The sequence below is a fragment of the Astatotilapia calliptera genome, chromosome 4 (genome assembly GCF_964374335.1).
Source record: "Astatotilapia calliptera chromosome 4, fAstCal68.1, whole genome shotgun sequence".
In the NCBI taxonomy this organism is placed as follows: domain Eukaryota; kingdom Metazoa; phylum Chordata; class Actinopteri; order Cichliformes; family Cichlidae; genus Astatotilapia; species Astatotilapia calliptera.
In genome coordinates this window covers 19,972,519-20,038,409 of record NC_137425.1, presented here as the reverse complement: position 1 = coordinate 20,038,409, position 65,891 = coordinate 19,972,519, and the positions used below count along the sequence as shown (strand labels likewise).

The following is a 65,891-nucleotide window of genomic DNA, read 5'->3' as shown; positions in this document are numbered from 1 at the left end:
AATATGACAGTAAATACTAAATGTTAAACATTATTGTGCAGCACATAAGATCAACAGAACACAGTGTGCTTTGAGGTAGGAGCCAAAAAGGGTGTAGTTTGTGGGTGTGATCACCCGTGTGTACACCTGTGAGCATGGACACGCTTGTTTTTTTAAAAGGTTCCTTCATGTAATGATCTGCTAGAGGGTGTGGGGGGGCCACAGCCCCGTCCTCCAGGGCGTGAAGCAGGTGTGGAGGAGATCAAAACTCCAGACATCCAGAGGCCCCCAGAACACAAGAGACCAAGGAAGACCAACAGAGGGGCAGCTGCGCCACTGTCCCGGAAAGAGCTGAGGAGAGTCCCAGATGAGGGCTCACTCAGCAGCCGCGGAGCAGAAGCCAGGGGGAGTTGCAGTGACGCGCCCGTGAGCTCCGCCGGCAGCCAGCTGCGCCTGAGTGACCGAGCCCCAGGCCGAGAGGCCGGGGGCACCCCACCTCCGAAGTGGCCCGAGCGAGCCCCAGGCTCCAGGCCCCGATAAGCGGCCGCCAAGGAGTGAGCCGGTGTGTACCTGGACGCCCACCGATGTCTGAGGGGGTCCGCCACTGGCAGGGGAAGTGGTGGTAGGGGGAGATAGGCCTCCAAACCTTGGAGGGCCTGAGATGTCCCCAGAGAGGTGACGCCTGACACCCAACCTGACATATAGACACAGACATACAGGCACACACAGATACAAACATCCATTCCCACCCTCATGCTCTCATATACACTTACTCCACACTCAACCAACGTGGAGACAGACATAAAGAGACGTTGTACACACGATCACACTCCCCAAGCGTACTCTACAAACCGGGTCTAGGTGCCCCCGCCCCTGGAGGGGGGAACTGCACCCAGACCCAGGTGGTGTTTCCCTTTTCCCTGCGGTGGGGGGAGGCAGACCGCCCCGACTCCGCAGCAGCAGGAAGGCTCCACACTCCAGACCGCAGTCGGACGGCCAACTCCTCCTCCTAGTCCTAGCCCCCCTGCTCCAGCAGGTCGCAGAGAATGGGGGTGAGAGAAGACTCCGAACCTCCCTCCACCCGCTCATTGTAATGTTGATGCATGTGTGTTCTAAGGTGCATTTAAAACCCAGGAGGGCTTGGAGCTACCTGCCAGAGAGCAGCAGGTAAGCGCATGGTCCCTCCTGCTAGCCCTCAATGTCTACGTGTATTTAAAATTGAGAGGTGGGCAACGATGCCAGGGGTGGGGTGTACACCCTGATGGTACTTTGGACTCCGTGTATCGTGCCCACCCCCAAGATCCTATATGTATGTGTAATGAGAGTGTAATGTGAATGTCTAAGTTGTGGGATAAAATTGAGGCAGAGGCAGCCAGAAGGGGACAGAGGGGGGGGGGGGGGGGTAGCCTCCTCTGCACCCTGGTGACATACCCCTACTCCAAGGCCCTGCATGTGTGGGTGGTTGTGGTGGAGCGGGAAGAGGGAGGCAGCTGGAGATGGGGAGGGAAAATTGTATCATTCTCAAACGAGTGTTAATGGTTTGAGTGTGTGTTTTTGAACATATTTTACCCCATTCAGTATATGAAATATCTTCTTGTAAGTCACTAATCCACTCCCGTCTTTTACTATTAGAGTTATCCTTATGGTTTTCAACTAACGTGCTACAAAACTGGGACACCAGTCTTTTACCAAAACAGTTTTTTGTAACATGAGTTTCTAGGATGGAGAGTGAGGGTTGGTGCACTGAATTGTTTAAGTGTGCCAGAATAAAACTTCTAAGTTGCAGATACTTAAAAAAGTGTTTCTGCAGTAAATCAAACTTTGCCCTTAATTCACTGAATGACATTAGAGAATATTCCTCATATACGTCCTGTAGTTTCGCAATGCCCTTGTTCAGCCAAGCTTTAAAGCCCATGTCATTCTTAGCCGGGGCAAAGAGTTCATTACCCCAAATTGGGGAGAAACAGGACAACCCAGGAGAGTCATTCAACATTTTTTGTACTTCATGCCAAACAACAACAGTGTTTTTTACAAAGGGATTAGTAGTAATTTTCTTTAAAGTTTTAAAGGGTGCTGAGTATAAATAGCTATTTAACGACAGACCCTTTGAGGACATTCTTTCAGTTGCTAACCAGGGAAGGGAAATATCGTTTGAAAACCAAAACATAGTGGTCCTCAGCTGAGCAGCAAATATTGAAAATAATGGACATAGATTTAAAAAAAAAGATTGCCACCTATCAGACATTTATTAAAAGTTTTAAATAAAAATATTTTTAATAACAACAGAAGTTCCCATGCTATCACCTTGAGTGCCAACCTGTTGTCTGTAGCTCTGCTGCTGCTGGATCCTGTGACTCTCACTGAAGTCGAGACACTAACAGCAAGATCACAGCACATTAAGTGTTACTGTTATTACAGTGATATTCAATGTTTTTTCAAAAACATTTAAATGTGAAAAGTTGCCACAGCTTGCCTCTTGAAATATGCAACTCACTGAATACTGAAAACAACATTTACTGAAAAAAAAGAACTTTTGTGGCATGGGTCTAACTGTATATCTTTGTGAATAAAGAATAAGATTTGAAATGTCAGTTTTATCTTTTATTTTCTGTTTATGAACGCCCACATAAATGTGGGTTGTAAAACATATATTTGAATAAAAGAAATCAATTATAGAAGTTCTGAACTGCTATGAAAAAACAATTTTTTTTTACAATTCTTTATACTATAATTAAATTATTTTATGTATATGATATAAAATGAAAGCTTAGGCAGATGGATTCATCTTTTTTTTAGCTTTCAGTGTGTATCAAAAGTGTTTAGAAAACAAAATCTGCAAATTCAACACTTAATTAAATAAGACAATAAATAAGACATAAGCTGATTTTTTTTTTTCCTTTTTAGTTCATATAAACCTCCACTGTTTTAAATAGTTTAGGTGTGTAAATGTATGTGCGAATGGGTGGATGACTGGTTGCGTAAAGCGCTTTGGGGTTCTTAGGGACTAAGTAAAGCGCTATACAAATACAGGCCATTTACCATTTAAGCACTAATTAAGCACAATAATGTAACACCTTTTTTGCACAACCCATTTTCCATAGTTCCATTTCATTGGAAAACACCTAGCTATGACCCACATTTTTCTGCAGTCAGAAACATATTTAACTTAAGGGTTGCCTGATATATGAGAGTTATTTTTACAGGTGGAAACTTCAGTAACCTTTCTGCTATAACATGTTTGTATCCATGTATGCAAATTGCACTTCCTCACAGTCTCCTATAAGAGTTGAGATCATGCCATCAGTGACACAAAGGAGGCAACATGTTCTCTGTAGCTGTGCTCCTGCTGCTGCTGGTTTTTGGAACCTGTGAGTCTCAATACGGAAAAGACAGAATATGATTATAAGATTCTGCCGAAGCACAGATTCAGTATTCAACATGTTTTCTCCACAGGTGTAAAATGTGAGCAGTTGATACAGACAGCATCTGTGACTGTGCAGCCAGGTCAGCGTCTGACCATCACCTGTCAGGTGTCTTATTCTCTAAGCAGCTATTGGACAGCTTGGATCAGACAGCCTGCAGGGAAAGGACTGGAGTGGATTGGAGATGCACATTATGGACACAACACATACTACAAAGATTCACTAAAGAACAAGTTCACCAGCAACTTAGACACTTCAAGCAAGACAGTGACTTTAAATGGACAGAATATGCAGCCTGAAGACACTGCTGTGTATTACTGTGCGAGAATGCCACAGTAATACAAAGCATCAGTGGAGCTGAACAAAAACCCATCAGAGCTTCAACATGTGTAAAATCCTCCACCAGTAGAGGAGCTCCCAGACTACAGAACACTGTTATCTGCTGCATGTCGCTGTTTAGCACTGGAGATTGCCATGATAATATATATTCTTTTAAAGTTATAGTTATAGAGAAAGTTTAAAATTTTATATTTCCAATTCAACCTTAATAACCTGCTAAATTTTTGACATTTTGTTTCTGGAATTAAGTGACAATAATATATTTTGATACTCATTTATATGATAAGTTTTAAAAAGTTCTTAAAGTTCATTAAAAGTTCTTCCAGCTTTGTGTTAAACCACCTGTAATGAAGGTTAGAATTGGTTGTTTTTCATTATTTGCAAAAAAAAAAAAAAAAAAAAGGCAGGACTCATGCTGAAGTTCAGTGAATTTATTTAAAGCGAATTCAAATACAAACAAAAGCTTGGCACTTTTCCACAAATCCACGCTGATACACAGATTCTCTCCTAAAAACACCAAATAGCTCTCCTCTCTTTAGCAGAAATTTTGAGATGGACAAAGGTCTAGGAGCCAAGTTTTGCTGACCGATGCAATGCAATGATCCAGCAAAGACTGACGGTCTGACATTACATCAAGTAGTGGCTGCAAAGAAGTGCATAAGGAACAGGTGTGTGCACGGATAACCTGAGATGTGTCCCAAGTCCACACAAAAATAGCATAAAGGATAGAAAGAGAGAACATAGAGAACTGAGGACAAAGCAATCTTCCTGAAATATGCACATTATATAAGTCAAAAAAAGTCATCATGAGGGTAGATGAGAGAAGGCTAATGTTTATTGTTTAGTCAAAGTTTTACAGATAAAACATGTTTTAGATTTAATTAAACAAAAATAAATAAATAAACGGTAAACTTATATTTGTCACTTCCTCCCAATGATATCCTGATATTAATCTTCAGGCTTTGCAGTTTGCATGTTTTCTCTGTTTCAATCATCAGAAAAGATGCCAAAGTTAATGACCCTGTGTTTCTGGCTGCCTGGATATCAGGTTGTGCCCTCTGGCCTCTTAAAAGAAATCTTAAGGGCACTTCAGATACAATGTGACGACAGTACTGCTGTGCCCAGAAACCCATTATGTCCAGTGGCTTGCTCCTCATCATTCTACTTATCCTAGTAGGAAAAAGGAATGACAGGGACCGGCTGAAGATCATAGCAGAAAAACCCCCAAAATAAATTATGTGCTACATGCTGAACAGGGCAGCCAGTGCAACAAACATTTCAGGTCATTTACTCAAACTAGCAGTCTGGGCAGCACGCTCTACTTTTTATATAAAGCTATTATAACGTATCATTCTATTCATCTGTTAGTTGCTAAAAATATTTACTAAGTTCTTTATATACTGCTGAGTTTACTTTGTAGGAGGAGTCTATGTAAAACTGATACCTTCAGTAGATTTATATATCTTGGTACTCAATCTACCAGAGACACTGCAGACTAGACAAAGACATCTGACCTTTACAATGATCAGAAAAGTTTATTTTGCTATTTTACTGATTTTATTTTATTTTTTCTTGACTGGTAAGGACGTTTTTACATTTTTTGTTCAAATTAATTGTTATGAAGTAAACTTTTTGGAATAATAAGCCATTAACATTTCTGTAGGTTCTGAGGGTCAAACTCTGACTGAGTCTGAATCAGTGGTTAAAAGGCCTGGAGACTCCCACAGACTGATCTGTACATACTCAGGGTTCAGTGGTGATTATAGTGATGCTTGGATCAGACAGGCTGCTGGAAAAGGACTGGAGTGGATTGCTTGGATCAGCAGTGGCAGCAGCAGCTGGTACTCTCAGTCAGTCAGAGGCCGCTTTACCATCTCCAGAGACAACAGCAGAAAGCAGGTGTATCTGCAGATGAATAGCTTGACGATTGAAGATTCAGCTGTTTATTATTGTACTCGAGAGTCACAGTGACACAAAATGAAGAAATGCTCTACAAAAAGTCAGCCCATCAAAAGATGGAACAATTTGTTGCCAGCTGTTTTTCCCCTTAAAGTTACAGAAATTACAGTTAAGTTATCGAAAGATGTAATAACACTGCCTCAATGGGAAATGCTTTTATGATGTCTTGTCTTAATTTAATTTTTTATCAATTAAAAAAAAACAAAGACAAAGACATATTAAAATCTAAATTTCTGTTTTAAACAATTTTCTTTTAATTATGCCCAAACCAATACTACAGTAGAACCACAAGGCCATTCATTCTCCCTTATAATCGGTCATTGTCCTTCTGTACAGAAAGCAAAGCTCCTCACACACTGATATAAAGATTAATATCAGCCTGGTGCAGGAGAAAATGAGAAGTTTTGGGTTATCACCCTCAGTACAAGTTCTCTGTAGCTCTGATGGCACTGTTGGATCCAAAGAGTCTCACTGAGGCAATGACAGTATGATAAAAATACATGGTTTTATTGTATTGTTTTATTATATCAGGGATCCTGCAGGGACAGAACTGGATTGATAATACAAATTATACTGCACAAGGACAAGTTGACTATCATCTTAGACACTTCAACCAGGACGTGTATTACTGTGCCAGAGAGTCACAGTAATACAAACCATCAGTATAGCTGAATGAAAAATCCCTCAGAGCCTCAACACTGGTAAGTGTTAATAACTCAATAGGTCAGTCATGACAAAACAAGAAAATGTCCATAACTAGGTCACAATAATGAAAATGACAAAAAAATTCAATGTCACATCCCTGATCAAATTCCCACTCCCTCACTGTGACATCCTGATACAAATCTTCATGCAGTTTATAGCAGCACAAAACATCCAAACTCCACTTGTTGCTTGCAGGTTAATCCATATTTCTATTTCATCCTGTCCCTTGTAATCTGTATTAAAAATAAGCTTCCTCACAGACACATATAAGAACTTGACATGGTGAATTTTGTTGAACCAGAACAAGAGAAGCTTCCAGAAGATCACTTTCAGCACCAACATGTTCTCTGTAGCTCTGCTGCTGGATCCTGTGAGTCTCACTGAAAAGAAACACTGACATCATGGATGCTACGCACTGTTACTTTATGTACAATTAAATACAGTGTGAACAGTTGACACAGCCAGCCTCTGTGACTCTGCAGCCAGGTCAGCATCTGACCATCACCTGTCAGGTCTCTTATACGCCTTTGATGCTTGTTTCCTGCGGGGGAACACAGCGGGTCTGTGTGCTGCGCTGTAATGGTAGCACTGTGCAGGGCAGCTGCTGTGTTCGCTTCGGATTACTCCTCACCCCCCACCCAATCCTGTGGCTTGTCATGTCTTTCACAATGTTGTGCTGTGGACATTTATGTGCATTTTGTGCAGAGGAGTTTTTTTGTTTCCTGTTCTCATGCTGTCCTACCATGGAAGCACGGCATGAGTAGAGGTCTCTTTTTTTTCCTCTTGTACTTTCCCATTGTAGTGTACATTTCAGTGTTTTTCTGTAACGCTAACGATCTCCGACTTGTATCCCCATGTAATGTCTGTGTTGTGTGTGTAAGGTCGGGGGGGGTGTCCCCATTTCACTTCAGGGCAACCTGCATGTGGCGAATAAAGCTTTGATTGATTATTTGCTGAACTACCACAAGGCTTGGATAAAAAAAAAAAAACCCTGCAGGGAAAGGACAGGATATTCTGCAGACTGCAGATTCATACTACAAAGATCCACTAAAGAATAATTTCAAACAAGAAAGTGACTTGAAAATTAACCAGATTTGCAGACTGAAGTCACTGGTGTGTATTACAGTTTTTTTCTGATTGCTTAAGCACATGTTATGTAACTATTGGCTAATTTAGCAAAACTCTACACACAAATAAAACAACCTGTCACCCAATTATCCAAACATTTTAATTCTCTTGCAAAAGCAAACACAGCTAGATTAACTCTTCACACCTTTGTAAAAATGGTGTTTCCGTATCAAACAGTACACACAAGCCATCATCTACTAAGCACACAATGCGCCAACTGCACACCGATGGTATGAATACAAAACACATCTGGCGTTTGCCTTCCCTGTGCACAAGGTAGGCTATGTCAGTTTGAGCTCATACTTCTGTCATAGATCCATAAGCATGGAGGGATCCAAACTTCAAGTACTGGTGTTTAGTCAAACACATCAAAACAAACACAAGTGTTTATTTCCAAGTATAGGATTATTTGCAATCGCCATAATGACTATATGGGTTACGTGGTCTGCAGTGAACATGCTTCCTCTGCCCCCTCCTCGTCTTCCTCTTGCTCCTCCTTGTCCTTGTCGTCCTCTTCATCCTACTTCTTCACCTCCACGTCCTTTTCCTCGGCCTCCTCTACTTCTCACTCTTTTTGCTCCCTCCATTGTACTCCGCACACACAGCTTACCTGTATTATAGTGCTTAGGCTGATTGCAAAGTGAACGAATTATCTAAGAAAGTTTTCACATGTGAAAGTGTGCCAGACAGTTGGCAAATTAGTGTTAATGATAGCCATACATGTGTATACTTTTGCTAGGAGTGTGTTGGAAATTTGGAAATTGAGTGTTGTGCAGTGAATTGTGCCTACAGTCTTGCAAAGTGTGTGTTACAAAATTGCAAACTGAGTGCAAAGCAGTTTTTGTGCTTTTAGTTTTGCACACTCAGTGAGTGGTTTTGCTATACGTCTGACTAGTTTTAGAAATTGTGCTACAGGAATCACAGTTAGTGTTTAGGCATTCGGTAAAAACTGTAACATTGAGCCAGAGAGACACAGCCCATCAGCTTAACAAACCCCCTCAGTTGTAGCATCAAACTACCAGACGAGGAGCCCTCAGATCATGAATGAATTCAAGATTATTTTTCTCTGGAAGTCAGTTTGTTGATAAATTCTCCAAGGTGAGTCTGTAAGCACATCTTATAATAATAATGATAATGATGATAAAATGTCACAGAATTAAAATAATTTCAATGAGAAATTTAAATATAGTGAGATTAAATGATGCTTGTTGATTTGAGGTTTTGTTTGAAATCTCACCAGCTTCACTTTTTCAAAGAATTTGTCTCTTTTGAAAGACAGATAACTTGTTTTTAGGTTGAGATAGAAATTATTTAATGAATTGATATAATATATCTGTAAAGAGAAATCATCATCATCCACAGACTTCCAAAAACCTGTGCAGATACTCAAAATGCAGTTTTGTTTCTCTTGAAATACTTCATCATCCTTTTTTTGCTTCCAAAAAAATAATTTTAACATCTATAATATTAATTATAAAACTGGAGTACTGCAATTAATGTTCCCATAACTCTTCATTTATGTGTTATCCAGTATTTTTATTACTCATATGATCATGTTTGTGTTTTATAAGTATTAATCAAAAAACGTCATTAAGAAAATTGACAATAGTATCTTCACCTTAACCTGTTTTATTGATATAATCAGTGGCTGACTTTAAAACAGATTTATATTTTACATATCCTAACTACATGGCTAATTGTGACTGGTCTTAAAAAATGTGGGATGAATGCAAAACCACAATACTTTTGCATGCTGCTCCTCCTCTATAAATCTGACTTCAGAGAAGATGACAGGAAGCTAAGGACACACAGTTTGACAGTATGGACTACAGGACAGGACTGCTGCTGTTAACTATCTGCTGGGCAGGTGAAAACACTCATAGACCTGATATTACACAACATTTATTTCTCTCAACAAACTATTTAACTTAGTGTGATTTGGTGCTCTTGACAGGTGTTGATGGTCAGACTCTGATTGAGTCTGAACCAGTCATTAAAAGGCCTGGAGTATCCCACAGACTGACCTGTACAGGCTCTGGATTCACATTCAGCAGCTACCCTATGAACTGGGTCAGACAGGCTCCTGGAAAAGGACTGGAGTGGATCGCTTTTGTACACACAGGCAGTTCTCATTTCTTTTACTCCCAGTCAGTCCAGGGTCGATTTACTATTTCCAGAGATGACTCCAGCAGTAAAGTCTATCTACAGATGAACAATCTGAAGACTGAGGACACAGCAGTTTATTACTGTGCCCGACAGACACAGTGAGACACAGCAACTGGAGAGTCATACAAAAACTACTTCCTCTATTTGCCAACAACACAAGGAATACTGAATTATATCAAAAAAGGTGGCATTTTATTTAGAAATGCAAGATGAAATTTTCCTCAATTACTCTAATGCTAAGTGGTAATACACATGTCACATACTCATACTCTCAAATTTTTCTGTTTGTAAACAAAAAATGTGAAGAAAAAGACTCTGGAAGATGAATTAAATAAGTGATAGTGATTGTGATAGTGTTTTTGGACAGTAAGAAAAAGTGCTATACAGTGCTATATAATATATTCTAATATATTGCAAGTTTATAGAAACCTGTGCTGTTTTAACTGATTATACACTGAGACAATGAAACATACTTGATATATAAGTAGATATATTTTCTAAAGTTGCTTTGTGCCACTGTGCTGAGATCACAGGCACTACGGAGCTGACTATTTTATTTACATTTTTTAAATAATTTTATACAAAACAAGCTATTAAAATAGAGTCATTTATTAGAAAACATCTCATTTGATTTATTAAACACCGAGCAATACAATTTTAACAACGATTCATTGGAGGCTGTGCATGTGGCTTTCTGATAATAGGTCCCTCTGGCTTTCCTAACAAATGAGAAATTAAGGTCCCTTCCTGACAATGTGACACAGTTTGTTGCTGAGAAAAGCAAAGTTATAGCCAAGCCATCTGAGGCACACTTACACCTGTGGTGTTGTCAAATACTGCACATTTGTGTGTTCAATAGAAATAAAGACTATTAAAGGAAATCTGTGCCAAAAAGAGTACATAAAGAGCCCAGTGGCCCGCACTACTAGCAGTATAAGACATAATGTTCTGAAAATAGTGTGGGAATGATTGTCTTGAAAAAAATGGTCAGTTTTAATATTTGAACATTCTAATTTCCTTTAAAATTAATTTAATTTAATACATTAAAAAAAGAATCAAAAATTGGCAAAATGTTTATTATCATTTTTTAGTTTTTTTACTTTGTCAAAGAGCAAAATTTTTGCTGAGGAGGAGGAGTCAATGCAAAACTCCTGTATTAACTAACTTTATATGCGTTCAAGCCTAAGTCAGGGATTCAACCTCATATAGACACAGCAGACTGGGCAAAGACAACTGACTTTAACAATGACCAAACCTGTTCATTTAGTTATTTTCCTGATTCTGTTTTGTTTCTTGGCTGGTAAGGACATACATTTTGCTGAACAAATGAAATGATATGAAGAAATGTGATAACTAATGAGTTGTTAACACTTCTGTAGGTACTGAGGGTCAAACACTGACAGAGTCTGAACCAGTGGTTAAAAGGCCTGGAGACTCCCACAGACTGACCTGTACATACTCAGGGTTCAGCAGTGATATTTATGCTAATTGGATCAGACAGGCTGCTGGAAAAAGACCGGAATGGATTGCTTATATCAACCCTAGCAGTGTCATCTACTACTCTCAGTCAGTCAGAGGCCGGTTTACCATCTCCAGAGACAACAGCAGAAAGCAGGTGTATCTGCAGATGAACAGCTTGACAACTGAGGATTCAGCTGTTTATTATTGTGCGAGACCCACAGTGACACAAGAGGAAGAAACTCTGTACAAAAACTCAGCACATTAAGCCAAGTCATAATTTGCTTTCTGCCATTAACAATTTCATCATCCATCCATCCATCCATCTTCATCCGCTTTGTCCGGGGCCGGGTCGCGGGGGCAGCAGCCTAAGCAAAGAGGCCCAGACCTCCCTCTCCCCAGCCACCTCCTCCAGCTTATCCGGGGGAATACCAAGGCGTTCCCAGGCCAGCCGAGAGATATAATCTCTCCAGCGTGTCCTGGGTCTGCCCCGGGGCCTCCTCCCGGTGGGACATGCCTGGAACACCTCACCCAGGAGGCGCCCAGGGGGCATCCTTGTCAGATGCCCGAACCACCTCAGCTGGCTCCTTTCGATGTGGATCAGCAGCTGCTCTACTCTGAGCCCCTCCTGGATGGCCGAACTTCTCACCCTATCTCTAAGGGAGAGGCCAGCCACCCTTCGGAGGAAGCTCATTTCTGCCGCTTGTATCCGCGATCTCGTTCTTTCGGTCACTACCCACAGCTCGTGGCCATAGGTGAGGGTAGGGACGTAGATCGACCGGTAAATTGAGAGCTTCGCTTTTACACTCAGCTCTAGGGCTGGGTATCGTCACTGATTTCTAGAATCGATTCAATTCCGATTCACAAGGTCCCGAATCGATTCGATCCACGATTCGATTTAATTCGATTTAATTCGATTTGATTCGATTCTGGGAAATTTTGACAGTCAGAAATATTATAATTCAGATCAGTACATTTACATATTTTTGTATCTATTAAAAGGAAGCTGACACACGCAAGACTTTATCAAAGGTGTGAGCGTCACAGCAGAGGCCTTTGTGTCAAAGTAGCTGAAGATAAAACACAGAAAAACATGAAGGTGATTTTCCTGTTCTGGGATTTTATAAAAATATTCTGCAGTACATCAAAAACGAAAGAAAACCATTAATCAACATATGAACATTACCTCTGAAGTTACAGCGGTTTTATTAGAGACACGGCTAAGCGTTTTGCATTTTGCTTAATTTTAAAAAGTTTAAATTTGTTCAATATTGAACGGCAGAAATTAGGTTTACTTTTCGGAAGTAAGTAAAAGGGAAAAAAAAAACGTCGGCCGACAGCCTGTAAACAACAGTAGACTGGTGCGTAACAAGCAAGCGAATAATACAGAAAAGAGAGAGAGAGAGAGAGAGAGAGAGAGAGAGAGAGCTGTGCATGAAGTGTGATTTTTATCCTGAAAAGTCAGCAAAAGTCAGAGGGAATTCATGACGATGTTTATGTGAAGCGTGGTTTGGATCTTCTTTTGCTGCTGGTTCGGTCAATATTGTTTGGAGAGAGATAAAACTAACAGCCATATGATCAGCGCAAAAAGGCAAGGCAAGGCAAGGCAAATTTATTTGTATAGCACAATTCAACAACAAGGTGATTCAAAGTGCTTTACAGAGACATTAGAAATAAAAAAAAAATAAAAAGCATGATTTAAAATTGATTAAAACAAGCAAACAAACAAACTAAACACACACATTTCACACCTGTTCGCGCGATCTGAACCCTTATCGTAAGGGGAGCTACCAGTCCTTCTGTGGACGAGCTACTTTCTATTTTAAATTCCCTGAATTTAAAATACTCTCTAGACCCAGTCTAGACCCAGTTGGGGAGCTACCCAGAGCTCTAATCCCACACCTGTTCGCGCAATCTGAACCCTTATCGAAAGGGGAGCTACCAGTCCTTCTGTGGACGAGCTACTTTCTATTTTAAATTCCCTGAATTTAAAATACTCTCTAGACCCAGTTGGGGAGCTAAAAAAAGGGCGTAAACACACAGCGCGGACCCGCGGATCAGAATCAGCGAGCTGGCGGCTTTCAGCCCCGACTGTCAGCTGAGAAAGGCGACATCTCACTGATTCTGATCCATCGGCGCTGTGTGTTTACGTCTTTGTGCAGAAGCCGTGTACCTGCTCTCATTTACTGTCTTAGCTGTTTGGTGGTTGTTGAACTTTTGTGATCTTTCACCTGAGATTCTGGCATTTCGGGCAAAATAAATTTATATTAAAAAATCGATTCAGGATTTTAATGAATCGATTTTACGTTATCCAAGCCAGAATCGATTTTAATCGATAAATCGATTATAAAAACCCACCCCTACTCAGCTCCCTCTTCACCACGATGGACCGGTGCAGCGTCCGCAACATTGCAGAGGCGTGTCATTACTGCAGCTGCAGCCCCAATCCGTCTGTCGATCTCCGGCTCCCTTCTCCCATCACTCGCGAACAAGACCCCGAGATACTTGAACTCCTCCACTTGGGGCAGGAACTCATCCCCGACCCGGAGTGGGCACTCCACCCTTTTCCGGCTGAGAACCATGGCCTCAGATTTGGAGGTGCTGATCCTCGTTCCCGCTGCTTCACACTCGGCTGCGAACCGTTCCAGTGCGAGCTGGAGGCCCTCACCCGATGAAGCCAACAGAACCACATCATCTGCAAAAATCAGAGATGAGATTCTGAGGCCACCAAAGCGAAAGCCCTCCGCCACTTGGCTGCGCCTAGAAATCCTGTCCATAAAAATTATGAACAGAACCGGAGACAAGATCAGTTATTTTACAGATTCTGTTTTGTTTCTTGGCTGGTAAGGACAAACATTTTTGTTAACAAATTAAATGATACGAAGAAATGTGATAACTAATGAGCTATTAACATTTCTGTAGGTACTCAGGGTCAAACACTGACTGAGTCTGAATCAGTGGTTAAAAGGCCTGGAGACTCCCACAGACTGACCTGTACATACTCAGGGTTCAGTTATGATATTGCTGCAGCTTGGATCAGACAGGCTGCTGGGAAAGGACTGGAATGGATTTCTTTGATCGAGAGTGGCAGTGGCAGTAGCAAGTACTACTCTCAGTCAGTCCAATATTTGAAGAAGGATTTGAGTCAAAAATATTTTGTCTAAAATTGTCTAACTGCAGGCTAATTGCCCTTGGTAAAGGTATTTTATTCTATACATTATTTACCCCTTTTTATATACAGAAAGTGAATTTAAATTTACCTCCAGACAAAAATCAATGTTTAAACACACACACACACACACACACACACACACACACACACACACACACACACACACACATATGTATGTTTGTCTGGCAGCACCCCTGCTCCTCAGTGCCTGAACAATTACGGGAAGTCACCAGAGGAGGAGCCCTCAGACCACAGATGATTACAGTACCAGGCCACTAACACAAACACTCTGTGTTCTATGCCACTCTGTAGCACTAGTTTTAATTTTAGAGGTAATAAAACAGTACTAACTGAATTATAATTTAAGGTACAGTATACAATTCAACTTTAATAGCTCAAATCTACGGTGGCCCTGAGAGGCCAAACGGACTGCAACTTCAGAAAACACTTGCAAAAAGAAAAATGCTGCAAAAAGAAAAACGCTGCAAAAAGAAAAATGCTGCAAAAAGAAAATCGCTGCAAAAGCACACACAACACAACGGAAATAGGAAAAAAGACAACGGAAATGTTTCTGGGGAGACAATAACCGGACGGACCAGTTGCACGAACCAAAACATGTATGTATGGCTGTATCCCAATTCAGGGACTGCAGCCTTAAAGTACGCAGCCTTAACGGTCCTCAAGGGCTGCACTCAAAGACCACTGAGGCCGGAAGTGTGAGGCTTGTAGGCTTGTGAAATGGGACAGTCTAGCCTCTGTCACGCTGCCCAGGTTGCCTAGCAACCATGATACTAACAGCTGGAAACGTTTCATACAGCTTTGTTTGACAGAAATGAAGGAGAACATATTTTGTCCATTTGTTTCTACATGAGCTCTGTGTGATTTGATAAGTATCTGAGGCTGAGACCACAGGACTGTAAAACATGATTTTTGGGCTTCATTTCTGTACTGAACAGTCATTTAAGATTAGCTAATATTGTTGATGAGACTAAAGTCATCTCACTTTGGTAATTGTTAAGATTCAATATTGAGGAAGGGTACAAGAGGTGATCGAAGAATAACCACACCGATCCGGCCGGGTGAAGTCAAACGATGATTTTAATGAATACACGCGTGGGAAGACACTCTGTACGCAGACAGCCAGTAGTCTTCAACTTAATCAAAGCATGAACAGATATTTTATAGCATCAGGGTTTGTTTACTGACGCCCCTTCATACGTCACAGACACATTTTATACATAGATCAGATCAACATCATCATGACTTTTCACCCAGAAAATCATCTCCTATTTTCATGGCTTGGTACTTTCCGTTCTTATCTTAAAATGAATTGTTCCTCTTTCTTGTCGAGACAACAAGAAACGGTTCCTCTTTTACCGAGACAATTTTGTAGTTACAGCCAAACATAACTAACCTCTTCCTCTAAATAAATCTAATTTAAAGTGTGTGTGTGTGTGTGTGTTGACCTCACATGCTCTTTCTCAATTCACCTGTTGCACTTCTGACCTTTTACCAGACCAGAAGCTCACTGAGACTATGTGTATGTCTTCTACTAAATAAATGTTTTAATCAAGAACCTCTACTAAAACCTTAATATAAAATGATAAAGCTATCTGTTACATTGTTAAAGCCTCGTCTTAGCCTGCGGCTCAAACTAACTTCCTGGTTTCACTTCTGCATACAACTTCCTGTCAGCCTGCAACTCAGTCTTTCTGAAAGAGACACTGTCTAAACCTTGGAATGCAATATCCATGCTGCAAATTATATTATTAATGCAATGACAATTATTTAACAATAGCAGTAAAATAATTTCCCTCCTCGACACTCCCCCTTTTGACCTCTGAAAACCAGAGGTCACAATACATTGTGTCCTCACGCAGACCCTTCTCTGGTGGTCTCGAACCTCGAGATCTCCAGGATCCTCGCCCCTCCTGTGGTCGCCGAGATCAGTCTTCTACAAAGGAAACAAAACACCTTTCCTGCATCTCCCTAACTTATCCTATCTGGGACTCTTTAATCAAAAGCCTGATCCTAATTATCTTCTTAACTTATTGACTTGTATTTATGTATACTCTTCAACGTTACTCATCACTTTAAAATCCTTTTAAGCGCTGGTTTCACGTCCGGTTGCTCGCTCTATTTTCCCTTATCTGATCATCAACATCCTGTGCACAAGTTGTCGCTGCTGCAAGTTAATCTACTCCAAAAGAAAACAACCACTTCAATCAATTAAGTTTAAGCATATAAGCAATTACTCCTGTATACATTTCATCATAGCTAAATGCTGCCTTGAAACTACTCCTATGTGTTAACACTAACTTCATTTTAAAACCTCACATTTCCTATGTTATCACCTGTTTTGGTATAGCCTTTTTATTTCATTTTGCTCCCTTTAATGTAACAATACCTCCTAATTCTAGTTTATCAGACTTAACCAAAATATATGCTTTCCTTCCTCTTTGGTCCTTCTTTAAGTTCAGTTAAAAGCTAAATGAATTTAAGGCCTTTTGCCTGGAATCAATACTGTCATGTGTGTTTCTTAACTCTGTGTCTGTAAGCGTGTGCAATCCTTCATGAACTCATATTATCCTCACAGTAGATTGGCTAATCATAGCGCTAGCCAAAGGCTCGTGACCCTCCAGAGACAAATTTGAGCCACAACTCCTTTAAAAGCACAAAATGCAATATGTATAAAAATCATTTCTATTTATAAGCTCCCCCTTTTATCCTAAAAATACCTCCTATGTAATATCTGTATGTGTAAGCCTACATTATAACCACTTCTTCTAAAGATCAAAAAATCAAACCTGTTCTACCCCTTCAACCCTCACTAATTTTCCCTCTAAGATTTATTCACAGCTTTGAAAAACTGGCATTGTATCTTCTAAACAGGATTCATGGTCCTGGGCCATGTTGGCCCAGCATTCTTGGTTCCTTGTATTTTCGCTCCTTATTTAGGCCAGGTTTTCTGAGGTGTCCTGTTGTGGTGTTCCCTAAGTGTTTTTTCCCTTTGTGACTCTTACCCCCTTGTGCCCCTCTGTCTATTTATGAGCTCTCGTCTCTCTTTGTGTTTATTCCATGTTTTCCCCCAGCCTGTTATGTCTGTGTTCTCCCCGTGCTCTGGGTGTATTTAAGTTGTGTCTTCTGATATTCTAGTTGCTGGTTTGTCTGTGTTGTTTCCCCTCGGTCTCCCTGCGTCTCTTGTGTATTTCCCCGGACCTCCCTGCATCCTCGTTTCTGGTTTGTGTTATTAGCTTACCCAGTTTTCCGGTTTCTTGTTTTTCCACCAGTGCTGTTTTGTGCCCACCGTTGTAAATAAATATTCACCTGCACCAGAGCTGCCGCCTTTTGGGTCCTTTTCTACAACTCCACACGGCTTGCCTCGCAAACCGTGACAAGTTCACTTTTAATCCTTTAACCTTAACTTAAAAATACCAGTTTCAGTTTTACCATATCCAAATGATCAAAAACCCAAAAGGTCCTAAAATGATCCTAAATTATTAAACAATTAAATTATTAAACCCTAAACCCCCCTTTATCTTGATACATTTCATGTGTCAAGATACTATACAAAACTTAAAACTGCTCAGTTTTCCCCACTCATGATCCAATCTATGTCATAAAAATAAACTTAAAACAGAACAGTTATCAGTCATGTGTTTCTACAATTAATGGTAACTGAGTTACATCAAAAAATATTTCCCCTTTAGCATTTGGCATTCTCCCAACAATATACTATAATCTCATAATCTAACCCCACCTAATAAAACAAAACAGAAATTTTCTCTGGTAAAAACAAATTGTTTGTCCACATTTATTCACCCTCACATTCACTCACATGCAGTCACACCATATATTTGCTGATAGTGGAGCTTCCCGCACGATCAGATACTCCACCCTCAGCAAAATGAGCTCAGTCATTTTTATTTTCCATAGGGAAATATTTCTTTATGCTTTTGGACTGGATTGACTCGCATAAAATCCTTTTTACAGGGACTTACGACCTTGATCAGTCCCCACAGGTAGCTCTCCTCAGCCAATTGTAATCTGGAAAGCCCCCTTATATTTGCTCCTCCCGAGAACTTTCAGCGCCGTTATTCACTGTTGCAGGCCTGCTTAAAACAGAAATGAAAAAAAATAGAGCTGATTGTTAGCTCATAAAAACAAAACAAAATCACCTGACAGGTTTTCTTTAAGTGCACTGTTACAAAATAATGGGCCCAATTTTAGACATGTCCATGTTTCCTAAAACTCCCTCTATTAAAAACACAACAACAACCTACCTGACAGAATCAACCCATCACCACAACAACCTTAAACACACAAATCTTGCCACCACATAATTTCACCTCCTCAATACACCAAAAGTCTCATTAAAACCACACAATTTGCAAACAAAAATCACCCCCTTATACTCTTAAATTCAGCATAAGACCCCTTACGACATCATATAATCACTAAACTATAAATTCCCTACCCCAATCTGCACTTCTCGTCTCTGCTATGCTTCCTCTTCCTGAAAGTCACAGTCACACACACACTCCAGCTAATTTGCATACTGAGTCATCTCTCAAGAAGCTGTAACAACAGAAACATATGTTTAAACATTCCCAACTCATTAAATCATTTTATTTCTTCCAACAGTGATCACTAGTGTTGATCACTCAGTACGAGAGCACTCCTAAGTCACTCTTTTTTAAAACTACTTTAATCCCTTTTTCGTTTTCATAACTCCCTTTGTCATATGGCTTCTTCTATTCCTCAATTACAAACTCAAATGTATTTTATTAAACATTCACACCCTTGTATCATTCATACAAAATAGCAAGCTGTTCTTCATTGCCTATGTTTGTGTTCTTAGCTAGGTTTAATCAGTGTCTATGCATTAAACTCCATGAGCTTGTCTTGTCTTTATAAGTTTAATGCATTTTCTGTTTGTGTGTGTGAATTTGCATATGGTGCTTTTACAGTGTGTCAGACTCCTTCATAATTTTGCCTTTAAACAGTCAATTTTCTCCTCCCCAAATTTACTAACCCAAATTCTGATTTCCTACCTTAAATAGCAGCATTCCTTGTCCTCAGCCAGAAGGTAGGGCTCCACTTGCCACTTTCCACCTCCACCCTAGCCCAGCGGTCTTACCCGTCAGGTCCGAGAGTATTCGTGACTGTGCCTGCCTTAGGTTGTCCCAGGGTTTCGAGGTGGGATCTTACCCGTCATGGGCTATCCAGCCTTCCATACTCGCCTGATACGGGGCCCAAGTGGGCAGGGGAGGGAACACACTGGCTCTGGGAATTAAAGGAATGTAAGCTGCTTCCTTCATTGCATCTTATGTTAAACTATCTCTATAATAAGCTATCTCAATTCTGACTCCTTCCTAGAATAATTTCACATATGGCACTTTGTGTATGTGTGTTTTCTATTCATTAATGTAATTGTCAGTTATTTTCTCTCTTCATTTTACTTTATTTATCTGTTTGTTTGTAACGTTCTACTTTAGTTCTACTAAACCTTGATGTAAAAAACAATACTCCCTTATTTCACGCACACACTCTGCATTTTGCCTACGCACACACTTCTCTCTCAGACTTCCTCTGTTCACACATCACCTTGCACTCACTCTACTATCAACTTTCATAGTGTTATTATTATTTAGTATTTTGTACACCTCACACAGAATCATTCAAATCGAGTACTCACAGCATTCACATCACAACCTTCAACTTTCACTTTCGATCCTGCAAGACGCAGAGATGGACATCTCCTTCACCTAACATAAAACTAAATTACCATATCAACATACAATTACTGAAATTCAAACTCAAATACACCATCTGTTTTAATAAAGTCAAAGAGTAAACAGGTGTACCAAGTGTATGTACTTATGTGTTTTAAACTGAAAGAAAAAGAAACTCAAAACTCTCATAACATCACTCATGCATCTCTTAAATTAAAAACACTTTCAAACTTTAAAACCTCCTACTTTACATCACCAAAGAAATACCTCTCACACCTTCATTCATCATTCAAAACCTTCTAGTCACCGCATTCACACTTAAACTGTGACTAGAGTTGAAGAATATAACTCAAAACACAATTTCCTAAGAGTATTTTAGACATGCTTGTCATAATCAAAAAAGCAAGTAAAAAACAAACAAACAAAAAATTGAAACCTCCATTAATTCTCACCGCACACACAAGAAATTGAAAAAATAAAACCCACCAGCAGCTAATGCTGGAGAACAGTTACTACTGAAAGTCATGTGTTAGTCTTAAGTATATACAGTGCACTCAATATATTTATATATCTACATCCAAACTCAATCAATTACTATACATCCACTACGGCAACTCAAAACTTTATTTATAGTCCTTTGCTAAACATAAATGGCATTTTAAACACACACTCTACAATGTTTGCAGCAGTATTTGTAAAACCAACTGTGGCTTAAACAGTTCACTGCTTACTCATTTGCATTTTCACTCACACACACACCTCCAAAAATAGCAGCAGGCAGTCAGTGCATTACTGACTCGACACACAGAGATCTCTTATTACAAAGACGTCTTATATTTACAACTACTGTCAGATCTGTCAGCTTTAGCGCCTAACCAATTTAGACAAATTTAAAATAACCGCCCACCAATTAACCAGTATCAAGACTTTAACTGTTTCTGGCCTCATTTCTAAAATCCCTAACTCAATTTAAAAGCGTCAACCAACCCAAACTTTGCCTGAAGCTCTATTTTTGGCATTTCACAGCCAAGGCTTACCTCGAAGTGTTAAGTTAAAGTTACACGCCCGAAGACCAACTTCTCCTGTCCAAAAAAGCGCAGATACCGTTGCAAACGGTAAGGAGACTCTAACTCCTAGCTTAATTCCGGGATGCCCTGTACCCCACAGCTAAACCACACTGAACTAACCCTCTTCGCCGAGAGGTCAATGTCGCGCGTCCACGACAAGGAGGGAGCGTAACCTCCGGGCTCTGCGCTTCCTAGCAGACTCGAACTGCCGTTCTAGAATAATTTAGAATATTTTGAAACAACAATCAACACCCGAAACAAGTGTATAACTGAGGCAGGTGCAACCTAGTGGCCAATTTGACCGCTCAGGTCCACTCTTATGACCAAATTTGGACTCTAACCAACACAATAACCAATTCCCTACCAACTACTTGAGACTCTAACTCAATTTCTTTGGGACTTCAACCCATTATTTAAACTTTTCTTATCAGACTCTTAACTACTTTCATTTCTTCTTAGCAGAACTCTAACTGCTTCAACTCATGAGATTTTCATCAAAATCAAAACAGACATCCACCAGTAACTTCAGTGAGTAGACTTAAATTTTATCATGTCCAATTTGGCACACTTTGGAAATAATTCAACAGGTAGTGCCTTACCTTTTGGATAAGCCGGCTTATGCCCACTCACTTAGACCACTGGAATTCACGTCTGCCCGTCAGACCACCCAAGACCCCGGATTTCTCCGTCCAAACCTCCAACTCTCCTTCCCCAATAACCGGACGAAGCCCCCAAATGTTAAGATTCAATATTGAGGAAGGGTACAAGAGGTGATCGAAGAATAACCACACCGATCCGGCCGGGTGAAGTCAAACGATGATTTTAATGAATACACGCGTGGGAAGACACTCTGTACGCAGACAGCCAGTAGTCTTCAACTTAATCAAAGCATGAACAGATATTTTATAGCATCAGGGTTTGTTTACTGACGCCCCTTCATACGTCACAGACACATTTTATACATAGATCAGATCAACATCATCATGACTTTTCACCCAGAAAATCATCTCCTATTTTCATGGCTTGGTACTTTCCGTTCTTATCTTAAAATGAATTGTTCCTCTTTCTTGTCGAGACAACAAGAAACGGTTCCTCTTTTACCGAGACAATTTTGTAGTTACAGCCAAACATAACTAACCTCTTCCTCTAAATAAATCTAATTTAAAGTGTGTGTGTGTGTGTGTGTTGACCTCACATGCTCTTTCTCAATTCACCTGTTGCACTTCTGACCTTTTACCAGACCAGAAGCTCACTGAGACTATGTGTATGTCTTCTACTAAATAAATGTTTTAATCAAGAACCTCTACTAAAACCTTAATATAAAATGATAAAGCTATCTGTTACATTGTTAAAGCCTCGTCTTAGCCTGCGGCTCAAACTAACTTCCTGGTTTCACTTCTGCATACAACTTCCTGTCAGCCTGCAACTCAGTCTTTCTGAAAGAGACACTGTCTAAACCTTGGAATGCAATATCCATGCTGCAAATTATATTATTAATGCAATGACAATTATTTAACAATAGCAGTAAAATAATTTCCCTCCTCGACATAATGTAAATATAATATGGCCAATATTATATTAATCATTATTAGTTATTACAGCAGTGAACATGAACTCTGTGCCAAACACTGAGCTTCAGTGAAGATTCAAGTTGCATTTATTTATATTTCCTTTCACCTTAAATCTTCACTTAAAGACAAGTATCTGTGACAGTGTATATATATAGATGTATTATATATATAAGAGACAAATATTGTTCTTTTAATATGTTGGCATTACTAAATTTGGCTCAAAATGTGTGGAAAAAGTAAATGTACGAGCTGTGATAACTGTTTCTGATAGAATGAAGAGTAGACTGATATATGAAATATTCCTTTATTGGGTGAGAAAATCAGACCATGTCATAACTGCTTCAAGTCATACAGAATAGATATCAGAGTCTTAAACAGGCTGACTTCTGCTAAATGGGTCAAACTGGGCAGAAGGTATACAAACACATAACATCCTTATAGAATATGATGTAGCACTATAGATCAACTTACCTCAGAATATATAAAGCATATAAACAATTACAGTAATGTGATGCAAGAAACACAGCAGTACTACTAATCCAAAATACTCAGCTTCATAGAACTGAAACCAACATTTATTTTTAGCTCTGCTGCTGATACATACTTTAGGTTTCTGAATATTACACTTGTTGCTGCCTTTCATAGTGTGTAACTTGAAGGCCCTGAGTACTTTCTCCCACACTGAAAACACTGGGAGGATAAAATTATTTGAACATTACCTAATAAGACTGATTCAGGACAGACAATTAGTTATTTTAAACTTTTCTAGCAGTCCTTCACAAACAGGGAACAGTCTGTCTATTCTCTCCATCTGTCAGCTGCTGCTGGCTCTTCCTCCTCTGCTTCCTCACACACTGCTGAGTTTGTCCTGATGGATCATCAGGGGTACAAAGCCTCACAGATGATGTGCAGCAGTGGGTCCCTCAGTCTGTCCTCACTCTGGACACTTGCAGTTGTCACACATGGAAATCAAATGTGTGATAAGCTGCAGGATTGAAGCACAAGTGTAATTTATAAATACATGTTCATACTTTTATTCCACAATCAGAGAGAAAGAAACAGAGAGAGAGAGTGCAGGACAGATAGACAGGTGACAGTCTCAGGTGTATACACTGCTACAAACAGGAGGATTTAGTGTTTGTGTTATTACGAGTGCTAAACAAGAAGAGTTCCCAGATGGTACAGTGGACACATGTGTGACTCCTGTGATTAAAGCATCTTTCTTTCAGCTTAACGAATGAACCTCAGCTCGTTCAAACACACGTTAAAGTCCGTTTGGCTGACACCACCGAACAGAGGCAGCAATATAACATAGCTAACATTAACAGTGCAGTGAATCCTGCTTGTGCCGTGATATTCAGGACTGCAAACCGAGCAGCATCACTGACTTTCTTTCAGCTTGTTGTGTTTGTGGATATATGACTGACTTTAATTATCCATAAAATCACCAGATTCTCTGTAAGATTAAGGTCGACTATCTAACGGCATATAAAGTAAAGGCTTTAAAACAAAGTAAATGCTCAAAGTACAAACATGGCTAATGTCACATAACTTTGCCGGCATGTGGCCAACAGTAATGTTTTAATGTTCCTCATTATTAAACATTTGCACATAAATAAGTGACATAATATTCAGAACTTACTTTTGAAAGTTTACTCTTTGGCCGCTCCACTTCTTTGAAGTGTTTTCAGGTTTCAGTGATCATTCTGCTACTGCTTGGATCAGACAAGCTGCTGGAGAAGGACTGGAGTGGATTGCCTTCATCTGGGGTGAGAGTAGTGCCATCTTCTACTCTCAGTCGTTCAGAGGCCGGTTTGCCATCTCCAGAGACAACAGCAGACAGCAGGTGTATCTGCAGATGAACAGCTTTACAGTTGAGGACTCTGTTGTTTATTACTGTGCTCGAGACCCACAGTGACGCAAGAGGAAGAAACTCAGGTCATCACCAAGATGGCGCTGGAGTGACGGCAGCCTGTGTATCTGCAGATGAACAGCTTGACGACCAGTGTTGGTCAAGTTACTTGAAAAAAAAGTAATCAGTAATTAATTACTGATTTCCCATTTCCTGGTAGTGCACTCGGTGCTTGCTCGGAGCTTACGGGGTTTTTCGCTGTAAAAAGAAGTTTTCTTCCCACGCACAACGGACACTAATGTTTTTGTCACTTTTTACGGAATCAAACTCAAAGTAAGGTCAGTACTTCCACGCTTTAAACGCTGCACGCTCATACTCTCTCCCGCACTCGATATATTATCCATTGTTGATCTGCACACAGCTGTTGCCACGAACGTCGCACTCGCCTACGTCATTGTCATGAGACACTAAACAAAAAAATCATGGTTTTAGTAACTCAGTAACTCAGTGTGCTTACATGAAAGTAACGGTAAACTAATTACCTTTTTTGCAATAGTAATCCCTTACTTTACTTGTTACTTTAAAAAGTAATCAGGTTACAGTAACACGTAATGCGTTACTGCCTCTCTCTGTTGACGAATGAGGATTCTGCTGTTTATTACTGTGCTCGATACTCACAGTGACACAAGAGGAAGAAAACCTGTACAAAGAGTTAATGCATCAAACTAAATCTAAATTTCAATCATCAGCAGAAGAAAGTGATACATTAGGGTTAGTGTTATCACCCTCAGTGTGTGTTCTCTGTGAGTCTCACTGAGGCAGACACACTCATATTATGGACACTACACATTAACTGTTACGGTAATTTATTTGACAAGGACATCTTTTCCTCAAAGGGTGTAAACTGTGAACAATGACCACAGCCAGCCTTTATGACGTGCAGCCAGGTCTTCTGTCCATCACCTGCAGTGTCAGACACCTGAAGTGTGTCTTCTTCTGTGTCTTCTTCTACCACCTGTCTCTAATTCCTAAACAATTTAGGCACGACTTTTATTAAACACCTTGAATTAAAGCTGAAAGTGTGCATGCCAACCACATCTTGCTTGACTGATTTAACATCACTGGTGTATATGTAGCTTGACGACTGAGGATTCTGCTGTTTGTTTCTACGCTCAAGACTTCCAGTGACACATAAAGGAAGAAACCCAGTGCATGAAACTAAGTCAATATCTGCTTTCTGCATTTCAGTTTTCAGAAATTAAGTAAATTTCATCATCGCTGATTATTAATCTGTTTCTGAATTAAGGCAAAATAAAACAATATGTTGTTTATCAAACTGTCCAACTTTAAACCAGAGGACTCCTCTGTGCACAGTATTACTGTGTCTGATACACACACTGGTATGAGGAAATGTTGAACCGATACAAAAACTTAATCAGTTCCTTTGTTGTGTAAATAGTAATGGTAGTACAGCTCTAAATATGAATGTGCAAATGCAGACTAAAAGGGAGCAGCTGCTGTTGTGGATTGTGGTCTTCTGTTCCTTATTGTCAATAAAATGTTATTTTCTTTTAATATGCATACACATCAACAGCTCATCATGTAGTTTATGAATTCTTGTTTCCATCAGTGCGAGCTTTAAAGGTGTCATAATGCTCCTGTTATGACACCTTTAAATAACAGCAGGTTTTAAATGATTTATGTTTGTTTATGCGCTCAGTGCTTAATACCATTGTTTTTCAGGAGTTCAGGGTTCAGGAGTCTCTGATTCTCTGCTCTGCCTGTGCTGGTCTTCTTTGTTTGCTCTGTTTTTAATGCTGCCTAACGGTCCTGGATACTCAAAAGAGTCAAAAGAGATTCTGAATCTCAAGAGTTTCTTTTCCTGGTTGATATCAGGAAAAAATCATTTCTGAGGAGAATAAGCAGATAAGTCACCACCACCCAGTTTAAGGTGAATGTTACAGCTAGCCTAAATTAAAAATAATGGTACTTACAATATATATTTTTAATGTTGTTAATTACTGATCTTATCCATGCATTTTTTTAAATTATTTTTTATTTAAAGATCAGTAAAGGAAATCACATTATTATGTTTTACTAAGATGCTAAATTACAGATATTTATTTCCTGAAATGAAAAAAAAATACTTTTATTGGTTGACCGTTATGCTTGATTAATTTCTGACTTTTCTGACACAGAAGTCATGTGTACCAGCTATTTCCAAAAAACAGGTTTTTGACAGATTTATATATATATATTTTTTTATGACAAGTGCTGTAATAAATATTTTAAGCACTGTAGTATTGATTTATTTATAATGATAGCCTGAATACTTGCTGAATGCTAAATTTCTGTGACCTGGTGTGTGGTTCTCTTTGAGGAGAAACACATGCAAAATTATATCCTCCATCTTTGAATATGTGTCACAGGATAAAAAAAAAACAAGGACTACATGATTGAATCACACGAATGTGGACTGGGCAGAGACAAATGGCTCCTACAATGAACCATCCAGCGTTGACGGCTGTTTTTCTTGTCCTGTCAGTTTACTGTGTTGGTAAGGACAGAAGTATTTCTTTTACAAACATTATGACTCAATGACAAATTATATGCTTGAAATACAAAGGCTAATAATGTTTTTATCTGCAGGTACTGAGGGTCAAACATTGACTGAGTCTGAACCAGTGATTAAACAGCCTGGACAATCCCACAGACTGACCTGTACATACTCAGGGTTCGGTGGTGATATTTATGGTGCTTGGATCAGACAGGCTGCTGGAAAAGGACTAGAATGGATTGCTTATATCAGCAGTGGCAGTAGCAGCATCTTCTACCCTCAGTCAGTCAGGGGCCGGTTTACCATCTCCAAAGACAACAGCAGAAAGCAGGTGTATCTGCAGATGAACAGCTTGACAACTGAGGATTCAGCTGTTTATTATTGTGCTCGAGAGTCACAGTGACACAAAAGGAAGAATCTTTGTACAAAAACTCAAAGCACATCACCAAAGGCAAATTTACTTTCTGCTGTTTACATTTATAGTAATGAACTGCAAGTCAATATCATTAACACAAGGCACAGAGATCTGCAAAAAATTTAACAATATCTGTTGGTATAATCAATTTGATAATCTATTTCAAAAATTGCACTCAGCATCTTGTTTAGTTGCCAGACCAAATATATTCATCTTTAATAGTATCTTTCTTAAAGATACACTTATTTATCATTACTTATTGCAGCCTGCAGGGAAAGAACTGGTATGGATCTGAATATAATCCTTGTGATTCATTCAGCAAAGATTCAGTAAATAATAATAATAATAATGGATTGCATTAATATAGCACTTTTCTAGGCACCCAAAGCGCTTTACAATTCCACTATTCATTCACTCTCACACACTGGTGCAGGCAAAACACAAACTTACAGAAGCAAGGCTGCCATATTGCGCCATCGGCCCCTCTGGCCAACACCAGTAGGAGGTAGGGTGAAGTGTCTTGCCCAAGGACACAACGACCAGGACAGAGAGAGCTGGGGGATTGAACCAGCAACCTTCCAATTACAAATAAGTGTTCCAAATCCCTGAACCACAGTCACCCCTAAAATAAGTTGAGCATCAACTTAGACACTTCCAGCAAAGCACTGACTGCAAGGGAACAGATTTTTCAGACTGAAGACACTGCTATATATTACTGTGGAAGAGAACCACAGCAACAAAATATGAGTCAGTAAATATTCCTTTATTGTGGCAAACTAAAACTCTGCATAGATACTTTGGGGCCACTTTGTTTACCTCAGATTGTTATCATATTTTTATTCATAGTTTTAGTTTAGATTCACTGGTTTGAGTTTTTTTGTTTTTTCTTATTAGTGTATGGAGGACATATGTTGGAGGCAAAGGGAAATCTGTGTAGGAGTTTTTAATACTTGGCTAAAATTATTGACATTTTAATATTTTTTATTGTACTTTTACTTTTACGCCCTATCTTGGTTGTGATGATCCATTTATAAGGAGTATGTTTCTCATTGTTATATTGTAATGTTATATTACAGTTCAAACAAGTGTGTATCACATGGCTGTTGTGTGAAGTCTAGTCTAGTTGTGTAATATTGAGAAAATATAGATGTTTGTTTAAAGAACTGTTTTTGTTTCTTGCGTTTGTGCTTTTCAATTCAATTCAATTCAATTCAATTTTATTTATATAGCGCCAAATCACAACAGAAGTCGCCTCAAGGCGCTTCATAGATACAGAGAAAAACCCAACAATCATATGACCCCCTATGAGCAAGCACTTTGGCGACAGTGGGAAGGAAAAACTCCCTTTTAACAGGAAGAAACCTCCGGCAGAACCAGGCTCAGGGAGGGGCGGGGCCATCTGCTGCGACCGGTTGGGGTGAGAGAAGGAAGACAGGATAAAGACATGCTGTGGAAGAGAGACAGAGGTTAATAACAGATATGATTCAATGCAGAGAAGTCTGTTAATACATAGTGAGTGAGAAAGGTGACTGGAAAGGAAAAACTCAATGCATCATGGGAATCCCCCGGCAGCCTACATCTATTGCAGCATAACTAAGGGAGGATTCAGGGTCACCTGGTCCAGCCCTAACTATATGCTTTAGCAAAAAGGAAAGTTTTAAGCCTAATCTTAAAAGTAGAGATAGTGTCTGTCTCCCGAATCCAAACTAGAAGCTGGTTCCACAGAAGAGGGGCCTGAAAACTGAAGGCTCTCCCTCCCATTCTACTTTTAAATACTCTAGGAACAACAAGTAGGCCTGCAGAGCGAGAGCGAAGTGCTCTAATAGGGTGATATGGTACTACAAGGTCATTAAGATAAGATGGGGCCTGATTATTTAAGACCTTGTATGTGAGGAGCAGGATTTTGAATTCAATTCTGGATTTAACAGGAAGCCAATGAAGGGAAGCCAAAACAGGAGAAATATGCTCTCTCTTTCTAGTCCCTGTCAGGACTCTTGCTGCAGCATTTTGGATTAGTTGAAGGCTTTTCAGCGAGTTTTTTGGACATCCTGATAATAATGAATTACAGTAGTCCAGCCTGGAAGTAATAAATGCATGAACTAGTTTTTCAGCGTCACTCTGAGACAGGATATTTCTAATTTTAGAGATGTTGCGCAAATGGAAGAAAGCAGTCTTACATATTTGTTTAATATGTGCGTTGAAGGACATGTCCTGGTCAAAAATGACTCCAAGGTTCCTCACCGCGTTACTGGAGGCCAAGGTAATGCCATCCAGAGTAAGAATCTGGTTAGATACCATATTTCCAAGATTTTCAGGGCCGAGTACAATAACCTCAGTTTTATCTGAATTAAGAAGCAGAAAGTTAGCGGCCATCCAGGTCTTTATGTCTTTAAGACATTCCTGCAGTTTAACTAATTGGTGTGTGTCATCTGGCTTCATGGACAGATAGAGCTGGGTGTCATCAGCATAGCAGTGAAAATGTATGCTATGTCTTCTAATGATGCTGCCTAAGGGAAGCATGTATAATGTAAACAGAATTGGTCCTAGCACTGAACCCTGTGGAACTCCATAATTAACCTCAGTGTGTGAAGAGGACTCTCCATTTACATGCACAAACTGGAGTCTATTAGATAGATATGATACAAACCACTGCAACGCAGTACCTGTAATACCTACTGCATGTTCTAATCGCTCTAATAGGATATTATGGTCAACAGTATCGAATGCTGCACTAAGGTCTAGCAGGACAAGCACAGAGATGAGTCCACTGTCAGAGGCCATAAGAAGATCATTTGTAACCTTCACTAAAGCGGTTTCTGTGCTGTGATGAACTCTGAAACCTGACTGAAACTCTTCAAATAAACCATTCCTCTGCAGATGATCTGTTAGCTGTTTGACAACTACTCTTTCAAGGATTTTTGATATGAAAGGAAGGTTGGAGATTGGCCTATAATTAGCTAAGACTGCTGGGTCTAGAGATGGCTTTTTGAGTAAAGGTTTAACTACAGCCAGCTTGAAGGCCTGTGGTACATAGCCGATCATTAGAGATAGGTTGATCATATTTAAGATCGAAGAATTAATTAATGGCAGGACTTCTTTGAGCAGTTTTGTAGGAATGGGGTCTAAAAGACAGGTTGATGGTTTGGAGGAAGTAATTATTGAAGTTAACTCAGAAAGATCAATTGGAGAAAAAGAGTCTAACTTAACATCAATGGTACTAAGAGTAGCTGTAGATAATATTACATCTGTGGGATGATTACTGGTAATTTTTTCTCTAATGATAAAAATTTTATTTGTGAAGAAGTTCATGAAGTCATTACTAGTTAACATTAAAGGGATGGTTGGCTCAAAAGAGCTCTGACTTTTTGTCAGCCTGGCTACAGTGCTGAAGAGAAACCTGGGGTTGTTCTTATTTACTTCAATCAGTGACGAATAGTAAGATGTTCTGGCTTTGCGGAGGGCTTTCTTATAAAGCAGCAAACTATTTCTCCAGGCTAAATGATGATCTTCTAGATTTGTGACACACCATTTCCTCTCCAGATTACGAGGCATCTGCTTTAGGGTACGTGTTTGAGAATTATACCACGGAGTCAGGTACTTCTGATTTGAGGCCTTAGTTTTCACAGGAGCTACAGTATCCAGAGTCGTACGTAGTGAGGAGGTGAAATTATTAACAAGATAATCGACCTCTGTTGGGGTAGCGTTCAGATAGCTGCTCTGCTCTGTGTTGGTACAGGGCATTGGAGATGATAACAGTGGGTGGATTATATTCTTAAACTTAGTTACAGCACTTTCAGAAAGACATCTACTTTGATAAAGTCTACTCTTCACCGCTGTGTAATTAATTATTGTAAAAGTAAATGTTATCAGGAAATGATCAGACAGGAGAGGGTTTTCAGGAAACACTGTTAAATGTTCAGTTTCTATGCCATATGTTAAAACAAGATCTAGAGTGTGATTAAAGTGGTGGGTGGGTTCTTTTACATTTTGAGAGAAGCCAATTGAGTCTAATAACAGATTAAATGCCATGTTGAGGCTGTCATTTTAAGCATCTACATGGATGTTAAAATCACCCACAATAATTATTTTATCTGAGCTCAGAACTAAATTAGATATAAAGTCTGAGAAATCAGACAGAAACTCTGTGTAAGGCCCAGGTGGACGATAGATGATAACAAGTAAGACTGGTTTCTGAGTTTCACAGCTGGGGTGGACGAGGCTAAGCATCAGGTTTTCAAATGAATTAAAAGTCTGTCTTGGTCTTTCATTAATTAATAGGCTGGTGTGAAAAATTGCTGCCACACCTCCCCCTCGGCCTGTGCTTCGAGATTTCTGGTAGTTAGAATGACTCGGGGGTGTTGATTCATTTAAACTAACATAATCATCCTGCTGCAACCAGGTTTCTGTAAGGCAGAGTAAATCAATTTGTTGATCAATTATTAAGTCATGTACTAACAGAGACTTGGAGGAGAGAGACCTAATATTTAATAATCCACATTTCACTGTTTTACTCTTTGGTTCAGATGTGGATACTGTATTGTTCTTTCTTTGTAATTGTTTATGTTTAAGTTGTTTGTTGCTGGTTTTTAGTTTGTTTTTTGTCTTTTTGGAAGCTGACACAGTCTCTATGGAGATGGGTTTTTGGGGGGGTAGCAGGAGGAGAGAAGCTGCAGAGAGGTGTGTAAGACTGCAACTCTGCTTCCTGGTCCCAACTCTGGATAGTCATATTTTGGGGGGTTTAATAAATTTGTCCATATTTCTAGAAATGAGAGCTGCTCCATCCAAAGTGGGATGGATGCCGTCTCTCCTAACAAGACCAGGTTTCCTCCAGAAGGTTTGCCAATTATCTATGAAGCCCACATCGTTTCTGGGACACCACTCAAACAATTTTTTTGTTTTGTTTCTAGTTGAATTTTACAGATTTACAAAATGCACATATCATTGCTGAGAGCAGGTTAACCAGCGAATATTTATAAGAATATTTATAAGACTAATTTGATTAAATGACAAAAAAGCATAATATACAAACATGTTAAAAAGCAGTTTAGCAGATATAATTGAATATCCAATTATAAAAAGGAAATAATTAGGTGACTAAAAACATTTATATAAAACAGTTTAAATGTAAACATAAAAACTGTGTGTTAAATTAAGATGAGATAAATGTAAAGATTTCAGGAAATAAAAATATAAAAATATTTTTAACATCAAAATGTACCGTTTTAACACAGAATATATAACATAAATTTATTGCATGTAACAAATGTACAGATTTTTTCATGTTCCTGATAACTTTATAACAGATGATGTTATTGTTTATAACTGTTACAGAAATTACATTTAACTCATCAACATACTCAAAGACTCAATAAAGCTGCTTCATTGGTAAATTGTTTTGGTAAATTGTTTTTGAATAAAAAAAAATCAAACTTTATGTTTGTGTTTTATATAATATTTTTATTTAATTATTTCAGTTTTTTATTGTTATTACTGATTGCCACAGTGTGATCTCTTATAATCTGTCAGCAACCATCTATATGCAAAGCAAACTTCCTGACAGTCGACTATAAAGACTTGAAATCATGGTGTCAGTTAAAGCAGAAGAAGAGAAGTTTGCATCAGATTATCTTAAGTACCAAAATGTTCTCTGTAGCTCTGCTGCTCCTGCTGGCTGCTGGATCCTGTGATTCTCACTGGAAAAAACAAAACAAAAAAACACTGACACTATGATCACATCATACTGACTGTTACTGTTACATAAAACATGTTTTTTCCACAGGTGTGAAGTGTGAGCAGCTGACACAGCCAGAGTTTGTGACTGTGCAGCCAGGTCAGCATCTGACCATCACCTGTCAGGTGTCTTATTCTCTGAGCAGCTATCGGACAGCTTGGATCAGACAGCCTGCAGGGAAAGGACTGGAGTGGATTGGAAGTGCATGTGTTGGATACCACACATATTACAAAGATTCACTAAAGAACAAGTTCACCATCAACGTAGACACTTCAAGCAAATGGACTCTAAATGGACAAAATATGCAGCCTGAAGACACTGCTGTGTATTACTGCGCCATTGAGTCACAGTAGCAGAAACCATCAGCAGACCTGAACAAAAACTCTTCAATGTCTGAATAGTTGTAACATGAAGACACCAGAGGAGGAGCCCTTAGACCATTTATGGTTTTGGAGTGGTTAAATAAGAAAAGGCTTGTATACTTTCTATAACGATGAAAATAAAGAAAATGTGAAAATTATAATAATTTTATTCAAACGTGTAAAATAAAATTCTGATATATGCTACACCCATAACTTAACTTGATAAGCCCAAGTTTAATCAAACTCACTTGCGTCCAAAATATAGACATAACATAAACAACTATAATGCTAGTTTTTAATGAAATGTCTTCAAATTAGAACTTAAGATTTAGTTTGGTTGTTATAACTTCAATGAAGTTTGAGTTTATAAAGCTTGATAGATGTCACTGAAAGAAAAAAGTGTTCATGCTTCAAAGCCTCTTATTCTATATTATTAGACTTTATGAAATCAACAAACTAAAAAGTGTGTTGCTTAATATTAGAAGTGTAAGAGCACATATTCAGAAATAATAGCAAATGTTTACAGTAGAAGAATAAGATGAACACATAGGCATACACAGACATGCTGCAGTTCATGAATTCCTGCAAAATAATGCAACATGATGAAAATCACAAGTGCTATTGACAATTTTGTATGAGCAAAGGTGTGGTTCTCTAACAGATGGAGGAACTGATACAAGGTTAACTTTTCCGTAATTAGATGCTTGTTCGTAGGTACTGTTAAATCCTATCTGAGTGTGAATCAGTGGTCAAAACGCCTGAAGAATCCCAGAGACTGATGGATATAAAGTGAGAGTTTAACAGTCATTACTGGAACCCTTGAATCAGACATGCTGCTGGAAAGGTAGTGCAGTGCTACTCGGATTGAAATGAATATTACTCTCAGCATTTACCATCTTCACAGATAGCAACTGATTCTGCTAAAGAATAACTAAGATTGAAATGTCCATGAAGCACAGTAACTGAAGTATAAATTTATGTATCTGCTGTCAGTAAAATAATTTTGTAAAAGTAGGTGGAAGCAAAAAGGGAGAACTACATATTGTAATTCATTCTTACTGTCTTGTTAATTGTTCATTTTAATCATTAGAAAATTCTGCACTGTAATCACATACAGTACATATGAATTACTGACAAATGTGATTTATACATTGTCCAGCTTTTGCTTCTCACTTTGTGAAAAAAGAGGTATTTTTGTTGAGTAGGAGGAGCCAATGCAAAACTGATATGGACAATGCCTTCAAATGTTCATCTGCAGAGTAAAAGTCACAGACTGCAGATGAACAACAACAATGACTTTTACAATGATCAGACCAAACTGTTTAGTTGTCTCTCTTATTTTGTTTTCTACCTTGGCTGGTAAGGATACATAAATCTGTTGGACAAACAAACATTTTTCCTTAATGACAATGTGATCACAACAGTGAGTTATTAATATGTCTGTAGGTACTGAGGGTCAAACACTGACAGAGTCTGAATCAGTGGTTAAAATGCCTGGAGACTCCCACAGACTGACCTGTACATCCTCAGGGTTTGGTGGCAATATTCATGCTGCTTGGATCAGACAGCCTGCTGGAAAAGGACTGGAATGGATCGCCTATCACAGCAGTGGCAGTAGCTATATCCTCCGGTTTACCATCACCAGAGACAATAGCAGAAAGCAGGTGTATCTGCAGATGAACAGCTTGACAACTGAGGATTCAGCTGTTTATTTTTGTGCTCGAGAGTCACAGTGATACAAGAGGAAGAAAAAACAAAAACTTAACACACCAAGGAAAACCAAACATGCAAAGCAATTTTTTTCAGTCTTGTAATTTAATGGCCCTTAAGTTTAGCATAAAAAAAAAACCTAGTAAATGGCTTTAAAATATTTTTGGTCACAGTATGACCATGACCTGCTAAAGCTATATTTTAAAATATAATATTATCAGCACTTTAGGAGATAACTCTTATTTGTTATGAAAAACAAATTTTACAATCTAATGATACAGTAATTTTCTTTTCCTTCAGATTCAATGCAATACAAAAACAGAATAGAAAAATGATTCAAAAGAATCTGTGCTATTTCATATAAATGCAAACTTTGTTCTGTTATGTTGCGTATTTATGGAGTCTGCAGCAGAGAGACCCTACAGTAAATGGACAGAATATTCAGCCCGAATACACTCATGTGTATTACAGGACCACAGTCACATTCACAGAAAGAAAAATCTCTAAGACTCTAATAAATTCCTGTTGTTTCTGTTTACTTTTTAAAACTCCTTAGCAAGAACCTTTTTGTGAGTTTGTAAGTATTGATAAAGCTCTGAAATAAAAGGCCAGTACATGAAACTGAATTCACTGATCAATGTTGTTATAAACTGATTAATTCATGACATAAAATACTTTTGTTAAAAAAATATTTTGGTTTGCTAGCTTGTATTTATTTATTATATTGTACACTTCAATCTATAAACCAATAAGTTGTGCAAAGTACTTGTTTATATACAGAGATATAGAATGTAACATTTACATGTACAGTAAAAGTTATAACATTTTTTTAAATGACAAAAAGTGTTTTTTTCTTTCTATTTTATCAGCAATCAAATCAGACTTTGTCTTGTTGTATGGATTCAACGTACAGAGTCAAGCAAGGTTGTAACCACTGAAGTTCTCCTCTTCCTCTCATATTGATGTCTGCACTGTAGACTGGGCAGAGACAAATGGCTTAAACAATGATCAGAAATTATATTTGGCTTGCTTTTCTCATTCTTATTCCAGCAGCCAAAAGGCAAAGAGGCAGAGTTCACCCTGGAGAGGTCAATAATCTGTCACGGGGCAAGTTGTAATTCTCCTTTTAAAAATCAAATTTTGATGAATAAAATACCTTTCAACCTCAGAGTTACTTTTTAAGATTGCTTTTGTTTTTCATCTTTTATGTTAAAAACACAGTCTCTATTACTGCTTGAACAATCAATGCATCTCTAATCATGTATCAGCATCCATCTGTATGCAAAGTAAGCTCCCCCACTGACTTGATATAATGCTGCAGGTTGCAAAAGAAGAATAGAAGCTCCTGGGAGATCACCTTCAGCACCAATATGTTCTCTGTAGCTCTGCTGCTGCTGCTGGCTGCTGGATCCTGTGAGTTTTACTGAACACAAACACTGACAGCATGAAAACTATACACTTTTAATTTGACTGCATTCAATGTGTTTTTTCCACAGGTGTAAACTGCGAGCAGCTGACACAGTCACCCTCTGTTATACTGCAGCCAGGTCAGCGTCTGACCATCACCTGTCAGGTCTCTTATTCTCTTGGCTACTGGACAGCTTGGATCAGACAGCCTGCAGGGAAAGGACTGGAGTGGATTGGGATGAAAGAAACTGGGAGCTCTTACTATAAAGATTCACTAAAGAGCAAGTTCAGCATTGACTTAGACACATCAAGCAAGACAGTGACTCTAAATGGTCAGAACATGCAGCCTGAAGACTCTGCTGTGTATTACTGTGCCAGAGAGTCACAGTAACACAAACTGTTAAGACCCCTGAACAAAAACCTCTCAGGGCCTGAACAACTGTAGCATGAAGCCACCAGAGGAGGAGCCCTCAGACCATGAATGAATTTAAAATGTTTTTCTAAGAAACTTACTCTTGTTGTGGTGTCATAACTGTTTAAATATGGTGGGTTTAAATGATGAGTAACAAACACTTGAATAAAATAATTGGGTGAACAAAACTTAAAGACTCCTTGTCTTTACTTCTGTTATTCAAGGTAATCAGTAATTAATCAATGCTCAGATATAATGTGAGATTATAGCAACAGCTACCGTATAGTCCAATCACATCACATAAAGTGCATTAAGCAGCCATTTTATTAGGTGTTTTAGAAACTGCTGATCTGCCATGAATGGTCTGAAAAAGAGAAAATATTCAGTGAGTGGCAGGAGAAAAGGCCTCGCTGATGTCAGAGGTCAGAGGAAAATTTCCAGACATCTTTGAGCCGAAATCAACAGTAACTCAAATAACCACTCAATACAACCAAGATATGCAGAAGAACATCTGAACCTTTCAGCAGATGAGCAACAGCAGAAGATTTGTTGCAGTTAAACCTGTTCTGAGAACACGTGTTTATATTTGCTTTAAATTGAAGAGCAATTTCACTGCTGCTGTTGACTGTGTGTTATTGTATATAGTCTCTCATACATATTTGAAAATAGTTTGAAGTAATTTGACTGAAAACATAAAAAATGCTGGACAGGAAAGAGAGAGCTCTAGATATCTAACTGATAAAAGTACAGCTGTTTTGATGAGTTGTGTGAGCAGTATGAACTAGAGATGGGTATTGATAAGATTTTCATGATTCCGATTCTTTATCGATTCTCTTTAAAAAAGGAGAACACTAAGGTCGATTAGCTTAGAACTTTGTTTTATATCTTCTCTTTGAACAAGATAGAAATTTAGGAGTAACATGGCCTTACAAGATAAGATAAGATAAGATAAGATAACTCTTTATTGTCATTGCACAGTCATACATAGTACAGTAGTAGAAAACTGTCCTACGTCGGCACTTCATATAACACAACACGACACGATATGACACATCACAACGCAACAAACAACACAACACAGTATATTAACTTAGTATAAAAAAGAAGAAGAAGTGTATGTGTATTGCACACTGTTATTGTTGCACATTAATTATTATTGCACCTTGTTATAAATATAAATATTATTATTGTTATTGTTTTAAACATTGTTACCTCCCCCCTAAAAAAGTCCAGGGAGGTATCCAGTCAGGTCAGCTATTTGCATTGATCAGGGCTATTGCCCTGTTGTAAAAGCTGTCCTTGAGTCTATTTGTTCAGGACCTCAGCAGCCTGAACCTCCTGCCAGACGGCAGCAGCTTGAACACCCGGTGTCCTGGGTGTGTGCAGTCCCGTAGGATGCTGCGTGCCCTCTTGAGACAGCGAGTGCTGTACAGGTCCTTCAGGGAGGGAAGAGGATGTCCAATGATTTTTTGGGCTATATTGATGACCCTCTGGAGTGCCTTTCTGTGTGCTGTGGTGCAGCTGGAGAACCACACACCGATGCAATATGTCAGCACACTTTCAATAGAGCAGCGGTAGAAGACGGTCAGTAGCTCCTTCTTGAGGTCCATTTTTCTGAGGATTCTCAGAAAGTGGAGACGCTGTTGGGCCTTCTTCAAAACCGCAGAGGTGTTAGAGCTCCATTGGAGGTCTGTGTCTATGTGCACACCCAGAAACTTGAAACTGGAGACCCTTTCCACACACTCCCCGTTGATGCTGACAGGCTGCAGCTCGGACTTCCTCCTTCTGAAGTCAACTACCAGTTCTTTTGTCTTGGTGGTATTGAGATCCAGGTTGTTATCTACACACCAATTTGACAGCCTCTGAACTTCAGCTCTGTATGCCGTCTCATCTACCCCTGAGATGAGCTCCACCACGGTGGTATCATCTGCAAACTTGATGACTACGTTGTCTGGGTGGGTACTAACACAGTCATGTGTGTACAGAGTGTACAGTAGGGGACTCAGTACACAGCGTTGCGGAGAGCTGGTGTTAAGGCTGAGGGCTGACTCTAACTCTCTGTACACAGTCTGAGAGGAAGTCTCTGATCCAGTGGCAGGTGGTAGAAGGAAGTCCGATTTCCAGCAGTTTAACTATTAGTTTGTCCAGGAGTATTGTATTGAAAGCAGAGCTAAAGTCAACAAAGAGCAGCCTGGCGTAACGGCCCTGCACTTCCAGGTGAGAGAGGGTGGTGTGGAGCGTTGTAGCAATGGCATCTTCAGTTGATCTGTTAGCTCTGTATGTGAACTTTACTGGCTTGAAATAAAAAAAAAATATTCCTAAATCATGTACACTGTCTAAGAGCAACACAAAATTATCATTATAATCAGCGCACACAGAAAAAGCAAAACAAATTGTAGGATTTAGTTAAACTATAACTGGCTGTGATAATTGCCCCTCCCTCCCCATGACTCTGATGCAAAATTTCCATTTGCATAGAGTACTTCTATCCTGCACTAATTGTTGATCATCAGAGTCCAAATCCCCAGCCTCAGGATGACGGACACACTTACTCTGTTGCTTGTTGCCCTTTCTCTGCCCTGTGAGTGATCTTGTTTCTTGCTTGTTTATTTTATTGGACAAGACTGAGTGATGACACCTTCTGTAATATTTCTCTCTAGGTGTTACAGGTCAGAGTATGGAATCCATTCCTTCAAGTCCAGTAGTGAAAAGACCCGGGGAGACTCTGAGTCTCTCCTGTAGGGGATCTGGCTTTACATTTAGTTGCTGCAGTATGCACTGGATTAGGCAACCTGCAGGAAAAGGACTTGAATGGATGGGTCGTGTTTATAGCGATGCAAGTAGAACTGACTATTCAAGCAGTCTGCAAGGACGTATAGAAGTCACCAGAGATAACAGCAACAGCATGACCTACCTGAGACTGTCAAACCTAAAGCCAGAGGACTCTGCAGTGTATTACTGTGCAAAACACACAGTGTTCAAAGTGTACTGAGAGGCTGTACAAAAACTTGCAGCTCAGCAGTTTCACAGTAACAGCTGTGATCCTAACTTCTGAACATGTATTTATAAAAAGCATCACCTCAGGATATAAAGATATAAAAGACTTTATCTCAAATATCCTGAGTTTAGTATTTAATTTATGTCATCATCACTTCTTCTTTAGTGGACTTTTTTTAATAATTTGTAATCTAATTAGTTCATCATTTGACATGACCATTTTTTTAACAAGCTCTGCCTTGTGTGTTGAAAAATCATATTAACAGAACCTCACATTTTGTACAAACTAGGAATTCAAGTGTGATCCTCATCCTTAAAAATAGTTAATGAATTAAAACGATATCAGACATTATTTTTTGCAGGAATGTGTAATAATTGTTTATTGTTATTTTTTTTTCTGTGATAAATGCCTGTGGTAGATAAACCAACAAAACATTTAAGTGCCACATTTTTCATTCACAACTAACACAAACAATCAAGTATTATTATATTATTAATACACACAATCACAGTCACACACACACACTCAGACACACTGATGCACATTAACGGAACGGTTGATGTTTCACATTTTGTTACAGGTCTCGATTTTGTCAACATATAAACAAATGTATATTCCACAACATGAATAACTAAAAACAAACAAAGACACAAAAACAGTATTTTTAGGAGGAATCAGTGTAAAACATTTCCATCTCACCTCTACTTATGTGCCTGCTTGAACACTGAGTTTACAGTTGAACAGGATGGACTGCAGGACAGGGCTGCTGCTTTTAACTATGTGCTGGGCAGGTGAGGAGTCTTACTGATCTTGATTTAATAGCATTTATCTTTGTGTTACTGACATATTTCACATGATGTTATCTTGCTTGTATTAACAGGTGCTGATGGCCAGGCTCTAGCAGACTCTGAACCAGTAATTAAAAGTACTGAAAAATCCCACAGACTGACCTGTACAGGCTCTGGATTCACATTCACCAGCTGCCGTATGAACTGGGTCAGACAGGCTCCTGGAAAACGACTGGAGTCGATCACTTTTGTACACACAGGCAGTTCTCATTTCTTTTACTCCCAGTCAGTCCAGGGTCGATTTACTATTTCCAGAGTTGACTCCAGCAGTAAAGTCTATCTACAGATGAAAAATCTGAAGACTGAGGACACAGCAGTTTATAACTGTGCCCGAAGAGACACAATGAGACACAGTAACAGGAGAGTCATACAAGAACTACTTCCTCTACTTGCCAACAACACAAGAAATACTGAATTATATCAAAAAAGGTGGCATTTTATTTAGAAATGCAAGATGAAATTTTCCTCAATGTACTCTAATGTTAAGTGGTAATACAAATGTCGCATACAATGCTATTCTGTATTAACTAGTGAACACAACATTTTCAGAAAAAAAAGTACTTATGAGCAGCCGTGACAATAGTTGAACTTTGTATCTTCATGAAAAAGTTTTGAAATTTCCCTTTAAAAACGAAAATACTGTCCACTAGCCTTGCAGTATTTGTGTTTTAAAAATAATTTGTTTAAACATTATTTAAAATCAAAGTGATATCAAATTTAAGCACAAACAAGTGAATGTCTGTTCTTTTTCTCAAATTGTTCTGTGTGTAAACAAAAAATGTGAAGAAAAAGACTCTGGAAGATTAATTAAATAAGTGACTAAAGCTTTTTTTGTGATAGTGTTTTTGGACAGTAAGAAAAAGTGCTATAACCTATCAAAAGTCAAATTGTTTTTTGTTTTTAATTTTTTTAATTTTTTATAATTCAAGTATTTATTAGATTTTGCATTTTATAAGAGCAAATACAGAGATGCAACAATCAAAAGCAAGAAGCAAACAAACAAAAACGAACAAACAAAATAAATAACTAAAAATAAATACATTTAAAAAAAAAAAAACACAACGAAACAAAACAAAACAAGTGAGGTGTTAACATATGTTGTATTAAGCTCAAATGTCCAAGTCAGGTAGACATGTAGGTGCAAAAATTGTCCCAGTGTTCCAGCGCAGCTTCCGTCACATGATGTATTTTTCCCAGCATCTTTTCGCATGCAACATTCCCAATCATTCTGTCTTTCCACATTTTAAGCGTTGGAATATGGGAGTCCTTCCAGTGTTCCAAAATGACACGGGCACATCTTACCAATGCAGTACTTAACACTCTAAACTGGTGTTTACTTAATTGCGGCACCTCTCCTTTGTCTCCTAGTAAACATAATTTAGGTGATCTGGGTAGGTTACTAAGTGTCCACCCCTGCAAATAATTCAGTACAGTGTTCCAAACTGGAAAAACCAGTGGGCATTCCCAGAGGGCATGTATCAGAGTACCTTTGGCTTGTTGGCATTTCCAACACAAGTCATCTCTACCAATCCCCATTCTATAACGCCTTGAAGGAGTATAATAGTATCTGTTAAGAATTTTGTATTGAATAAATTTCCCCCTGGCTTCCCTAATGTATAATCCATTGTTCGACAATATAGAATCCCATGTACCTTCATCTGTTTTTCATTGTTTTTTAAGATTAATGTACAAAATATTTTTCTTCTAATATATAATATATTCTAATATATTGTAAGTTTATAGAAACTTGTGCTGTTTTAAGTGATTAATACACTGAGACAATGAAACATACTTGAGTATATAAAACATTTTCTAAAGTTGCTTTGTGTCACTGTGCTGAGATCACAGGCACTAAGGAGGCACACTTACACCTGTGGTGTTGTCAAATACTGCGCATTTGTGTGTACAATAGAAATAAAGAATAATAAAGGAAATCTGTGCCAAAAAGAGTACATAAAGAGCCCAGCGGCCAGCACTACTAGTAGTATAAGACATAAAGTTCTGAAAATAATGTGCAAATGATTGTCTTGAAAAAGTGGTCAGTTTTAATATTTGAAAATTCTAATTTGCTTAAAAATTGCAAACAATATATTAAAAAATAATCAAAAATTGGCAAAATGTTTATTATCATTTTTTAGTTTTTTACTTTGTCAAAGAGCAATATTTTTTGCTGAGGAGGAGGAGTCAATGCAAAACTCCTGTATTAACTAACTTTATATGCGTTCAAGCCTAAGTCAGGGATCCAACCTCATATAGACACAGCAGACTGGGCAAAGACAAGTGACTTTAACAATGACCAAACCTGTTCATTTAGTTATTTTCCTGATTCTGTTTTGTTTCTTGGCTGGTAAGGACATATAAGAACATACATTTTGCTGAACAAATTAAATGATATGAAGAAATGTGATAACTAACGAGTTGTTAACACTTCTGTAGATACTGAGGGTCAAACACTGACAGAGTCTGAACCAGTGGTTAAAAGGCCTGGAGACTCCCACAGACTGACCTGTACATACTCAGGGTTCAGTAGTGATATTTATGCTAATTGGATCAGACAGGCCGCTGGAAAAGGACCGGACTGGATTGCTTGGATCTACGATACTGGAAGTAGCACCCACTACTCTCAGTCAGTCAGAGGCCGGTTTACACCAGAGACAACAGCAGAAAGCAGGTGTATCTGCAGATGAGCAGCTTGACAACTGAGGATTCAGCTGTTTATTATTGTGCTCGAGAGTCACAGTGACACAAGAGGAAGAAACTCAGTACATTAAAATGATATTTACACAAATTACCTGCAGTTAAATGTAATTGACCGACTGATATAAAGAACAAAAAATGGAAAGTTTAATTTATACTTGTATGTTAAGCAGATTTTATTTTGATGTACTTTGTTCGTCCTCACCATAATCATAAACACAGAAACTCTGATGCTTTACAAAAACTTGGCAAAACCCTAAAGTAGGAATAGATCAGCATTTAGACAAACAAACAGACACACATGAAAGAAAGTATGTCGGAGTTTTCAGTTTCTGACTTTCTGGTTTCCAAAAACAAATTCTTCAAAATAATGTACTTTTCTAAATGAGTATCAAGTAGGATATTATCATAAAAGAAAAACATAAAAGAATTAAAAAAAAAAAAATTGCGTAACTATAGGGAATAAGACTGTTTTACCTGAACACAATTGCTGGCCTGGGGCAATGGCCTGGAGAACATCCAGAATGAACCTGTACATGCTCTGGATTCAGCAGCTACAATATGAACTGATACACACTGGCACTGCTGATATCTGTTAGTCCCAGTTCATCCAGGGTAGGTCCATCATCTCCAGAGATGACTCCAACAGTTTGCCTACTGGAGTAAAATCTTTTTTTGTAATATTAAGCTTGATAAATGAAACAGATGTTAAGTGGCATCTAGCAGAAACCTCACTATCCTTTCATAAATATTTAACTGAACATTTACCTATGGTAGAAAACCATCCTCTTTCAAGAAATTTGTTTCAAAAACTCAGCCAAAATGCTATTTGCATAAATCTCTTTGGAAACAGACTAATAGAAAGATTTATGTGTATGCTAAACAGAATTCATTTTTATTTACTTTGTTCATACTTTATTTTTAAATGAACATTAATCACAAACACAGAAACTGTGTTTATGATTAAGTCTGGGAAGTCTGGGTTCAGGAGAGCACGATTGTCCTGGAAGGACGTTTCCTGCCGGATACATAATGCAGCAGTGGTGTGTAATGTGCCTGGCGGGACTGTCAATTGAGGACATAGAAGATTTATACCTATTCGAAACCATGATAACAGGGTTCTTGCTGATCTGAGCTAGCTCGGCCCTGGCTTATCGAAGATTAAAGAAGGTGTTTACGATGCAGACAGCGGGTTGACTGGACCAGTGCAGAGATGCCGCAGGACCAGATGCTGCTGTCTGTGGTGGCTTACTCTAACCCAAGTTCTGTATTTGAGGGAGGAGCTGATGCAAAACTGTTCTAGTTTACCTTTACTTAAGTGTTAGAGAGTTGAAGACGGAGAGTAAATCATTGATGTACCCACTGTAGACTGATCAGAGATAAATGGCTTTCATAATGTTCAGAGTTCATATTTGGTTCACTTTTCTGATTCTTTTAATGAACTGGGCGGGTAAGGATTATAGGTTTACTTTCACTGATGAAAAGACAAATAAAATGTCTGCATCATTGTATCTAATGAGCTGTTTGTTTGTAGGTACTGAAGGTCAAACACTGACTGAGTCTGAATCAGTGATTAAAAGGCCTGGAGACTCCCACAGACTGACCTGTACGTACTCAGGGTTCAGTAGGGATTACTGGAACGCTTGGATCAGACAAGCTGCTGGAAAAGGACTGGAATGGGTTGCTTTGATCAATACTGGCAGTAGCACCTACTACTCTCAGTCATTCAGAGGCTAGTTTACAATCTCCAGAGACAACAGCAGAAGGCAGGTGTATCTGCAGATGAACAGCTTGACGAGTGAGGATTCTGCTGTTTATTATTGTGCTCGAGAGTCACAGTGACACAAGAGGAAGAAACTCTGTACAAAAACTGATCAGACTCAAAGGCAAACACTGCTAGATTGCTGCTCAAATTACAGAAAATACATTTAACTCAATCCTCACACTCGGAAAAACAACATTTGCGGATTTTGTGAAGCATTTGTGTTGTAAAGTTTTTGGTGGACTTTTAAATGTAAATATTGTTATCTGCCGTGTCTGAATTGAGAGTTTAAGGATTTTTTGTTTAAAAAAAAATCCAAAACTATATTTGTTTTTAATTAATATTTCCTTTTAATTGTACTAAACTTGTTCTTACTACTTATACTTAATGCTACAGTGTGATCTGTTTTCTCTTATAATCTGTCAGCATCCATCTGTATGCAAATCAAACTTCCTCACAGGCTGATATAAAGTCTGATATCATGCTGTCAGTCACAGAAGAAGATGAGAAGCTCCCATCAGATCATCTTTAGTACCAACATGTTCTCTGTAGCTCTGCTGCTGCTGCTGGCTGCTGGATCCTGTGAGTCTCACTGAACAGAAGCACTATGATCACAGCACAGTGATTCTTACTTTTACTACATAAAACATGTTTTCTCCACAGGTGTGAAGTGTGAACAGCTGACACAGCCACCCTCTGTGATTGTGCAGCCAGGTCAGCGTCTGACCATCACCTGTCAGGTCTCTTATTCTCTTGGTTACTACACAGCTTGGATCAGACAGCCTGCAGGGAAACTACTGGAGTGGATTGGGATGAAATACACTGGGGACTCTCACTATAAAGACTCACTGAAAAATAAGTTCAGCATTGACTTAGCCACGTCAAGCAAGACAGTGACTCTAAATGGACAGAATATGCAGCCTGAAGACACTGCTGTGTATTACTGTGCCAGAGAGTCACAGTAACACAAAACATTAGTAGAGCTGAACAAAAACCCCTCAGTGGCTGAACAGTTGTAACATGAAGCCACCAGAGGAGGAGCTCTAAGACCACTGATGAATTAAAGGGTGTTTATACTTAAAAAAAAAAAAAGTGGGGAAGTGGCATTAAGGAGTCACTATTCTTGATCGAGGTAGTCGTAGCAACACATTATGCTCACAGCAGTTCAGCACCAGTTTACCATCTCCAGAGAAAACTGAAGAAAGCAGCTGTATCTGCAGATGAGCATCTTGACATCAAACGCTTCTACTGTTCATTATTGTCCTCAAGAGACACAAAGCAAAGACCCTATCCTTTCATAATCTGTCAGAACTTTTTCATTATTATGCTTTAATATTCGTATTTTTTATTATTCTGAAAAAATGTTTTTACAGTCTAATGATACAGCAATTTATTCCTTCAGATCCCCTTCAGAAGGAAGTTTGGCTGGAGGCATTGGCTGCTGGATGCTGTGAGCCTCACTAAGGCAGGGACTCTGATGTAATGACCACAGCATACTACGATAAACTTAAACTTCTTTTCCTCCACAGGTGTGGAAAAGTTTGATCGGTTTACACAGCCAGCCTCTGTAACTGTACACTGTAAGAAATGTACGTAAAAATCACAGTAAATAACTGCGAAATGGCAACGGTAAAATACCATTAAATCAAAAAGAGTAAATGATTGTAATATGTATGTTAAATTTCTGTAAATTGACAAACGGTAAATTGCTTTTATTTTTACACTGCTAATATGTTGAAACTACATTAAGTTACAGTAATAAGGCACATTGTCTTTGAAAACAACAGGAAAAATCTGTAACATTATTTACAATTAATCACCTTATAATTTACATAATCATTCTGTATGAATGACAATCTTTCCTGCTTTTTTCATTTGAATTTACATTATACAACTATATATTAATCACCCAAAACATACCATACTTGTAACTTTAAAATCTCAAAACATTGTTAGAATTATTGTGAAATATTTATTTTTATATTAACAAGCTCAGACTGTTTGATAAAACAGTATATCTTAATAGTAAATACTAGAGATGGACCGATCCGATATTACGTATCGGTATCGGTCAGACCTAAATTACTGGATCGGATATCGGAGAGAAATAAAAAATGTAATCCGATCCATTAAACATCAAAAAAGCACCTCACAAAACTTGCGACATGGCATAACTCGGGTCATAACCGTAGCACGTCGGAGCAGTGTGCATCACGTGATAGAGCGGCTGTGGCGTGCGAGACCTTTCGGCGGTCTGGTTGAGTATTTGGAGCCTCGCTACCAAACTGACATTACATCTCCGATAAAGTGATCCCAGAGAGAAGTAAAGCAAGTGTGTAAGTTCATCTCTGAATGTTTGTAAAGCATTCCAGCATCAAGCTTAACAACCGATATATGGAGCGACTGCCTCTTCTCTCTCCCTCCCTCTCCTGCTGCTACTTCAATCATGAAACTGATTAATGATCAGCTGATTATTGATGGGATTTCCGGCTCTTTTTAGAGAACCTGTTCTTTCGGCTCAGCTCACTAGAAAGAGTTTCGGCTCCGAACCGGCTCTTCAGGTTGTTTTGTTGCTTTAATTAATTTATTATTAACAATAATATAAACTTATGCATAAAAGGAATTACTAATGTAAAAAAAAGTGGATTTATTTATATATGTTTATATATAAATATATGCGGTGGCCCCTTGAGACAAAGCATGTACAAACTCCAAAAAGCATGTACAAATTCCAAAACACATTTTTAGCGTTAACTGAACTTCCAAAGCAGAGCTACTAGATCACTTAAATTACACAATTAAAAGCATATGTGTATTGTTTGTGTATTTATACACAAGCACTCATATATATTCAAATGATTTAAAAAAAATGTTCATTTACCTGTTACGATCACACACCAAATAAGGTCGTTGGTACTTGCTGGCTTGTGTAGCCACTAGGTAACAAAAGCTCAACACTAAGCCCAGCATTAAACAGGATATTAAGATAAGATAAGATAAGATAAGATAAGATAAGATAACCTTTATTAGTCCCACACGTGGGAAATTTGTTTTGTCACAGCAGGAAGTGGACAGTGCAAAAGTTATATAGCAATTATTATTATTGAGAGCCCAGCTGCTTTACAGACGTAAGTACGACCTGGACGCCGGGATAGATTTTATTGTCAACTGACTGCAAGGGTCTGGGAAGGATCACGGTTATCGGTCAAGTGTTTCATGCCTACAAATTAGCATTACATGCGCTCAAAGGAGCTTGTTTTTTTTCTGTTTCTCTGCAACATCATTCAGCAATGAAGTTAAACAAAATAAAATGACCATTTCATATGGTTCTAATTACATGTTTTAGAATTGGTGACTATATTTTGAGAACAAATTATTATTTATTAAGTAATAAATCATAAAACAGTTTGTGCATTTATAAGATTTACTTGAATAATTTAATATGTGTTGTGCAGAAGTTTGTATGAGATGAAGTGTGGTTCTTTTTGCAGAGGAGTTTACATAAATTCTGATATTTACATATGTGTTGCCAAATATAACACAGGAACTACATGATTGGTTTACTAATCAAATCACTGTGCCACCGCTGGGTAGAGACATGACTTTTACAATGAACTATGGTGGGTTTATGATTTTTTTTTTATATTCTCAGTTTAGTGGGCTGGTAAGAATAGAACATTGATTTTGCAAACGCTGATTATAACACAAATTACATATTTGAAATACAGCTAATTATGCATTTTTTCTGTGGGTACTAAAGGTCAAACTCTGGTCTGAGCCAGTGATTAAAAGGCCTGGAGAATCCCACAGACTGACCTGTACATACTTAGGGATTAACAGTAATTATGCTACTACTTGGATCAGACAGGCTGCTGGAAAAGGAGTGGAGTGGGTTGCTTGGATCTACTATGATGGTAGACTGATCTCTTACTCTCAGTCATTCCAGGGCCGGTTTACCATCTCCAGAGACAACAGCAGAAAGCAGCTGTATCTGCAGATGAACAGTTTGATGATTGAGGATTCAGCTGTTTATTACTGTGCTCAAGAGCCACAGTGACAGAAGAGGAAGGAATGAAGTACAAAAACTCTGCACATAAAAAGTAATAATATTTTTTTTCTGCAGTTCACCTGTATAAATTATTAAAAATCAACACACCGAGAGAAACAATGAAACTCCTAAACTCTTTCAACAGGAAGTTAACCTGAAATATTTTGTTCCTTGGTGGGTAAGTATAAATGGTTTCATTTGCTTTGCTCTATGCTTTATAAATCAAATAAAAGGGGTCAAAGAATCTCTGAGCTTGTGAATTATATATTTATGTGTATTGTACACAACTGCCATTTTGTAATTATTAGTGACATGAGAATTCATATCCCTTTTATAATTTGTCATTGCCAATCTGTTTCCAAAGCAAATTTCCTCACCCACTCACAGTGATGTTAGTGCTGTGCTGGCTTGAAAGTGCTGTTCATTTCAACAGAGGAAGCTCCCATCGGTTCACTTTCAGCTGCAGAACCATACTCTATGACGGTTAAAACAGTCATAGAGTATTCAGCATTTTTTGTCCACAGATGTGGATCGTCAGCAGTTGACACTGACCATCCCCTCATAAAGTCTCCTATTTTGTGAGCAACTGGACAGTTCATTGGATCAGCAAGCCTGTGGGTAAAGATCTGAAGTGGACTGGAAGTGCACATCATGGATACAGCACATTCTATGAAAATTCCCTAAAGAACACAGTTTTAGTTACTTAGTTACTCTAAACCACGGGTCTCAAACTTAAATGAGCTGTGGGCCACTGCTGGGACTGTCATCTCATTGAGGGGCCACTTTAGTGTTCAAGTAATACAAAAAAGCAAACAAACAAACAAACAAGAAAATACCCTGAAATATTTCTGAAAATGTCGTGTTTTTTAAATTTTATTTTAAATATTGTGTAACAAGACAAAACTGCGATGGCCCTGAGAGGCCAGACGGACTGCAACTTAAGAAAACACCAGCAATGAGAAAAAACGCTGCAGAAGCACACAAAACACAACGGAAATAGAAAGATGACAACGGAAATAGGAAAAACGAAAACAAAAATAAGAAAAAACACAAGGTGTTTCTGGGGAGACAATAACAAATGGTAGGTGTGTTTTATCATGATTCATATAATACTGATGACGGAGTTTTAGGCTAATAGTTAGGTTAACACACTTACCTCGCATCTTTTCTTTCCTCACAAAACTGATAGATCCTCCACTTCTTTTAAATGTCTCCCGGCGCTATTATTAGCATATTTTGGTTCATGCAACTGGTCTGTCGGGTTATTGTCTCCCCAGAAACACTTCCCTTGTGCTTTTGGAAATCTGTTTTTTCCTATTTCCATTGTCATCTTTCCTATTTTGTTTTTGTTTTTTCCTATTTCCGTTGTGTTTTGTGTGCTTTTGCAACGTTTTTCTTATTGCTGGTATTTTCTTAAGTTGCAGTCCGTTTGGCCTCTCAGGGCCACCGTACAAACTGCAAATGTGAAGGCATTTTTTTTTTCTCACTCAAGACACGTGGCAGCACTTCTACTATGATTTTGTTTGTATTTAATAAAATAAAAATGCAGACATAAGTGTACACATTAGTTTTTGACTGCTTGTGAAAGTTATTTTCTTTACAAATAACTCTCTCACTGAACTAATACAGCCAATCCCTCAACATGTTTGTACTCTCTGCTCATATTGCCTTCATATTAAATTTTTTTTTGCTTTTTAAAGAACTTATTCTAACATAGTACTCAACAACAAATGAATCCTCCCTAACAAAAAAAAGTAACATCAAGGGACCAATTATATTTTTTCATGTAAATATACGGGCAAGTAGGAGACCCCTGCTCTAAATAGCCAGAACATGCAGAAGACACTGCTGTGTATTACTGTGCAAGACACCACTAACAGTTCTAAAAGTTAAAAAAATGTATATTTAAGAGAAGAGACAAATGGCTCATGCAATGAACCATCTGAGTTGATGACTGTTTTTCTTATGCTGTCAGTTTACTGGGTTGGTAAGCACAAAGTATTTCATTTCCAAACATTAGACCTTCACTGCTGGAAAAGGACTGGAGTGGATTGCTTGGATTAGCAGTTAGTTAAATTAGTTAAATTAGTTAAAACATAGCTATAGCTCTGGGAAGAGGAAGAAACAATGTACAAGAACTCACATCAAGCCAATTCAGAATTTTCTTTCTGTCATTCACAGGATCAACAGCACATTTAAAGAAACAATGAAACAACTTCCTCAACAACTTTGAACATCAAGTATTCTGTTGTCTTATTTTTAATTTAAATGTTTAAATTTCCCTTGTATATTTCTGTTAAAAATGTATTATGAATATATTACATTCTTCTTTTTTTATACATCCCTCCACATGCAAAATTAACTTCCTGCCAAAAAAATACAAAGACTTAGTATACATGTACTGTTGGCTGCAAGAGAGAGAAGCTTTGACCCAATGGCCTTTAACATCAACATATTCTGTGAGTCTCACTGAAACACTGAAAGCATGGACAGAATATGCAGTTTAAAGACAATGCGGTGAATTATTGTACCAGAGAGTCAGAGTATCATAAACCATTAGGAGACCTGAACAAATACCCTTTATTGGCCAAACAGCTGTTTCTTCAGATCACCAGAGGAGGCGCTCCAAGACGAGAACATCTTTCCTAAGATGAATCTTAAAGCTGATCCTCAATAAAATGTCACAGAACAAAAGTTGCACTGGTGAAAACTTAAATATCCTTTTATAGATATGTAACAGAATATTTATATAAGATGTTTACATATGACAGAAATGATCCTCTTGAAAAAAAAAACTTGAAAAAAAGCTATTTGCATAAATCTCCTGCAGCTCCGTGTCTTTGACAGATGTTTGGAAACAGACTAATAGAAAGATTTATACTTACTGTTAAACAGAACTCATTTTTATTTACTTTGTTCATACTTTACAGTAAAATCATAAACACAGAAATTCCGATGCCAAAACCTAAAGGTGCCAATAGATCAGCATTTAGAAAACATTAAACAAACAGACACACATGTATATTGTAGTTTTGAATTCCTGATTTCCTGGCTCCCAAAAACAAATGCTTTTTGAAAGGAGTATCAAGTATGATTTTGTGATCAAAGATTAAAAAAAAATAGATTGTGGAATTATAAAGGAAAGTCTTACTTGAAAACATCTGCTTAATAAGTAAATACATATCGAATAATAATGTAATAAAATGATCAGAAATACAAGCTACAGTGTGGTTATGTTTTTGAGGGAGGAGCTGATGCAAAACTGTTCTAGGTTATCTATAAATGTTAGAGAGTTTAAAAAAGAGAGTAAATCACTGATGTACCCACTGTAGACTGAGCAGAGAAAAATTGGTTTTCATCATGATCAGACCTCATATTTGGTTCACTTTTCTCATTCTTTTATTGAACTGGGCTGGTAAGGATTATAGAAATAATTTTACTAATGAAACACATAAAATGTCTGCATCATTGTATCTAATGAGCTGTTTGTTTGTAGGCACTGAAGGTCAAACACTGACTGAGTCTGAATCAGTGGTTAAAAGGCCTGGAGACTCCCACAGACTGACCTGCACATACTCAGGGTTTAGTGGCAATTACTGGAAAGCTTGGATCAGACAGGCTGCTGGAAAAGGACTGGAATGGGTTGCTATTATCAGTGGTGACAGTAGCTACATCTACTACTCTGAGTCAGTCAGAGGCCGGTTCACCATCTCCAGAGACAACAGCAGAAAGCAGCTGTATCTGCAGATGAACAGCTTGACGACTGAGGATTCTGCCGTTTATTATTGTGCTCAAGAGTCACAGTGACACAAAAGGAAGTAACGCTGTACAAAAACCCATGAAAGTCAAACACTGCTTTCAACTTTCAACATTACTTTTCCAGAGACTCACAGAAAAGAAACATCAGTAGAGTTGAAAAAGAACCCCTCAGTGCTTGAATAGGAAAAAAATCTTAATCATGAGTTGCACATAAAGGGTTTAGTTTGGTCACATCCAATGATATTTTTCCCCTTCACCCTTTTCAGAGGGGTGAATGCTAATCTTAATGATGCTTTATACTTTCTTTCACAAATCCTTATAGCAATTGGGGGCACAGTGTGTGTGTGTGTGTGTGTGTGTGTGTGTGTGTGTGTGTGTGTGTGTGTGTGTGTGTGTGTGTGTGTGCCAGCGCTCCATTCCACTCTTTGCTGGATTGTTAAGCGCTATTGTTCTTCCTTAATTCCACTCCCCTCATAGGAGGTATGCTCACATGTTTTCAAGAGTGACTCAGTTAAATTTGTTAAAGTCTTAATTAATTTGTTTCATATTCTTTACTAATAAAAGCAACCTTCCTTTTTCTGTCAAACCTGTGAAGTCTCTCACTGTTACACAGTAGTCATCAAACCTACAGTTTTCTGGGTGCGGTTGTTGCGCAGTTTGAAATAGATAGGCACTTGCAAATGCTGCAGTAGAAATAAAGAATGACAGTGACTGGGTCCATACATATAATACACACAAACCTTGTGCTACTTTTTTTTGAATACTTTGGAGTTTGAGTTTGGACCTCTCTATTGTTTTTTTCAGATTTTCACTTTGTGAAACAGTGTTTGTTGTTGAGGAGGAGGAGTCAATGCAAAACTCATACTTGATTTATATATGTTGAACAGTAAGGGCCATGACTCAGTCTAATAGACACACTGCTGACTAGACAAAAACATATTACTTTGACAATGATCAAATCTCTTTATTTAGTTATTTTACAGATTCTGTTTTGTTTTTTCTTAGTTGGTAAGGACATGCATTTTCTTGGACATTTAAACTGATATAAAGAAAAGTGATTCTACTAATGAGTTAGCATTTCTGTAGGTTCTGAGGGTCTGACTATTCCAGTAGTGTGGGAGGATATGCAGTATAGAGGTCATCATCTATGACACTTAAGGCCAGAGGACTCTGCAGTGTATTACTGTGCAAAGCACACAGTGTTCAAAGTCCAGTGAGAGGCTGTCAATAGATTCGATTTTTCTGTGATGTCTGTCGTTCAAACTGTGAACTTTACATATCTCTCCCATTGACATTGCATTTTAAAATATGTCATTTTTCAGCAGTCCAATAAAAATGTGAATGTTAACGAAAGCCAAGATCATTTCCCAAACATAACCACCATCACCTGTCACCAGTCAATAATCAATACAATACATACAAATCAATACATACAAATCAAAAGTAAGAATCAATACAGTCAATTCAGCCTTTTTATTGCTATTTCTAATTCTGCCTCACAGTAAATTCCTTGGTTGGTAGAACACCCTCATAAAATCAGACACAGATCAAAACTACGCAGGTAGATTTTACATCAGTGGTTTGATTCATCATGTATCATAAACACTCAGTGAACATAAAATAACATACATAACATACAAAGAAGTACTTAAAGCTGTGATTTAAGCTCTTCCCTCTCTTTCTCATGAGTCGAATGACTTTGATAATGTATATAACAGTAAGGACTAGGAAGAGTGCACAGGAGACTTTCATGAATACAAACTGAACATGCGACTCAGCCACCAACACATTTCATAACAGGGGCTGATCCTTGAATTTAAATCTTTTCCCTCTGTAATTGCAAAATAAATCATAAAATAATATGTGTTGACATACTTTAGTTTTCAGAAATCTTAAAAGCATAATTTTCATTTTTATATATATTATTTTGTTGATGCGCATGTGTGACACACTATAATATGTGGTCATTATGTGATTAAATTTTTTGTATATTGTATAAGTTTTTAGGTGTAGTTTTGTTAAGGAAGGGCCTTAATTTTGTGATTTTTGTTGGAGACCCAACATGTGATGTGATCCCTAGTTGCGCCACAAGGGGGCACTTCCGCCCTATTGAGATGGTTTAGTGCAGACCTTCCCAAAGAGCCATGGCAGGGGGGGCGCGGAATGAAAAGGGGGGGGAAACAAAACGCTTGGACACTGCTAGCACGGGGCGCCTACAGAAACGCAAAGCAGGAGATGAAGCATAGCTGGATATGTTTCCAAACCAACTTCATTCTAAGCCAAAGACTAGAAAATATGGTGAAGCATATCTGCCCTTTGGCTTCACCTGCACAAGTGCCGAGGTAGGTCTCCCTGCATAATTGGTTTTCCCTTAGTCGGGAGCAGCGCTGGGCTGTTTAAATCACGGACAAACAGTATCCCACATTCGTGATTTTTAGTTCACAAACACTTCTTGTAATGATTAGCTCCTGACATTTTGCAGATATTAGCTCTTTATACAGTAAAGTTACAGTGGGATACAAATAATATCAGGCTGATCCTGCCACGATTTGTTCCCCCAGTTCAAATCAGGACAAACAGTATCCCACAGCTGTATATGTTTTTAAACCTATTTTGCACAGAGAGGCATTTTTTGAAAAATGTATTGATAGCAATGTTGAATATTATTACACATGAAAAAAAAAACAACTACAGTAACAATCACACCGTGACGCATCTGCCTTTCTAAATGGAGGGACAGTAACTGTGTGTAAAACCTGAGGATAGTCAGATTAACAGTATTTCGTCTCTATCTGCCATTCTGCAACTCATCTCATGTAAACAATAACGTGGCGCACAGCGTGACGTGAAAAAAGGCACATACCTTTGACCTTGCGTGATGAACTCTGTATCCCTCGTCCACACGTAAACGCAAAAAAGGAGTTTTAAAAAAATCTCCGTTTTCGGTGATTCGAAACGCCGTTTCCGTGTGGACGAAACAGCTACGTTTTCAAAAATACCTGTGTAGGTGTGGACATAGCATAAAAGAGTTAGTAGTTTATTTTCTTACTAGCTGTAATTTATTGCAGATTACTTGTATTTGCTTAATTGTTTACTAAATGTTTGAGGTGTGAAATAAACCGCAATGGAGCAAAATATGGGTGTGTGTGGTTGGAGGATGTGTACGTGCGTGCGCGCGTGCACGCGGTGGCGCAACATTTTTCTTGTAAAACAAAGGGGGACGCAGCAAAAAAAGTTTGGGAACCACTGGTTTAGTGTGATGCTACTGCTCATCTTCAGATCTGGCAAAAGCGAGAGAGGGAAACACACTACCTGTCGTCCATCTCATCATTTGTTTGTTTTTTTCCAGGGTAGTAAGTAATAAGGCCACACATGTGGTCCACATAATTTACATACCAAGTAAGGGTAAAACCCAACCAGCAGTTTGTTTTGCTGAGATCTGTATTTGTTTGTATTGCTCATTGAAACATGTTACGATTGAGAGAGTAGGAGCTAAGAGCTTAGCTCACCGCATGCTGGAGTAGGCTTTGTTGTTTTCTAAACTTAAAGCACCCTCTTGTAACAAAAGTAAACCATGGCTCCTGTATATTTGTGTTAATGTGTTTGCAGAGACAGTTTGATGTGTTGTCACTGTTATTGTCTAAAGTTAGTATAATAACCAGTGTAGGGACTAAGTAACTACGTTATTATTGTGGTAACGACCATGGTAACTAGTTATTATGCCAAAATCAGGAACGCGTTAATCGCTACTGGGATTTAGATAGGGTCGTTATTCGTTACTTCGTGTGGTGGCTATCGCGGAGCTTCCACAGATTCAGTAACATTAGCAAGTGGTGGAGGCCAGCAGGTGGATGAGAGGAAGGGGAGGCAAGAGGAGGAGAGACCTGAGGCGGCCGCCGGTCCGAGTGTCAGGTGAACTGAACTTCAGGTAAGGAGTTATGACCTGCAGTCTATTTGGGTCAGATATAAACCAAGTTTAGGTGCAGTTTATTTTCGTTGTGCTGACTTTTTCGTACTGCGTGCTAGCTAGCATGGCGGAGTTTCTATACAGCTGGGTGGGTGCTATGATGTTGCTGATGTTGAACTTAATTTTGTTCATAAGGTTAATTATTAGAGTTGCCAACCGTCCCCTAAAAAATGAAATCGTCTCGTATTCAGAGAAAATATTACGCATTTTGTATTGAGGTGAAAATAAATGCAGTTTGTCCCGAACTTTAGCTAGGATGGAAAAAGACACAAAGCTGGAGTTATTCTGTGTCTTTGCTGCACAGCTGCCTCTTCTTCTCTCATTCTCTCCCCTCCCTGTCCTGTTGCTACTTCAATCATGAACCTGATCAATGATCAGCTGATCGGCTTTTCTCTGTTGTTTGTTTATCGCCCACTTTGCACCAGAAAGAAGAAACCAGCGGATGTCGCACTAAACAACAGCAGCACATTTAAGCTTGATCAGCTGTTGTTAGAATTTATCTAATATTAATTTCTAGTATCAGCTGATGTTTGCTGGAGCCACAGCTGTAAACCTGCTGGTCATGATATTGGTTTGGATATGTGGTGAGAGGGAAACATGAAGATGAAACCAGGAGATGTCCTTACTGAATCATCAGAGCTGAACAGGTGATGGAGAAACAGGTTTACCTTTTAGGTGACATGAATGAGTTGAAGGGAAGTTATGAACTGTTTCTGAGAGACAAATAACACCAGGATCCTTTTTTAGGTAGCTGACAGCTGGTAACTGTGCAGGGGCGGATCTAGCAAAGTTTTGCCAGGGGGCCAGGTAGGGCATTAACAGGGAAAGGTGGGGCACAAAGAAATGCTTTTCTTTCTTATTCTCATTTAAAATGTCTCACTTTTAATAAATAATTATCTGAATACATTATACCAACAAGACTGTACATCCCTGTCACAACAGTGTTTGTTTTCATTCAAAGGCTTTATGGCTTTTCCTATAATACTTGGTGGGCTGTTCTCTAGTCAAAATGCCCGGGCCGATTTTTTTGTCCCAGTCCAGCCCTGGGCATGACACGCAGTGAATTTATCTGAGAAGGTGAATTTAAAAAATAAATGGCCAGGCCAGCGGTGCACATCGCAAATTAGCTCGCATAGACACATTAGTTGTGCCTCTTCTTAATGATGGTATCTTAACTAACAACCCCAAGTACCAGATTCAACTTGTAATTGGCTAAAAATAACTTAGCCTACCGGTGAGAGGGACGTTGCTAGCTGGCAGCTTTTTCAAGCGATGTTGAAATTTCCACATTCCAACACTTCAAATGCTTCAGGAGCTGTCCACTTAGTGCAGCATCAGCAACACGGAAATACATGGATACATCCGTAGACTCAAGACAGAATTCACAATGTGTTTTCAGGACTTTCAGGTGTATGGACCAATGTTTTATTTTCTGATCAAACCAGAAAGCTTTAATGTGCAGCTGGATTTGTCTCGCATTAACTGGCTGAGTTAATGCCAGTTAATGTGAAATCGAAATGCAGCTGATTGAACTGAAAAGCCCGACTCAGTGGGGGTCAAAGTTTGCAGAACTACGAACGCAGCTGGAATCTATAGCCGTGCGTGTTCATGGAGCTTGCATTTTCACATGCTGGACATCACTACCTGACAGGTTTAACTGTCTTCAGAACATTGCAGAGGCCTTATTGACAGTATTTGGCTCTACTTAGAGACCTGTGTCTCTGAGTGGGAGACCAGAGATCACATTACAGTTTTTTCTGAATGCTTAAACCCTAACTGTGATTCCTGTAGCACAATTTCTAAAACTATTCAGACTTATAGCAAAACCACTCACTGAGTTTGCAAAACTAAAAGCACAAAAACTGCTTTGCACTCAGTTTGCAATTTTGTAACACACACTTTGCAAAACTGTAGGCACAATTCACTGCACAACACTCAATTACCAAATTTCCAACACACTCCTAGCAACAGTATACACATGTATGGCTATCATTAACACTAATTTGCCAACTGTCTGGCACAATTTCACATGTGAAAACTTTTTTAGATAATTAGTTCACTTTGCAATCAGCCCAAGCACTATAATACAGGTAAGCTGTGTGTGCGGAGTACAATGGAGGGAGCAGGAAGAGTGAGAAGTAGAGGAGGCCGAGGAAGAGGACGTGGAGGTGAAGAAGTAGGATGAAGAGGACGACAAGGATAAGGAGGAGCAACAGGAGGACGAGGAGGGGGGAGAGGAGGACGAGGAGGGGGGAGAGGAGGATGAGGAGGGGGGATAGGAAGGGTAAGAAGAGTAAGAAATAGAATTACTGATGACATCAGAGCTACAATAGTGGACCATGTAATCAACCGTGGAGTGACCCTGAGGGTAGCTGGCCAACGGGTCCAGCCTAACTCGAGCCGCTACACTGTAGCAAGCATCATAAGGACATTTTGAAATGAGAGTCGGTTAGCACAGTCACTTTGCACTAAGATTTGTAGCACTGCCATATGCCAATGAGAAGCACAACAATGCCATTGATGTAAAAATACTGAAATTGTTACTTTACAGAATTGCTAGATGACCAGATGCTGGGGCAGAGGAAGCATGTTCACTGCAGACCAAGTAACCCATATAGTCATTATGGCGGTTGCAAATAATCCTGTACTTGGAAATAAACACTTGTGTTTGTTTTGATGTGTTTGAATAAACACCAGTACTTGAAGTTTGGATCCCTCTATGCTTATGGATCTATGACAGAAGTATGAGCTCAAACTGACATAGCCTACCTTGTGCACAGAGAAAGCAAAAGCCAGATGTGTTTTGTATTCATACCATCAGTGTGCAGTTGGCGCATTGTGTGCTTAGTAGATGATGGCTTGTGTGTACTGTTTGATACGGAAACACCATTTTTACGAAGGTGTGAGGGGTTAATCTAGCTGTGTTTGCTTTTGCAAGAGAATTAAAATGTTTTGATAATTGGGTGACAGGTTTTTTTATTTGTGTGTAGAGTTTTGCAAAATTAGCCAATAGTTACAAAAAATGTGCTTAAGCAATCAGAAAAAACTGTAACATGTGTATCCCTGTATTAACAGACATGCCATATTGGGCTAGTTTATTTTTCCTATCATCGTTGTGAGGAGACCATAAATAGCATTTGTATTTTCTGTTGTACAGTTCATTTGTGTTTCTTGTTATGGATAAAAAGTGTCTTTTTTTGTTTCAAAATAGCTGATAACTATTCGCTGATAGCTGCCAACATCTGCGAACAATTATAATTGTATAAAGTTGGTCTATATAGTGTGTAACTGTTAATATTGAGTGTTATTAAATTTATTGCTAATGCAATCATATGGCACATATGCTGAGGAAATTTTAGATGGCACTAAAAGATAGAAAGGTTGCCTTGCCCTGCACTACACTCATCAGAAAGACTCTTTGAACAGTTACTAACTTTCTCAATTCAGGTGTTTTTTTAGTTGAAGTTCATTTTCCATCCATACCACAGCAGAACTACATGATGTCCTTACTTTGAGTTGTAAAAATATGAGAAAATTAGACAAATAAGTTATTAAACTGGAATATTGGACTTAAAATATTCATATATTCAGATGTGTTTTGTTTTTTCTCTTACAGAAGAAAGCAGATGTAACTTTTGTCCTTTGTCTTTTTTTAAGCCTTGTACTGATTTCTTTATTACTGTAAATCAGTACTATTTTTGGTCTTATTTATTCTCTATTGTTTTTTTTATTATTATTATTTATTTCCCAAGCACTTTTGTGTGTCATTTTTATCCATGACCAGTTCTTTTCCATAACTGATGCCCTCTCCCATTTTTTGTTTGTGCGTTCTTTTTCCGCTGTCTCATATATTTTACAGTTGTTTACTTGACAATATACAGTCCCAATTAAAAGTTTAAGACCACTTGAAAAATGGCAAAAAATGTTTTTTGTTTTTTTTTGATTGAATCTTAACAAGGTTCCGAGTCGAGCTTCAACATGGGACAAGAAGAAATCTGAGTGAGACAAAACATTTTTTGAGCATGCAATTTATTGAAAACAGCATTTAAACTGAAACAGCTGATCAAAAGTTTAAGACCTAAGAGCTACTCATTACTGAGTTCTTGTTTAGAACTTTTTTGGTGGGGAGGTTTACTGTTTTTTGTTTTTTTTTAGAGGTGTGGTCTTAAACTTTTGATCAGCTGTAAATATTCTATTGTATAGTTCAATAAAAGATACAGTGAATGGAACGGTATTGTTTGAGTTAAAGACTATACTGATTCTGCTATAGATGGTAGTTTTTATTCTGTAAGTACAATTTAAAAAAAAATATTGAACAATGAATGAATGAACAAAATGTGTGCAGGAATCAATTTTTTTTATATTGTAAGAAATAAACACTGACCAGGTCTATGCTAGCTTTATTTTTGCTGGTAGGAGAAGTCACTGCAAAACTCCCAAACTAGGTAACAGTAAGAGGCAGTTTTCTTGTTTGACAGGTACCTATAACTCTGACAGAAACTTTACCAGTGGTTTGAAAAGCCAGAGAATTCCACAGACTGATGTGTACATCTCTGTATTAAAATTCAGCATTTACTGGATGATCTGGGTCAGATATCCTGTTAGAAAAGACTCAAGTGAGGTGTTTAAATTAGCAGTAGTGGTCACACCACTCACTACTCTCAGTCAGGTGAAGGCAGTTTTCCCATATCCAGAGAAACAACAGACATTCAGATAAACAGTCTAAAGAATGTCTGACTGAAGCTGTTTGTGCAAAATCTTAGAGTCATCCTCTCTACATGACAGACATTTATCAACTGTTAGATTTAATTTTACTTTTAAAATAATTATAATATATAAAAGAATGTCAATTTTAACGATGTTTTACTATATCTGACATGTTAATTTATTATATTTCATATTTTCCATTACAAATGTATTGTGCCAGTAAATATTTAGTTTGAATTAAGTAAAACAGAGCCATCTTTCATTTCAGTAATCAAATATCCATCTGCATGTTTTAATTATAGCAGAATCTGAAGAATTCTAAAGTTAGTATTTACTACATCAGTTTGTCACATTTTGAATTTATTTGTTCATAATATGCTAAAAACAGTACAATCAGAATAATGTTGGTGATAAAATCATAACCAGTACTCAGTGATATTTGGTTGTAAACAGTTTTTGATGTTCACAACGAACATGTGGATTTAGAATGTGCAGAAATGATAACTGTTTAAAAACCACTCATAATCACTGTGACGTTCATGTTATTTTTTATTTATATTTATTACTTCATTTTATTTATTTATTTTATAAAAACTCTGGTGATAATAAAAAAGAAGTCTGTTGAAAGTACTTTTGGGTATCTACCACTGTTTTACCCCAGCAAAGCAAAGCATTGGTAAGTAGTTACGAGGTTTTAAGATTTTTTTAAATAATAGCAAAACATGTAAAATGTATATTATTTTTAATGACCTGATTATCTAAAAAACAAAAAAAAGTATTTTAATGTATTGATCCATTGATCCTAATATAAAATCCTCAATACTATATTGTTTTCAGATATATTAAATGTGATGAAACAATCAGTTGTTTCACTGCTGTTGCACTAAGTGAATTGTGAATTTTTTTCTTTTTTTACGTATGTAGGTCTAAGTAGGTCAATAATAGACATAACTCACTGACTGCTTCCAGTTAGACCAGCTATGATATGTATAACCATATGCAAACTCATAGGCTTTCTCTGTTACTGGGTTATAAGAACTTCACATCAGATTGTGAAGCAGAGTTCACAACACAACAGACACCAATCAATATGTTGTCTGTAGCTCTGCTAGTGTTCTTAGCTGCTGGATGTGAGTCTCTGTAGATTTGTTATATCCAGCATTTCTTCTTTGTGACACAGCCAGACTCTTTGAGTGTGCTTTTAGGTCACCCTCTGACCATCACCTGTAAGGTGTCTTATACCGTGCGCAGCTATTGGACTCACTGGAATAGACAGGCTCCAGGAAAAGGACTAGATGGATTGGAAGAGCAGCTTTTGGAAGCACACCTCACTACAGACCTTTACTCAGAAATAAGTTCAGTATTTCCACCGACTCCTCCAGGAACACAGTGATTCTAACTGGACAGAATGTGCAAATTGAAGACAGTGCTGTGTATTACTGTGCCAGAGACTCACAGTGACACAAAACACTAGTGGACTTGAACAAAAACCATTCAGTGTCTAAACAGCTCTAACATTAACAAACCACAGGAGGAGCTCTTGGACCACCGATGCTTTCAAGTTGTCATCAGTGTTAAAGGAAGTACTTCTCCTTGGTACTTCTCCAGCTACTTCTGTTCCTCCTACTTGATGTTGCTATCTAACTACATCTATCACTACGCTGGTCCTTCCTTTGCTTGTCCACCATTACTATGTCCGGTTGGACCAGTTTGTCCATCTGTATCTCATTCTTGACCAACCCAGGGGGCATCTCCCATTTTGGCCTCGGGACTTCCAGACCATACTTGACACAGATGTTTCTGTATACTATGCTGGCCACTTGGTTATGGCGTTCCGTATATGTGCCGAGACTGCTAGCATCTTGCACCTTCTTGTTATGTACTGGATTGTCTCAGGGGCATCTTTACACAGCCTGCACCTGGGGTTTTGCCTGGTTTGGTAAAGCCACATGATGCCTCCTTCGCTTGCTCCTCTTCTTTCTTGAGTTTCTGGTGCCTGAGGTATTCACTAAACACATTCACATTTCAAATGACTAAAAATTGATGTTACCAGTTTATTTCACCAAATACAATATAAAGGTAGTTATAGCATTTTAGATGTCTTGTGTGTTGATATGTTTTTCACATGTAGATCATTTGTCGTGTAACTACTTAACTTAATTATGTACTCTTTATGTAATTATGTAATCTGGAGCTCCAGTGAAAACTAAGGTCTCTAATCAGAAGTACCTGACTTCGTGGTATAATTCTCAAACACGTACCCTAAAGCAGATGACTCGTAATCTGGAGAGGAAATGGCGTGTCACAAATTTAGAGGATCATCATTTATCCTGGAGAAATAGTTTGCTGCTTTATAAGAAAGCCCTCTGCAAAGCCAGAACATCTTACTATTCATCACTAATTGAAGAAAATAAGAACAACCCCAGGTTTCTCTTCAGCACTGTAGCCAGGCTGACAAAAAGTCAGAGCTCTTTTGAGCCAACAATCCCTTTAACGTTAACTAGTAATGACTTCATGAACTTCTTCACAAATAAAATTTTTATCATTAGAGAAAAAATTACCAATAATCATCCCACAGATGTAATATTATCTACAGCTACTCTTAGTACCATTGATATTAAGTTAGACTCTTTTTCTCCAATTGATCTTTCTGAGTTAACTTCAGTAATTGCTTCCTCCAAACCATCAACCTGTCTTTTAGACCCCATTCCTACAAGACTCCTCAAAGAAGTCCTATGGTTAATTAATGCTTCAATGTTAAATATGATCAGCCTATCTCTAATAATCAGCTATGAACAGCAGGCCTTCAAGCTGGCAGTAGTTAAACTGATACTTAATACCGAGTCCATTGTGAGTGTGCGACCAGTATAATAGCAATCCTTTAAATAGTTATATTAACACACTGCTGAAACAGAGGATATAAATAAAGGTTGATAAACTCTCAGTAAACTATACAATTTTAGACTGGTTCTGTAAAAAAATAAAATAAAATTTAACTTTCTTTTAAAAAAGGAAATAAACAAAAACAAATCACATGTAAACTAAGTCAAAAATGCTTTCTACATTTCAAATGTACAGAAACGAAGTACAGTTATTAACACGCTCGAAGAAATAATAACATAATCTGCTTGCTTATATATGAAATGTTTTCACAACAATTTCCAGTCTAGCTGTAAGTGAGGGTGTAATCCATAGTTCCTTTGTTGTCTTTCAGTGTCAATGTTTATGCAAAGTAAACTTCCTCACAGACTCTTATAAATACCTGATATGATGCTGTGAGTTCCAACAGGAGAGCAGGAGCTCCCATCAGACCAACTTCGGTACCAAAATGTTCTTTGTGCTGCTTCTGTTGGCTGGTTGGGCCTGTGAGTCAGAGGAACTGAGCCAGAAATACTAACAGTATGATTGGAGAATATTGTTATTATTTTTTACAATTGCACTGATGTTTTATCCACAGGTATGAAGTGTGAGCAGCTGACACAGCCAGCCTCTGTGATTGCGCAGCCAGGTCAAAGTCTGACAATCACCTGTCAGGTCTCTTATTCTCTGGGCAGCTATCGGACAGCTTGGATTAGACAGCCTGCAGGGAAAGAACTGGAGTGGATTATAAGTGGAGGCAGTGGACATAAAATATGGAAATAAAATCATTTGTTTCTCTCTTGCTCTTGACGAAGGCGGTCGCACTTTTCTCCTCTCCTCCTCCTCCTCTCCCTTAGCTTCCCTGCTTAGCCTCTTGTGTCCTTGTCTAGTCTCGTGTTTTTTGTATTACTTTTCCCTGGAACACTCTCTCACAGTCTGTTCTCTAAAACCTAAAAGAGGAATTATGGATTTGATCAGCTGGTCCCTGAATGCAATTGACACCCTTTCCTCAATGAGAAGTCTGGGCTCGGGTGAGCCTGAGTGTCCTGGAGGTACTTTCCTTGCACACGATGGACGAGTGGCAGAACTGGAGGGTGGT

The 65,891-nt window shown here is 38.4% G+C and overlaps 1 long non-coding RNA gene and 2 gene segments (V, D, J or C); 2 read left to right on the top strand and 1 right to left on the bottom strand.

The window, feature by feature from the left end:
• Positions 1-15,408: 15,408 nt before the first annotated feature.
• Positions 15,409-22,681, bottom strand: LOC145428290 (uncharacterized). The gene is made up of 2 exons (XR_013908563.1): positions 17,548-22,681; positions 15,409-17,516 (listed from the first exon to the last, which is right to left on the bottom strand). It is a non-coding gene; the product is annotated as an uncharacterized LOC145428290 (long non-coding RNA).
• A 13,999-nt stretch (positions 22,682-36,680) lies between these two features.
• LOC113020972 (immunoglobulin heavy variable 4-38-2-like) lies at positions 36,681-37,126 on the top strand. The segment is given in 2 exon segments: positions 36,681-36,741; positions 36,825-37,126. Coding segments are annotated over 2 exon segments (345 nt in total).
• An 8,727-nt stretch (positions 37,127-45,853) lies between these two features.
• On the top strand, positions 45,854-46,417 carry LOC113018402 (immunoglobulin heavy variable 4-38-2-like). The segment is given in 2 exon segments: positions 45,854-46,034; positions 46,116-46,417. Coding segments are annotated over 2 exon segments (381 nt in total).
• The last annotated feature ends 19,474 nt before the right edge of the window (positions 46,418-65,891 follow it).